This window comes from Candoia aspera, chromosome 2, assembly GCF_035149785.1.
Source record: "Candoia aspera isolate rCanAsp1 chromosome 2, rCanAsp1.hap2, whole genome shotgun sequence".
NCBI classification, from domain to species: Eukaryota; Metazoa; Chordata; class Lepidosauria; order Squamata; family Boidae; genus Candoia; species Candoia aspera.
Genome location: NC_086154.1, coordinates 178,588,280 through 178,660,368, shown reverse-complemented (window position 1 = coordinate 178,660,368; position 72,089 = coordinate 178,588,280). Strand labels below are relative to the sequence as shown.

Genomic DNA, 72,089 nt, shown 5'->3' with positions numbered 1-72,089 from the left:
CCCATCTCTGCCCTTTTGGAAGCCCTGTATCCTGCCTTGCGGGGCAGCAAGCTCAGCCACACTGCGCGAGGCCACCATCCTGTCCTCACGAGGCCACCACAGCAAGCTCCGGCCTCCCCATTCTGCATTCCTCCACACTGTCTTCAGAAGCTTACGCTATCTTCTCAGAGCCTTTGGAGAGCTCTTTGGAAAGCTCAGAGCTCAGAGCTTTGAGCAGGGAGATAGACAGGGGGGAGGAACCAAGCCCAGAATGGCTTGGATTGGGGTGGGTGCTCAGGCTAACGACGGGTAAAATTCACTTAACGATGGCAAGGGGAATTGCCAGGATTGCCACCGCTAAGTGATGCCATCTTGTTTTACAACCACATGGCTTAGCGATGGAAATCCCAGGCTCAGTTACCATCGTTAAGTGAAGACTACTTATAGGCAGAATTCCTCTGTAGAAGAAAATCATTTCAAAAGTGGGGAGGGGCAAAAAAACAAAGATGTTTGCTTTTTATCTAGTCTTCCTCATGCTTTTTGCCAGGCCTTTTGGATCACCCATTTGCATATTTCTGAATAATGGTGCTACCCACTGAGAATATCACTTGCACAAGCCCCGCTGAAATGAGCAGGAATTGCTCAAGGGTACAGGTGTGGCCTTAAGTAAGATGCATTAAGCTGGGTGGAGCCTTATGCAATAGAGCTTCTAAGTTGATTGTGCTGTCCAAGTCAGATAGAAAAAGTATTGTTAAGCTCATACAAGAGAAATAGTAATTCAGTAAAATGGTTATCTTGGGATGGGATGGAATTTTACATTTAATCAATCAAACAAATGAACAAATGTTATGCAGCATTTTGTTTTTAAAATGATATTTTAGAACATTCAGGAGCATGAATGTAGCTCCTGTGTTAAACTCTTTTTCAGATTTTCAATTCTGTTTTTGAGAAATGCACAGTATTATAAATTATAAAATAGTAATTCATTTTATTGCTTGTACTTCTGGGCTGGTTGGTTGGTTGTATACTTTGCATGCAGAAAAAGCCATAGTGTTGGCTGAAAACCTGCAGCAAATGTTAGATAAATTGTATGATGCAATAAAAAAATATATTGATTTTCCAGTTCAAAGAAGATAGTTGTAATGGAATTCTCTGAGCCTAGGTATAGTAGTGGACATTTACAGAATATTGCAGAACCAAAACAGATGTCCATTCTTTCCTTCTTATCAGTCAAATGGAGAGCAACATCTCCCTCTGCATCAAGAGGCACTTAGGAAGGACTTCCTGTGAGAGCCATGGTGAGATGACAGTCTTGCTGGCTTGCTGGCTAGCAAGACAGCTTTTGCGAGGGAAATCATGGCTGGATGATTACCCAGGTAATCTCTCCAGAACAAAGGAGAGATAGTTGAGATCATCCACATGATTTCAGACAGCCACTACTCATGAGTAGACCATGGAAACTGCCATTTTATGGTTGGCCTATGAGTAGAGTGGTTGAGAGTTGGGATTACATCAAGATCACACTCTCAAAGCAGCCTTATGGACATTAAGCTTGACTGAGACTTATATTTTTAATCACTTCTTTGATTGATTTTTTTATTTGATGCATATTGGAGAGATTAAGACCCTTCGGATGGCAAGGTTTTACTGTATTCATAGGGTGAGTCTCCGCCTCCTTAAAAGACAACAGTGATTTGATTTTAATGTTTTGAAAATACATGATTTTCTTGGATTATGCAGCAAAAGGGTGCTTAGTATATGGATTTTGGAAAGTTAATAACAAATTAAAGGGCCCAAGGGATTTGGAATCATAGTTTTGAATTAATTGAAGATATGTTCTCATCGGAAAATCACAATTGCTTTGGGGTTTTTTTTACGATAAGGAGACCTTGAAGGTTGGACATTACAGGGAGCCAGAGGATGAAGAAAATGAAGCAGAAATCTTTAGTGCAAACTTTTGAATATCTCTCAGCTAAATTACTGGATAGAATGGATCAATCACTTGAGAAACTGGACAGAATATGGTCTAATGAAGTTGTAAAACAAGAACAAGTTGTAATGGATATCTATGAAATTAATTTGAAGGGGGATTTAAATGTAATACAAATGGATTTGATGGATGACTTATTCCCTAAAGGAGATGAACAGATAACAAACCAGGAAACTGATTTGGATAATTTTTTTTCTTCTGGATATACAAAAGAGCTCTGCTAAGGTTTGGAAAGACTTTTTTAGAAGTGACAAACAAAAGAATAAACTTTACCTAATGGACACATAAAAGAAATCTGTTAAAGCTCTGAAGGATTTTTGCCTGGCTACACAGATGACCAGCAAATTACCTCTGGGACTTTTCTGGAAGGGGCTAAAGAAAAGTATTTTAAAAATTCAGGGAAGCTTTATAAGGTGTGTTTGTTTGACAGGGTTAAAAGGAGAAAATAGTTATATCTGGTTGCCCTTACTGGACTTTTGCTGATCAAGAATGATTGACAAAGCATTTGGATTTTGTTCATTTTTTTTATCTAACAGATGAGTTATGGGGAGAAGAGAGATTATGTTTTATTTAGAGACAGTGATAAGCTACTAAAATTGTTTTTACCTGCTGGGATGAAGAGGGGAGTTATTTCTTTCTTTCTTTCTTTCTTTCTTTCTTTCTTTCTTTCTTTCTTTCTTTCTTTCTTTCTCTCTTCTCTTCTCTCCCTCCTTTTTTTGGTATTTTTTGTAGTTTGTATTGATTCTTATTCTTCTCATTTATAATTCTTAATAAAAATTATTTGAAAAAAAAAGGCAGTTAGGAAGAACATCACAGGCATTGATGAGGCCCTGGTTTACTGTACTTGCTGAAAAACGGGGTTAAAATAGACATACCCAGTTTCCAAGATTATGTAACCTAATCTCCTTTTCCTCGTAATATATCTGACCAATAAGTCTCAGTGAGAATCTAGTTTTCTAGTGGCTCACAACCCTGTTGCACCCTGTGTGCCCCTCTGGAAACAGCTGCCTAGGAATGTTGCAATCAGCCACTCTACTCCAGAGAAATACTTTTTGCCACAGATTTACTAGGAAAGAGGCAAACAGCAACCCCTTGCTTTGGTAACCTGACCGGATGAAGAGGCATTTGCTTAAGTCTAGCTTTAATTCTCAGAATGAGCTCATTAAGGATTTTAAATCTTTCTTGTACATAACAAGATGAAAAGACCTAGAAGGAAGTTGTAGCCAAAAAAAAAAAAGGAAGATGCAATGAACAAATGCTTTCTGAATAGACAAACTCAGTCACTATCAGCCCTGGGATTATGTGTTATTTCAGCCACAGGATCCTGTACACACACACTGTGCACATACATATCAGAGTAAGTTCACCCAGCCCAGATCTTAATTCATGAAATAAACCAGAACCTATACTGGAGCTAGTTTCACTGATTCTAGCTTGTTCTTCAGATTCATCGGATCCAGCCCTGTTTTTGGCTGGAGACTTTCACCCCCCCCCCCACCTTGCCTTCTGCAATCTCAGCTACAGAACGGGATAGTTAATGGTTTTATTTTCTTATATCATGACTTCAATTTCTTTGGCTTACTATTTCTTACTCCTGTGTTCTGCATGATATTGCCTTGAGTAGCATGATGGGTAAATATGTATCTGTGAATTAATTTTTCCACCTAGAAAACCCAGGCAGTTACAAAAGACAGTAAATGCTATTTTAAATTTAAAAATACAATGAACAATAAAACCAACAGCCCTCAAAGACAACAAAAACAAAACATTTAAACAAGATGTCTAAATGGCAAATAGCTTTTGGAAAGGTTGTTATCCTACAGATGGGTGGATGAACAGGTATGCCTTCTGTTGTCATTTAAAAAAAGCAGTATGGGAAGAAAGTTGCACAGTTGGAATGGGGACACTGAGAAGCCTCTCTTTCTAGCCATCACTATATAAGCCAAACCAACTGGTGGTACTATGAATAAGGTTTCCCTAACTGACCTTAGTGTGTGGACTAGTTGGTAGTAGGAGAGGGGAACTTTTAAGCACTTGGGTCCTGGATCATGTAGGCCTTTATGAACTACTGTCAGCACATTATATTGGGCTTGGTAGCTTGTAGACACGTAGTGCCATATTTACTGTTCTGTAGTCAAATTTAGCTGATGTCTCTCCTCTGATATTTGCAGCTGTGAGTAGTTTATACAATGGTTGCTTGATTCTTTATCAGTCGGAGAACCAACCTTTACATTTATTTCCTAATTTGCTAATGAGTTAACATTGAGGCATTTTGTTACTAAGCAGGTGTATGAAGTGGAAAATGTATTTCTGTTTAGAGCTTGGAACAAAATTGCCCAACTCAAATCATTCTGATAGAGTCTTCTAAAGTGGCTGCATTCCAGGGAGACAAACTCAGAAATGTTCAACATGTCCCATCAGAATAAATGCAGAATAATATCTGAGTGCTCCAGCCATAGGAAACAGTATGTAAGTCTTGATTCTGGGTTTAGATAATTGAATGGTTTGATTTTAGAGAAACAATGTTACTAAATGTTTAATTAATAGTAGATTGACTTTTGTGTCTGTGCTGGAGAAGGTCGGAAGCCACTTGTCTGATATGCTTTTCTATTTATTCCTGCACCATTTTAGTTTTTGTTGTTTCTTTTTTGTATTCTATCTGTCATATATTCAGCATTATGTGTTTTAATTATATCTTGAAATTTTTTTTAAAAAAACAGCCCCTTGCTCTCTTGGTTTGCACCCTGACCTACAAGGGTAAGTAAACAGGACCATTAAAAAAACAAAAAACAGTAAAAAAATCCCCATGGAAAACCATTATGAAATAATAACTAAAATCAATCAGTTAATAGTTAAGATTTGTTGTCAGTAGCTCTACTCCAGCCAGGGGATTTCAGCAGAGCACATTTCAAGGTCTTCTGAATGACTTTAAATAAGCTAAAGAGAGCTAATTTCTCATCAGTATTATTCCAATTAGCAGTAATTGCAACAGGCTGGAGTCAGCATCCATTAGGCAGGCATAATGTAATATTGTTGGTTTTATTCTTTCAGGTTTGTTTGTTTAATATTTGAAAAAATTAAAAAAATAATGTTATTGCCAAATGCTGTCTGCTTTCATAAACTATTGCATGAACAAATAGAACACAGATCCCAACAATTAAAACAGTGCAGTCCAATGTCATCCCAACCTTCATCAGACAAAATGTAAATCCATTCTGAAAAGCTCTGATCAGGAGAAAAGAGCAATGTGCACACATATACAGCTGAATGAGCAAAAATTAAATGAAAGAGCAACACAGGACAAAAGCGCAAAAGCTCACCAACAACCCAAAAGAGTCTTCAGCTCTTGGTACTTTTTAAATGCACTGCAAAAGCGCACAGAATGCATCTCTCCTACAAAAACTCATCAAATCAGCCCAAATAAAATGGAGGCTCTGCCTTATCAAATGCAGTTTGGAAGCTCAATCTCTGTAAGAAAATTCACAAGATGTACCGATCCCAGAACAAAACAAATCCGCCTAATGGAACACTTCCATGTGTAAGTGTTCTGTGGACACTCAACAGCAGCAAGACATAAGAGCCAAAGTTCAATCTATGCATTCATCAACCAAGATATTGCTGAATCTCACTTTAACTCTGGTGGCACTGGAACTAGAAAAACCCTGTATGACTCACCATGAACCATATCTTATCTGTGTGGTAGATGATGGGTGAGTGGCTATCTGTGGTCTGAAAGACAAGGCTAAGGCTTAGTTCTCAGTCTCTTCCAGTTGAAAACTAGAAGGACTGTACTTCAGTATTGGTTCCCACTGCTGGCTTTTTCTTCAAAGTAATATGAGGCACACTAATTACATATCTGTGAGGAGTTGGATGTGACTTCTTTTATTTTGGAAAAAAAAATGTTTATGAGATTTGTAATTAACAGCACTTTGGGGTGCAGAAAGCCATCACAGAAAGCAACTATAGACCTGGATATTGAAAGATTCATTGGTGGCCCTGGTCTCTGGCTCCTACTATTGCATGCCAGATTGGTGTGTAATAAATCTGTCCTCATCAATGATATGATCATGGAGAAGTCAGCTAGCTTTGGCTCGTATCACCAAGACTAGTATGGGCCTGGGGGCAGGGGTGGGGAGGATGTGGGAGATCTTGGAGTTATGCTCACCCAGGTTTTGAATTTGATACCATCTGTGAACCTTGAACTAGGGAGAATAGGATGGCAGCTGCCATCCAGGAGACTTTAATAGCTTTCAGAGGCTCTGTGCCATAGACACCAGACATGAGCCCTTATAGTTGGAGTTAGCCTCCAGGGAGCAGTTGGGTTTCTTGCTGCTGTACCGGCCTCCTTGCTGTGCAGTGACATTTCTGCCTAAGCTGCTGCATTTTGTTGCTGGGCTAGCAGTCAAAAACCTGAGACTGATAGTCCTTGGGGATTTTAACTTGCCTCCCAATAGCATTAAGTCAGGGGTTGCTAAGGGGTTCATGGCCACCATGGCAACCATGGACCTTTCCCAAATTATTGAGTGCCCAACACATGTTAGAGATCACATATTAGATCTAGTTTTTAATTTCAGGGCAATTGTGACATGATCTGAAGGTAGAGGACATTACCATCAGTCCTTCATCATGGTCACACAACTCTCTGATTGTTTTTCAGGATACTGGTGCTTTCCATCCCCATAGAGAGGCAGGACCTACTGGATTGGTCTGCCCCAGGTGCCTGATCGTCCTGGAAGGGTTTCAGATGGCATGTGAGGTTTTGCTGAAGAATCTGATGGATTGTTCAGCTGAGGCTTTAATGGCTGCCTAGAACTGGTGGGTGACTGGAACCACATCACTCCCATGAGACCCCTCTCTGAAAGTTGATTCCGTGTGTGTGTGTGTGTCTTGGTTTTCCAAGGAACTCCAAGAGATGAAACATCAGAAGAGATGTCTAGAGTGATGTGGAGCAAAACGAAGAGTGAATCCAACTATGCATGTGTAAATTAGGGACTTCATCGTAGTGGATAAGGGCAGGAAATTGGTATTCTCCAATATTACTGCATTCACTGATAGCAGCCAGTGGCCCTGCTTCAGTTATTCTGTTCTTTATTGCGCAGGGATGAACTCAAGACTATCTGTGGGGCCACTCTGAAGAATATTCTAAGCAACTAGCAGACAAAATCACTCAGATTCATTCAAAGTTAGATTGGAGGGCACGTCCAGATAAGGTGGTGGAAGCACAGTCTGGCTTGGTTTTATTGGAGGAATTTGATCCTGTGAGGAAGTGTACTGGATCCTTGGGACTGTTAACCTGTTAGATTCTTGTCCTTCCTGGCTTGTGAAGGCTGCTCAGGTAGTGACATGAGGTTCACTCCATATAGCGATGTTGACCTCCTTAAGTGAGGAAGTGGAATGCCCCCTCCTTAAGAGGCTAGTGCTGAACCTAACTGCCCTGGAAAATTGTCATCCAGTCTCCAACATTCCCTTTGAGGAGAAGGTTATTGAGAAGATGATTGGATTACAGAGGGTGAGAGATGAAATGGATTATGTGGTCCCCGGTTTCAGGCTGGGATGTGGTAGTGAGATGGCATTGCTTGTGCTTGTTGTGATCTTTACAGAAGCCAGTCATTTGGGCCCTCCTAGATTTCTCAGCTGCTTTCAACACCAATGACCATGTATCTTTCTGGATAGGCTGTAGAGTGTGGGAGTGGGAGTGGGTTCTCCTCTGTCTTTGGCTGGTTTCAGTTAGCATTGGTAAGGGGGAAGAAGCCAAGTCCCAAACTCCTGACTTGTGGGGTGCCTCAGGGCTTGATGCTGTCACATACTCAGGATTATAGGTGGAAAGTTCCCAGAACTGGGAGGATCAAGCACCCAAAGCCACTCAATCTTGCTAGGATTGAACCTGAGCCTGTTCTTCCCCACCTGGCTCCAGCAGCCACCAGATACAAAACTTCATCAGCACAGTTTGGTCACACAGGGGGTTAAGTTGTACAACTATCATCATCATACTAATGATACCTAATCCCCAAATGATGGATGACCTCCCCCATAAGGCAGGCCTTCTCTATTGCTGCACCTGCCCTTTGGAACAGCATCACCCCAGAGATCCATACAGCCTCCATCTTACTGCTTTCAGGCAACCATTAAAAATCTGGTTGTTTCCCCAGGCCTGAGGCTTGGTGGTTTGGGTAAGTCCCCTTCTAACTGTAGGGAATGCAGAGGCATGTTTTTTGGCTTGGTTGGTTTTTTTTATTTTTTTTGGTGGATTTACCCCCATATGCCAGTTGTGTTTTATATGATGTTGTGTATTATTTTGTTTTTAAGTTTGTGAAGCCACTCAGAGATGTTTGGAGCTAGACAGACTAAAAATCTGACTAATCAATAAATAATAGCAATAATGCAAAAAAACGAGAACAATCAGCACCACTACCACCACCCTATCAGGTGGGTTGCCTGAACTGGAATATTTTGAAGGTCTTTTGTTTTCTCCTTGAATTCTTCTGTTTTCCTTGCCCTTGCCCACTCATTTTGGGTCAAATACTGGAAAGAATAAAGCTTGGTGTAAGATCTTGGATTTTTCTTCCTTTTTCTATAGGCTCAGTTTGTGATACAGCCTACAAAGCAATTTCAGCAGGATTGAGGAAGTGTCAGGGCTTAGAGAAGTACAACATGTATTTCTGGGGGGGAAAAAAATCCACCTATATTGTAAGGCAGCTCAATGAGGATTGAGTATGCTGTGTGTGGAGGAAGAATGTGATGGGTATTGATCTGGAAGAGGGCTTGGTTGATTCACTGAAACTTGAGCAGCAGGTGCATCTGTAATGGTTGCCTAATCCCAAATACTCAGTCTCACAAGCTCGGGCTTAAAGATAACTGATTTATTAAAGGAATAGTATGCAAATACAGAGAAAGCTGAGAATGAGCAAAAGCGCGCCAAATACAAACTTAAAAGCCTTGCCTTCAATCCAGTCCCGCCCCAAGCACCCGTCAGCACGCACCCCCTCCCAGGTGCTAGGAACCGTTACACGCGCCTGGGAAAGTAACCTTGAACAGGAGTGCAAACCCAAACATACATTCCAAAGTTCCAAAACAAAACAGAGCACAGGAATGGAAAAACCCAGCCACGAGCAAGACGGGTATACACGGAAAACGGTTTGACATGTGAAACGTTATGATGTTAACAGAACATTGAAATGGGGAACATGACATATCGCCCCCCCTCGTGAACAGTGCTAAGGAGCTGGTTTGTCGGGGTAGGTAGAGTGAAAACGAGCAACCAGGCGGGGTGAGCGAACATCGGGGGCAGAAACCCATTCAGGATGAGGGAAATGCTTCCAGCGAACGAGGTACTGCAAAGTGGAACGCTGGCGGCGGGAGTCAAGGATTTCAGTGACCTCGAAGTGCTGTTGGTCATCAATCATAATCGGAGGTGGTGGAGCCAGATGGGGATGCCAGCGGTCCGACTGTAGATAGGGCTTGAGCAAGCTGCAATGGAAAACAGGATGTAAACGCTTGAGGTTATGGGGTAAATCTAGTTTAAAAGTAACTGGGTTAATTTGTGCAACAATGGGAAAAGGACCCACAAATTTAGGGCCAAGTTTCTTGGAGGGTTGTGGTGATTTGATGAATTTTGTGGATAAGTAGACTTTATCCCCCACAGCAAAAGTAGGTTCGCGGGAGCGTTTAGCATTTGCATGGCGTTTGTAGGTGGTTTGGGCATGGTTGAGAGCTTGTTGAATGTTTAGCCATGAGTCTTTGAGAGTGTCAGCCCAGTCAGTGAGAGAGGCTGGGAGCGGCTGCGGGTGCGGGAGTTCAGGGATCGGGACGAACTCCCGCCCGAAGACAGCTTTAAAGGGAACTTGACCAGTGCTTTGATGCACGGCATTGTTATAAGCGACTTCAGCAAATGGGAGTAAGTCCACCCAGTTGTCCTGTTGGTAATTGACAAAAGCTCGAAGGTATTGCTCAAGAGTAGAATTAACTGCTTCAGTAGATCCATCCGTTTCCGGATGCCAAGCGGTGGATAGGGCTTGTTTGGTGCCAAGAAGTTTTAAAAATGCCCGCCAAAACTGTGACGTAAATTGTGTGCCTCTGTCACTCACCAAACGGGCGGGGATTCCGTGAAGGCGGTACACGTGAATGAGGAAGAGGTGTGCCAGCTGGTGCGCGGTGGGGATAGAGGCGCATGGGATGAAATGCACTTGTTTAGAAAAAAAAACTTTTACCACCCAAATGACAGTTTTTTGTTGACTGGGTGGTAGGTCGACAATAAAGTCCATGGATATGTCCTGCCATGGGAAGGACGGGGTGGCAACCGGTTGGAGGAGACCTTGAGGCTTGCCTGTCTTGCGCTTTGTAGCCGCGCAGACAGGGCATGCAGTGACATATGCTTTAAGGTCCTTTAGCAAAGTTGGCCACCAGAATTGACGCCGAACTAGGTGAAGTGTTTTAAGATATCCAAAATGTCCAGCCAACTTGTCGTCGTGGCAATGCTGGAGGATTGTTTTCTGCAAAGCGTCAGGCACATAGAGACGATCGTTGCGCCAGGCAAAATTGTCAGTGAAAGTTACAGTGTGTAGGTTGGCTTGCAACCAAGTATCATTTTTAAGGTGGAGTAGCAACTGTTGTTGCAAGTCTGATGGAATTGGTAAGCGCGGTGACCGGGAGGGATGCGGAGTGGCTTGAGGTTGAGTTTGTTGCGCTCACGCTTGGCTGCGTGTCACCGCTGCCAGACTCAGTTGCTTTTCCGTCCACACAGTACCCTGCACCGTTGGCCCTGGGCCAGCATCTTGGGGTCTGCGTGACAGCGCATCAGCTAAAAAGTTTTTCTTGCCTGGTATGAATTTGAGGGTAAAATCAAAACGACTGAAAAATTCAGCCCAGCGAAGTTGTTTGGGGCTGAGTTTTCTACTGGTGCTTAATGCTTCCACGTTCTTATGGTCAGTCCAGACTTCAAAAGGGTTTGAAGCCCCTTCTAATAAGTGGTGCCAAGTTTCTAAAGCGGTTTTTACAGCAAAAGCCTCCTTTTCCCAAACATGCCACCGTCTCTCTGTTTCGGTGAACTTGCAAGAGAGGTAAGCACAGGGTTTTAAGGTGTCAGACTGGTCTGACTGGAGCAGTAGCGCCCCGACGGAGAAATCGGAGGCATCCACCTGTACTATGAAAGGCTTGGTGGGGTCTGGATGCTGCAAAATGGGTTCGGTAGTGAAGATTTGTTTGAGCGCCTCAAATGTCTGTTGGCAAGTTGGAGTCCATTTAAGGAGCGCTCCTGGGTTTTTAGAGCGTCGCGTATCCCCCTGCGCTTTAGTTTTTAACAGTTCAGTAAGGGGGAGGGCGATTTCTGCAAAATTTTGGGCAAATGCCCTGTAGAAATTGGCGAATCCAAGGAAACTTTGTAATTGCCTCCTGGTACGTGGAGGCTCCCATGCCACAATCGCTTCAACCTTGGCAGAGTCCATTTCAATGCCCTTAGCGGAAATTCTATATCCTAGATAATCGATTTGTGATTGATGGAAGGCACACTTGGACAATTTAGCATACAACTCAGCTTTTCTCAATTTACTAAGCACTTGACGCACCAAGTGAATATGTTCTGACATGGTTTCAGTATAAATCAATACATCATCCAAATACACCAGTACTCCCTTAAACAGGTGGTCATGCAAGACCTCATTAATAAGTTGCATAAAAACCCCAGGTGCCCCCGATAAACCAAATGGCAGGACTTTGTATTGAAAAGCCCCAAGAGGACAGTTAAACGCTGTTTTCCACTCATCCCCTTCCCTTATGCAAATGCGAAAATAGGCTTCTCTCAGATCCAATTTTGAGAAGATTTTGCCTCTGGCCAGATGTGATAACATATCTTTGATAAGGGGCAAAGGATATTTATTTAATATTGAGACTGCATTGAGCCCGCGGAAATCGGTACAGAGCCTCAATGAGCCATCCTTTTTTGGTCTAAAGAGAACAGGGGCCCCCACTGGGGAGTTTGCCGGCTCAATGAAACACCTAGCCAGGTTTTTGTCAATGAATTCCCTCAGCGTAGTTAGCTCTTTGGGAGACATGGGATAGATATTTGGGTGAGGTAACTTTACATTAGGTAAAAATTCAATGGCACAGTCTGTTTTCCGGTGAGGTGGCAAGCGATCTGCTTCCTTCTCCCCAAACACATCAGCCAGATCCTGGTATTGGCTAGGCAGCCCTTCTAGTGGCAGAAGGGTTTGTACTGTAGTGTTAGCCACCCGTCCTCCCTCCACGTCCTCTAACAAGTCCTTTTCAGGTACTTTATAAAATCCATCAGCAAACGTTACAGTTCTATGCAGCCAATTGATGAAAGGGTTTTGTTGCACAAACCAAGGCATTCCCAAAATCACCAAAGGGCCCCCCACTGGAGCTATGACAAAAGGCAATTTCTCCCAATGGGTGCCCATCTGTAAAGCCACCAGTCCTGTAGAGTGAGTGACTGCTTTCCCTCCCGCCATGGTCCCATCCAATTGCGTGAAGATCATGGGCCGTGGCAAAGGGAACGCGGGCAGTTCTAGGGCAGCTACGACATCAAGATGCATCAGCGAACGAGAACAACCCGAGTCCAGCATGGCCCAGACTTCGACAGTTTTGGTTCTAGAGCCCAATTTTACTTTGCGCCCGGTTTCTTCCACCTGCCCAACGGTGCCCTTCAGGGCAGGTGGAAGGCGTTTCCCGCCGGCTGGTCAAATTGTAATTCCTCTTCCTCTTCCCCGAATGGGAGATCTGGAGGGTCAAGTTCAGCACAGGCAGCCTTCATCTTGCACGGCAGGGATGGCGATTTTCCCGGCGCTTTCCCGGGCCGTTCCTCTGGTCGGCGTCTTGGGCACGAAGTAGCATGATGCTCATCTTTCCCGCATCTTAAGCACTGCCCTTTCGCAAATCGTTGTTCCCTTTCTTCCTTCCAGGTTTTTGGTTTAGGGCGACTCGAATATCCAGCAGCACGAGCCCCCTTAGCGGCTCGGGTTTGTCTCAGTTCCTTGCTATGGGCATACATTTGTAGAGCGCTTTCTGCACTGCCTGCCAACTGAATCCAGCCGTATAACGTTTTAGGATCGTCCCTACACAAAGCCCAACGGAAGATTTCCGTCTCCAGCCCTTGCTTGAACATCTCCACCAAAGTCGACTGGGACCAGTCCTCCACCTTTCCCGCCAGGGCTTTAAATTCTAAAGCGTAGTCTGCGACAGAGAGGGTTCCTTGGTAAAGTTTTCTCAGGGAGTTCTTCGCTCTCTCTTGGGCCAATGGGTCTTCAAAGTGCTGTTTTAGCGCCCACAGAAACTCATCAAAGTCCTCTACCTCCATGGCCTCAGCTTGGCACAGCTGTACGTACCAATCAGCTGCCCTCCCCTTCAGCTTGTTGGCAATAACATTAATCTTGCCTTGTTCAGAGCAAAAACTTCGACCCCAATCCTCCATATAATGTCTAGCATTTGTAATGAAGAAGGAAAGTGTGGTAGGGTCCCCATCAAACTTCACCCCAAAGGGTGGGAAGGTCCTTACCGGCTCCACCGGCTGTGGTGGCTCTGCAAACAACAACGTGCGTCGAGCCGCCAGTGGTGGCCGATCTCTGGACGCCCTTGACTCCCTTCCCCCCAATTGCCGGGGAGCTCGAGTCTTACTTCTACCCCTGAATGACAGGGAACTCCATCTTGGGAAAACCAGCTGAGAGGGGTCCTCTTCCCAGTCTTCCTGTAGGGACCCTGAGCCTCTGGTGACATCTTTTATGAGGGTCACTATCATATCCATTTTGTCCTCTATTGCTTTCATGCGGGCAGGGGTGACAGGCTCTTCTAAGGGTCTATTGGTTACCACCACCCTCGGCGATAAGGGGATTTCGGGTTCCCAGGATGGCTGTGGAGATCCCCTCCCCGGTGCTGCTTCCACCTCAGGTTGGGGCTGGAGTACACCCCCTGTGGCACCCTGCACTGCTAACAATAGATCATCCAATTGGACATCTCGCCTCTCCCGACGTGCTGCCCTTTGCGCTCTCGAAGTTGGAGCTATCAGAGTCTTCGTCGAGTCCGGCTCTTCTTCGCTCCCTTCACTCTCGCGAAGCGGAGGTTCGATCATCGCTAGCGCTCCTTTTTACCCAAACTTTGGATGGGGCTAGCGGAAATGATATAAACAATTCTCAGCTTTATGTAATGGTTGCCTAATCCCAAATACTCAGTCTCACAAGCTCGGGCTTAAAGATAACTGATTTATTAAAGGAATAGTATGCAAATACAGAGAAAGCTGAGAATGAGCAAAAGCGCGCCAAATACAAACTTAAAAGCCGTGCCTTCAATCCAGTCCCGCCCCAAGCACCCGTCAGCACGCACCCCCTCCCAGGTGCTAGGAACCGTTACACGCACCTGGGAAAGTAACCTTGAACAGGAGTGCAAACCCAAACATACATTCCAAAGATCCAAAACAAAACAGAGCGCAGGGATGGAAAAACCCAGCCACGAGCAAGACGGGTATACACGGAAAACGGTTTGACATGTGAAACGTTATGATGTTAACAGAACATTGAAATGGGGAACATGACAGCATCATTTCCAAATCCAGCAGCTGAAGGAATTTATGGTCTGTCTGTGTGCAGACATATTATGTTTGTGTAGTTAATGCACATATTAGGTGCTTGTTGGCTATCAGATTATATCTGATAATCTGCAAATTAAATGTAGCTGAAGAAGTATGTTTGTTACTCAGATCACAATCAAAACTTCTGTTTTATTTTACATACTGTATTTACATACATATGAAATCTATTCATTAGGAAGAGTTGGAAATGCAAAACAAATCTAGGCTGATGAGGAAGGAATAACCCAATCTTATTTTTCAGCCTGGCCCAGGAATGTATCTCAAAGATCAGTGAACTGTTGAATTCAGAGTAATAATAATTAGAAAAGACTCCTGTTAATTCACAAATAATGTTGTGGGAAGAGCTGAGGCCTTTTCCAGAAAGTAGAATTAGATATCTGAATCACTGAATCAGATGACTATGGCCACAGTAAGTTCTTCCATTGCAGGGGAATTGCCTTTGATCAGCACTGAAACTGTTCCTAGATCAGAATAAACTAATTATAAGCAACACAGAGCTTTGGCTGTTTTGTGCCTCTTCTCTCTCATAATCCCAAATTTGAGTATCACATAAAATCATGTGAGTATTCTGTGTGCATCCCCATCATTGAACGATGTTAGGCAAACCTAGGAAGTTGCTTTTTACTAGGTTAGACTCTTTATCCAATCCATTTCATCTATTTCAATTAACAGCTCTCTAGAGTCAGAGTCAGAGGTTTTTCCTACTATCTGTCATCTGGAGATGGCAGGAATTGAACCTATGCTTCTCAAATGAGCCATCCCACAAGCAAATGCACATAGGAGAACGATCTATATTTCCAATCTCTGTCAATTTTGTACACAGAGCTGGGAAATTCTGGGAGTTGAAGTCCACATATCTTAAAGTTGCCAAGGTTGAGAAACTCTGCTATATACTAATATAAGGAGAGACTTTGTCCTGTCCCTTGGATCCAGAACAAGAACAAGAGAGGAAAAATAGCTTAGTCAATTAGATAAGGAACACCCAAACTAATCACAGTCATATCCTTTAACATAGGAAGAATTTGTAGATCAAAGAAAAACTACAGAGTACAGGCAAAGGCTGGGAATATGAGCAAACAAAACGAGCTGGAGGTTTCAAGTGTCAATGTACAAATCTGTCTTTCACAGACATCTGTAGCAACCTGACTAGTTTCCAAAGAAGGGTTTTATGTTCCAGGCAGCTCAATCTCTTCTAGACTTAGCACTTATTAGCACTGTCACAGAACTCGATTTCTTGGGGCTACCATTACTCAACAGAGATTCCAGCTTCATATTCAGGCACTCCTGCATCACTCTATTTTTCTGGTCCTCAACATGGTAGAAGGCAACTCAGAGAGAATTGCTATGTGCCCACTGAGCAATTCTTTTTAAATTGTTCTGATAACATACTGTATATTCTTGCCCCTTTTCCTGCCTAGACTGTGAAAGTTTCCAACCTCATCTCTAGACTGGTTTACATTATATTAGTTGGCTAATGGTTAAAAAAAATATGTCTCCTTCACTTCCATTCTGTAGACCACATAAATGTATCCATGTAGCTTTCTTGGCATACATTCTATTAAAGTGATATATAACTCTTATTGTTTATCTAATCTAATACTATGCCCAGGTATTTAAAACATTTAACTTGCTCTAATTCATGAGAATCAATTGTCCACTTGTGCCTTTGTCTTCTTTCGGAAAAAACTAAAACTTTAGATTAATCATAATGGATTACTAGATGTTCCTCATTACAGTATGATGCCAGAGTTCTTAGTGCATTCTTAGTGCCTGCTTCATGCCTAGAGAAGAATTGCATCATCTGCACAGATTAGAATTGGGAGATGTCTATCAGCTAATTTAGGCACGTGGATATCAACTCTCTGAAGAGTTTTGATCAGAGAGTTGATATATACAGTATGTTAAAAAGCAATGGTGCTAAAATACATCCTTGTTTCACCCTCTTAACAGTCTGAATAAAATCAGAAAGAACCCCTCCCCTGTTACATCTTACTCTAAGGCCGGTTTTGTCGTATAGCTTATGAATTAGGAGCAAGAGTCTTTTGTCTATAGAGGATCTGCTCAGAATGTCCCAGAGTCTAACCATTGAGATATTATCAAAAGCTGCCTTGAAATTGATAAAGGCTGCATATAGATTGAGTGGTTTGTATATTTGTCTGCCAGATGTTGAAGCACTAAGCAATGGTCTATAGTAGATTGTTCTGGTTGAAATCCTGTTTGCTCAGGGTCAATTAGTCCCTCATCTGTTACCCAGGTTTGGAGTTTTGTGAATAGGTACCTGGCATATAGTTTGTTAATGATGTTCAATAAATTAATTGGCTTATAATTAGCTGGGTCTGTCATGAGAAAGGATAGCGAGCAGGGGGCTCCCATCCAGACTGTCAAGCGCATGCGTAGCACTGATGAATTATTCAGCCATTCAAAGAGACACAGATCGGGACCGCCTTAACCCTTGGGGTTTATATGTCTGGGTTTTCCCACGCTTCTTCAGTTTGTTAGGATTCCTGTTAAGTACTAGCAATAAATATTAGAGACCAGTTCCTTGTCTCAGTGTGTTTCCTGGTTGTTAGGACAGGGTCATTTCTATCACCCTTTTTATATAAGGGAACAATTATGGCTCCCACCCAGTCCTCTGGAATCTTAGCTGTGTGGTTAATGCATGAAAAGAACGAGGCCAATACAGGGGCCCACCAATTTGAATTGGATTTACTTAGCTCAGGGGGGATATGGTCACTCCCAGGGGCTTTACCACACTTAAGCTGGCTAATAAGATTTTTAACTGCCTTGCTTGTGGTTGAGGGCCACTGTGGTAGTGAGGATAAAGGCTTGTCCATCACATAGGTGTTAGCATGCGGATCTCAATAAAGGACTTGGAAATGATGTACCCAGGTATATGCTCAGAGATGGAAAGATGCACAAATTCCCTCAATGGAGGACTGGATGATTAAATTGATGGAATTGGCACAAATGGCTAAACTGACAGCATTGATAAGAGAAAACACCGTAACTAGATTCGCTTCTATCTGGAAGCCGCTCTTGGACTATTTGCTTGCAATGCAAAAGAATGAAGTCCTGATTTTAGGTTTTGATGATTGAATGGTTTGATTTTAGAGATATAATGTTACTAAACGTTTAATTAATAGTACAAGATTAACTTTTATGTACTTTTATACCTGTGCTGGAAAAGGGCAGAAGCCACTGGTCTGATATGCTTTTTTGTTTATTCCTGCACCATTTTAGCATCTCCTGTTTCTTTTTTAGACTTGTATTCTATCGGTCTTGTCCTGTTCAGACTACGAGACAGCCAGGCAGAATTACTAATAAAATTCTTTACTGAATAAACTATTTACAATAGCAAAGTTCTTGCAATAGATTAGAGCAAGTAATTCAGTCAAGTCCACCCAGGTGGCAAAGGATACCCAGGCAACACTGCAGAGTCAGACTGTGGCAAGGCAGCAAGGCAGAACTTGGCCCATTCTCTGATCGAAGCTGCAAGGCTGGAAGGAGCTAGGGTGCTTGGCAACAGAGCAGCTGAACACTTGGACTGGTGCCCTGGCACACGGGCTGGATCAGGCTGGCACACAGAGGCTAGACAAGGCTGGGCTGGAGTATTTGGTCAGGGCTTGGTTCTGGAGACAAGACTGGACTTGGCTGGAGCATCTAGGTGAGGCTGGGTTCTGAAAGCAGGACTGGACTTGGCTGGAATGCCTAGGCAAACTTGGATCTGGAGATTAGGCTGGACAGGACTGGAGTGTCTAGGCAAGGTTTGAAACTAGAGACAAGGCTGGACTGGACTGGAGTGTTGAGACAAGGCTTGAACCTGGAGACAAGGCTGGACTGGGCTGGAGCATACAGGCAAGGCTGAGATCTGGAGGCACACCTGGATTGCATTGGAGCAAAGTGACAAGACTTGGAGCTGGACGCGAGACTGAGCTCAACAGGGACGGCGGAGAGAGGCTCTACTGGAGTGAAGGCAGTTCCGTGAAGGCAGAAGGCGCTGGTGCTGGTTCCATGCTGGCTACAGTCAAGGCTTCTGATGCTGGTAAGGATTCTTCCACAGGTGCTGTGAGCTTGAAGGAGCGGTCTCCGGCCACTTGGTCTTGGCATGCCTGCCTTTTTATTCACTCCTTTTTGCACCGTTTTCCCTTACTGGCCAATTCCGCTTCTTTTTCTTTCATGCGCTTCTCTGCTCTCCTCTCTCGAGCACTGATTGGAGGCTTCAAATCTCCCTCCAGAGATTGTCCAATCAGTGACTGCAATTTCTCCCACTCTGCTGAGTCACTGCCTTGATTAGATTCCTCAAGTCCTTGCTGATAAGTTTCGTTTTCCCCTTCTGACTCCAAATAAGTTTCATTTTTGGAGTCAGAAGCTGGATCAAACCCAACAGGTCTTATATTCTGCATTGTGTGTCTTAATTATATCTTGAAAAATTAATTAAAAAAATATTGCAAAAAAAAAAGATGTACCCAGGTACTGTACTTGAAAGGAATGCAATTGTGTAATGTCATTATGGGAACAATTTGTTATACTATGCCAGAAAAAGGAAGGATTTTTGGAGTTTGTAGCTTCAATTAGCTGCAACCATTTTTTTTCTTCTGATGTTGGGTTTTTTCTTTCTGAGCAGAGCCTTATGTTGTCTTTTCTGCTCCTTTAAAATTTGGGTGGAATCTGGTGAATTGGCCTTCAGTGAGGTAGCATAGAATTCCAATAATGCTGCTTTGGCAGCAATATAAGATTTATCAAACCAGCTTTTAGAATGCCATCCCATCCTGGTCAGGTTGGTACTTGTCTTCATTACAAAAGGTTGAAGCTTAGCTATGAGATTGATATACATCAAATATGCTGTGGGATGGTTTGAGTGGTCTGAGTAAGCTCCAGAGTTATGGAGAGTTGAGAAATATGCACTTCCTTCCTCTGAGGAATAGCTCCACTGGGCTATCCTATCTTCAAGGGAGCTTTTCCATCTGACTCTGTAAGAGCTACCTCCTGTCAGGCATTTTGAATGGGCCTTAACCTGGCTCCTAATTGGGCCTTGCCTAAATTTGCAATTAAAAGTTGGTGGAAGGTGGTCGCTTTCAGACCTAAGGACTATGCCAAAGTGCTTAAGGCAAGGGGCCAGGTCTCTAGAGATTATTAAATAATCTATGGTGGATAACTTGTGAGCTGACCAAAATGTATATTGCCCAGGGAAATCGTTTTGGACAGAACCATTTAACGTTTGAAGGTTAAGCCCATCCAGCTATATTCCTTAGTATGTTGGTTTGATGAGCAAGATTTTTATGAAGGAGGCTGGTTAGACTGCCTGCCTGTGCTATCTTTCCCAGCTTTCGGGGGCCATCTCATCTGGTAAACCTACCAGAGGATCATACCAATCACTTAATGGAAATCTTTTGTATATACTGGCACCCTGTCCTATTCTGGAACCAAATTGTCAGTTAGTAACTGTTTCAAGGCTTTCTTTGAATCCAGAGCTGGATCAGGATGTCTTCTTTTTTCCCGTGTTGTATCGTCTCAGGAGAAGTTGTAGTCATCTCTGTGGCTCAATTTATCTAAATAAAACTTAACACCAAAATGACTCTTTGAAAGTAATAACTTCCTAGGTAAAATAAAACGAAATAGGGTAAAATAGGTAATCTATCTTAATTAAATAGATAAGCCACAGAGCACAGCAGGGGGAAATTTTCTTTGCCATCTTGGGGGTGGGGGGAGAGGGAGAAAAATGGCACATTCTTTTCTTTTGTCCTAAGTGTTGGGATTTTCCTGACTTGTGTTTTATGATCTTTGAGTTGTAAAAATAAATGTATTTTGCAAGTCAGTGGTTTTCATGATCCACAGCCAAAAGCAAAATGTAGAATTTAAATACTTTTCTTTTAAAGGACTGAAGAGGTACAACATGAGAATGTAGACAGGGAAACAAGCTGGTTTTGTGTATACAATATTGCAAAGGCTGTAATTAGGTGTCATTTTCTCAGTCTGGACTTGTAGAAAAATGAAGGAAAGTACTTGAATAATTATAGTAATATAAAAGTGCACAGTTTGGGGGTAATACTAGCAAAAGAACATCAACCACAGACCAAAACTCTTTCTTCCAGCTGTATCAGCAAGAAGAAAAACCCATACATGGTGATTTTCCTTTAGAGTGTGGTACTGCATCAGAATAATAATAAAACTTGAAAGTGCATCATTACTTAGAAAATATTCCTTGTTCCCCTGCATTCCCCTTCATTATCTTACAGCAGTTAAGATTTTATAAAGGTTCATACAAGTTAGAAAGTCACAGAGGATCCAATAGAAGAACAAAAGAACCTATCCAGAGAGTAAGGATACCTTTTAATCTGTTGGAAGTCCTGGCAGATCCAGCATGCCTCATTAACATGTAAATTGAGTTGTCCCACAATACAACTCCAAGGAAGCTGTTTGTTGCCACTCCCACTTCCTCTTCCCTCCTCTTCCTTCTTCGCCACCAGAAGCAAGCACATGGATGTGTGCTGCTCTCCTCCATTCTGGGCACCATGTGGTGGGCCTGGAATTCCCCTTTCTTCCACGCAGCTCTTGGTAGCTGTAGGGCTGAGAGTTCAGGGCAAAACTAAGTATTTAGAAAGAAAAGAAGAACAGAGGAACCTCATCTTTTCCACCAAGATGGATGTAACAAAAGCAACAATAAAGTCAGTAAGATTCTTTTTACTTCTTAACCTAATATGTCTAAGCATGTGATTCTTTATGCTTGGGAGGGCTGAGTGTGTAAGATCCATAACCTGTGTTTCTCTGATGCTATCTTAGATAATTTTTTTTTTCTGTGCCAGCTTCTCAGCTGTGTCATAAGCTCTGCTCCATTTCAGTGGTTTTAGCAGGCCACTAAATTGGCTTCATAATCAAGGTGGAACTTTTGTGCATGCTTTTGCTTATATATAGAATTAAGTTGCAATGTATTACTTCAGAAGGTACTTCAGAAGGTACAAAGATGCTTCAAAACATGCAGGGGGGCTTAGGGAACACCTATTAGATACTGCTTAAACAACTGCATCTCCTGCATTTCCTGGGATCAAGTGGTTGCCTTTACGTGTGATTCTGGGAAAAGATGTGTTTGGTTTAAAATATTTATGTCTAAAGCTTCCTTATGAGAATATAACTACTTTTAGTTGTCTTCTTTCTTTTCTTCAGGATCATGCTGCTTTGTATATTTGGGGTGTTTGTAATTATGTCAGTAATGCTACTTATGCTGTGTGCCTTTTCTGTCTTATACCTGATGGCCAATTTTTTTCTTTTCCAATTTTGAAATATGGAGTGATGTAGCTGGAAGATAGATGCTTTGGAACTGTGGTGTTGGAGGAAAATTCTGAGAGTGCCTTGGACTGCAAGAAGATCAAACCAGTCCATCCCCCAGGAAATAAAGCCAGACTGCTCACTTGAGGGAATGATATTAAAGGCAAAACTGAAATCTTTTGGTCACATAATGAGAAGACAGGACACCCTGGAGAAGATGCTGATGCTAGGGAGAGTGGAGGGCAAAAGGAAGAGGGGCCGACCAAGGGCAAGATGGATGGATGATATTCTAGAGGTGATGGATTCGTCCCTGGGGGAGCTGGGGGTGTTGGTGACCGACAGGAAACTCTGGCATGGGCTGGTCCATGAAGTCACGAAGAGTCGGAAGCGACTAAACGAATAAACAACAGCTGCATGACACACACATCTTGATATAGTAGTGGTGTTTACCACTAAAGGGAGTTGGCAGTTGGTCAGTTATTAAAGTTATGCTGTGCAAAGGATTACTTATACTCGTATCCACTGTGATTTGCCACTGGGTCTGTGCATTGGTTATATTCAAAAGCCATATTTCTGTGTTGTTTGTGCAAATGAAAGGTAACTGCTGTATAAAACTGGATGGAATGCTGTTACTCCCTGTTCCTTTCTCTCCTCATTCACCCACTTTTGGGATTTATATAAATACTTTTATTTTATTAATTTGTTGCATGAATACTACTTATTGACAAATGGTATTGTGCCAGTGTACATAGGTTTTATGGGATATATATCACAGAAAATGCAAAAAATATGGTAGTAATTTTGAGGCTTAACATCAGTCACGCTCCCTTTCAGAGGGTGAGTGTAAATAAATAAAATTAAAATAGTAGCTGAAAAAACTTGAGATAAAAAGTCAGAAATATATCATTTTCTAACAAAATTAACAAGTACTAGGAATTAAGTTAAACAGGTCAAATTTAACTTATACTAGACAACCCTGTGACCCATTGGGTCATCCTTTGAGAGAAAGGTAGTGCAGTCTGATGTGACCAGAATGAACATTAAATTTTAGGCTGACCATATTTTTTTTACCCCAGTGCTGGATGGTCCTGTGATCATCTAAGAAGAGTATATATCCTAAATAGAAAAACAATTGTAGTGGCAAACAAACTTCAATAATAAGTCAATATATTTATTTACATAAACAGATAAACAGAATCATCAGGAAAAAATCAGTGGGGGCGAGAGTGACTTCCAACTTCCTACCATCTTCTCCATTGACTTTTCTTATGAGAAGCTGGCAGGGAGTGTTGAAAATCATGATCATGTGACCACAGAGATGCTGCAATGATCACAACTTTGCAATTAAAACTGGTCTGAATATCATGGAAATTTCAATTCCACAGAAGGGGTCCCAGATTTTTTAAGGCATACTTTAAGTTAGTGGATATTAGGTACCTCGATTCAAAAAATTTTGTGGTATAATGCACCGTTTGGGCCAACTTGAAAGTACAAACAGATAAACACAATGATAGTTTTAGTAGTATACAGATACAAAAACAAAGATACAAAAACAAGAGCTTTGGTTATATTAATTAATTTCTAAAATATTTATGTAATGGTTGCCTAATCCCAAATACTCAGTCTCACAAGCTCGGGCTTAAAGATAACTGATTTATTAAAGGAATAGTATGCAAATACAGAGAAAGCTGAGAATGAGCAAAAGCGCGCCAAATACAAACTTAAAAGCATTGCCTGTGAGCAAGTTCCGCCCCCATCCCTCGTCAGTGCGCACCCCCTCCCAGGTGCTAGGAACCGTTAGACGCGCCTGGGAAAGTAACCTTGAGCAGGAGCGCAAACCCAAACATACATTCCAAGCCCACAAAACAACGGAGGGCGGAGGAATGGAAAAACCCGGGATGGGTGAAGAAACACGGAACAGAAGATGACATGTGAAACGTTACAATGTTAACAGCACATTGAAATGGGTAACATGACAATTACCTTCTTCTACAAAAAGATTGAACATAGATATTTAAGTTTTTATTTCTCCTTAAAATTACAAATGTATTTATATTCAAATACCATTTATACAAACACACACACACATCTCACAGAGTAAAATATCTCAAGGTCTCCACCATTCTTTCCACTTCTTATGCATTGCCCCATGCAGTTTCTCCCATTGTTGAATGAAAACAACAATCTTTCCTAGAACAGTAAGAAGTATAAAAGGGGACATGAGAGGAAGAATAAAAATCTACATCAGCCTTAAAAAGCAATGTGAATTTTGTACGAATAAACAATTAACTTTTTTTTTTGTCTGAACAGTTTCCTTTACAGAGGATCCAGTGGGATTCCATTTGTCAGTAGGCTGCAGGACTCTTGGGGACTTAGGCTGTGGCATTTCTGGAGCAGTGGCCATGCATTTTGGGTTTGCCTTTTGCTCTTCTGAGTTGTTACAATGGAGACGTGCAGCTTGCATTCTTGGAAGGAGTTATGAAGCTGTTATTACCTGAAATTTTAGGCTTCATTATTAGCTTTTTAATGAAGGTGATATTACCATTTTAGCATGGCAGCCATGCCTTCTTTTGAAGTTCAGGAAACCATGTTTTCCTTTACCCAAAACCCTTTTTTTTCTTTTACGAGCAAAAACTCCCCCTTTCAGCAATTAAACAATAGAGAGCATATTCTGAAAGTCCTTGAATACACTTGCAAGTTTTAAGATGAAGCAAAGCTGGGAAAGGGAGTGATGTAACTCATAAATTTGCCACTTGTGGAATGTTATCTGTAATAAATGTTTTCTATTGTTCAATTCTCACATGTAATCAATGTTTTTTATTGTTTGATTCATTGCTTTCTGATGTATCACATATACCAAATGTATGTATCATTTGTTTCTGTACCCTATAAAAGGACTTGATCCCTTTAATAAATGCTCTTTGCTTTGCCCAAAGCATTTGTGATCTGTGCTGTTGGAAGGGGTGAAAAAGCCACTTTGCAAAGTTAGTCTCTTTCCCAAATTCAGGGACCACATTTTTATCAGCTCCATGCCGAACTCAGGGTGCTTGAGTTTCTAGGCAACAATTTGGGGGCTCATCCGGGATCACAGCATGAAACCTCTCAGGGCTCCGATTGGCCTGCCTAAGTCACAGAACATGCTTGCTGGCACAGGGTGACTTCACCCACATGTCTTTGGAGGAGGCAGACAACCGAGGAGCCAGGAGGGAGTATGCGCTAGCTGGTAGTCCCTTGGGGGAGAACACAAGGTAAGGGAATGGTACAGGAGAAGAGCGCACCCCTGGGGATCCAGTTGGGGTCATGGTCCAGTTGTGGGACCGGGTAACCCTGTCTGTCCAGCAGGTGATGGCCAAAGAACAGTGGTCAGACTGCACACTGGGAAGTGGACAAATACACTGGACCCCTTTCATGGGAGGAGAGGTGGTCGCAGTGGGGGTCCTTTTGACTCGAGACAGCTGGGGTCAGTCTGAGTGCAAACTGAGCAGAACCATCCCTGCCAAATGACTTTTGGGTCCTGTGGGCTGATGTGGCTGGGCGACAAGTCACCCAGATCATGGTTCAAAAGACTATGCCCTGCATCCCTTCCCTTGATCTGCCACTCCCGTCCTACTTCCGAAGGGACGAGGATGACCTGACTCCGGTCGTGTCCTCCAGGGAGGAGCTGTGGTAGAGCAGAGTGGGAGTGCAGGACCCGCAATCATGAGGGCGCTCTCACCTGTAGACCCTTCACCCGATGGAGAAAGATTTCCGACGGAGCAGATCAGGTATTTGAGAAGGGAGTGTCTGGGCATGGGGTTGGGGGGAGCTTCCGGCTGCTTTGTGAATAATCAACCAGACTGCAGACAATGGAATCAAAAACATGAAAAGCTAGCACAACTGAAAATGGCCAACACCACCACAGGAACAGTTGGATTTTTCCCTCAGAATTGTACGACAAACTTACTTAAAGAAAAATTCCTGCAGGCTTGGGATGCCCTTGGTTCAACTTGGAATAAGAAACAAGCTTTTTTCCTAAACAGAAACTGGAAGAGATTTTTGGAAAATTATGATAAACAAAATTAGCCAGAATAGGGAACTTCAATTGTTGTCAACAACTGAAACTTTTGAAACTTTTTTGGGGGGCGGGGGGCAAGAAAAAGAAGAGAAAATAAAATTAAAAAATGGAATACTGGTATCGCTGGGTACAACTTTCGGATGAAATTTGTCTCTGCAATCCAGAAGCTGAATGTAACGTCTCGAGACTTTCTCCCTGTAATTCAGCCACAAAGCAAAAGTAACCCTATTAAGAGTACTTGAAGAAATACCAGGAAACCACTTGTTCAGAGCTCTGATGAAACTCATGATGCATTTTACACCAAACATTGAAAGAACTTTTAAGAATGTGCAGCTTAGTGTTAAAAATGAGAAAGATCTTAAAGCTATAGCAGTTTTCTTTTCGTGAATAATTTCGTGCCACTGACATCTGCCTTTTTTCCCCTTATAAATATTGCTCAAGGTAGAATAATAAGCCAATTGGAAACATCAGGGCGATTATTGCAAGGGCTTGGTTCACAAGGGACACCAAGGTTGCGACCCGGAGGGTGTTTTCTTTTGTGTCTGCGGGGAGGAGTGGAGGAAGCTGATGCGGTTGCTCTGTGGCGAATGGCTCCTGAGATGTATTAAGAGAAAGGCTACTTTCTCCGGTTTCTTTACTCGGGCGCCACCACCATTCCAAAGGACAGAGCGGCTCTCCGCCATGCGCGGCTGGGATCCCCCTTACAGTGCAACTTCCCACCCCTTTGATACCTAATGACGACATCGCTTCTTCCTGCCTTCCCGCCACAGCCTGACTCACCCTCTCTGTCACTATCGCCACCATTTTCCCCCAGCCCGCCCTCGCGGCGGATTTAACGCGGGGCCGGTCTCCCCAAAGCAGCACCTTTGCGTCAATGGCAGAGAGCAAGAGTGAGGGGGCGTGGCTTTAGCGGGTGACAGTCACAGGGTGGGACCCTATCAGCTTCACCGCGCGAGCCCAGGCCGTTTGGTCTAGGAGTGTGGGAGAAGGAGTGGAGAAGAAGAGGGAACGCGAGCGAGGGAGCCAGCGGCTGCAGCGACGCGGAGAAGGCGGCGGACGCGGCGGGGGCCAGTAGAGCGCGAGGCAGCCATCGCCGCCAGGAGGAGCCGCCTGTCGGGTGGAAGTGCAGCTGAGAGAAAGGACGGAGGGGGGCGGGGCGAGGGGGCTCGTGGAAGAGAAGGAAGGCAAGAAAAGGCAGGAAGACGACCGCGTCTGAGGGGGAACGTGAGGGCAGCCAACGAGGGGGCGGAGCCTAGCTATCGAGTCTCCGCAGCCGCCGCTTCGGCTGATTCAAAGCTCCCCCCGCCCCTTTGCGCCCTGTGGCCGGGCGGAGATGGCGATGCTGGATCTGGCCTTGGAGGGATTCGCCGTCTGCGGGCTTATCCTCTTCTCGGTCCTGTGGCTCATGCACTTCATATCCATCATCTACACGTAAGTGAGGCCTCTCCGTTGCCGGCTGCTTCCCCTGCCCCCCCCGAATTTTCACACACGCGCGGAAACTGGAGAGTGGGGTCATATGCCCCCTCATTGTGCTTCCCTCCTCGCCGGCGCCTCCTTGCTTTGCCTCCCTCCCTCTCTCCCGGGCTGAGAGGCGACGCACCTGCTTTGCTCAGCCCGTAGCCCTGGGGGAGCACGACCGCTCGTCCGTGCCGCCCTTAGGTGTCGGGGCTGCGGCGCCCCCCCCCCCCTTTGTATACGTTCAGCTTTCTCCCCTAATCCCCCTTCCTCCGCCTGCCTCCCCAGTGGGTGCTCTTCGGGATTCTCGTCATCACCAGCTGACAGCTCCACTCCGGAGGGTGGGCTAACGCGACTGGAGCTTAATACTTCTGTCCTTTGGGACTAGTTGGACCTTTGCTTAGAGGGCTAGAAAGGGCAGGTCATACATATTTGCTACTGCTGCTAACAATATTCCTCCTCCCTATACCCTGCGTTCTTGTCTTGTAAGGGAGATACACTTTTACATGTGCTGAGCTTTACTGCATGTGCTGCCTTTGTCTACCTGTTTTAAGCCAGTGGATCCCCGAGGAAACATTAGCTTCTTAATACATACCACCAGGAGTCAGCTGTAGATCTGGCATTAGCTTTGCTCATAATGTAACTAAGTGGTATTTTATTTGCTGCAGTTACCTTTCTGTTGTGATTTTTCTCCAAGATAGATGCCATACCGCATATTTAGCTGACAGTGTTTGTAGCTTCCAAATCTAGTGTTTAAATTCTAGAACTGTGCATTCCTTGTTGCTAAATTATCATGAGGTTATGATATTTTTATTGTGAGAGTTATTCCTGAATGGATTTAACTTTTAAGTTGATTTTAAGGATTGTTTGAAAGAGTTATTTTATTCTGCAAACAATATATTAATACATGAATTAATATAAGATATATGACATCTCATCATCTTAGTTTGTCATTAAGATTTCTACAATAGCTGTGTTGTAATGGACAGATGAACAAATGCTTCTTAAAGTATTCTTAAATTATGAAATCAAAATAAGTATGTAGAGATTTGTTGGTAGAAACAGATTTCTTGGAAAGGTGTTAATAATTGGCAGTTGGCATATTTGGAGTGTGCATTTGGTGGTGGCGGCAGTGACGGTGAAGAAGAGGAGGAGGAGGAGGAGGAAATTTAAAACTTTATGCCAGAGTTTGGCCTCTTATAAATAAAATCCAAATTTCTCTTGCTAGTTACTGATTATTATAAATAGTCTTCAGGCTTATACAAAATGTTTGAAAGAAACGCAATGATTTCTTGGTTGCACTGACGTTTAGGGCCTTTGAACTGATCGTTTCTATGGCTGTGTGAGTGTTTAAAGGACTGATAATATTTTAACTTTTAAACCAATAATTAATTTGAAATTAAAATTTCAGGGGTATACTTGGTCAGGGCCACAACTAGGGTCTGTGTCACTCAGGGCAAACATAGATTCCACGCCCATTTTGGTGCCCCCCCCCGCGCTCATTTTGGCACCCCACCAGCGCAGCGCTGGGGGCACATGCCTTGCTTGCCCCCCCTAGTTGCAGCTCTGTACTTGGTTGTTGTCCTTTAAACAAGTTAATTAGCTTTTATAACTTGAATGTGACACTTATGATACGTAATTTCTCCAACTATACATTACATTTCTGTAGTGTAAAAATCTAGACAATTTCTTGAGTACTGAAAATTTCTATGAAAAGAAAGAGGACTAGCTAAGAGATCTAACATCCAATTTAATCATATTTAGAAGGAGGTGATTCCATATTAACTGATATATAAATAGCAATTTAAATATTGATACGGAGACTTAGTACATCCACCAATACAGTGGGCAATATATTTGTCCCCTTTCTAGCACAACGTGATATTTAAAGTTTTCACTGAATGCTATGTCTTCGTCTATAGCAAGTCAGCACAAGGAAGCAGGTAATATTAACATGATAGGAGGAACCATTTCTGCAGTGCAGAAAAGTAACATTAAATCTCTATATGCCTGAATTTCAGTTATGGTTGTGTAAGATGGAGATGATTGTGTTTACCAGTTAAACACTGGTACAATCGCTTTGGCTGGATTTGTTTTAAGTCTACAAGGAAGAAATGTGTATACAGTGTTTCAGGATACAGTACATGTTGTTATATAGACAGCCAGGTCTGCACAACAAAAAGTGTAACTAGTATACAGTATGGATAGCTTTAGGATACTATGTAGCATAGTAACTTCTAGGTCTTTCCCTTAACAGCTAAAGGCTCTTCTACTATATAAAGGAAAAGATTATTGTTTTTGTGTAGGCCAGTTGACTAAAATAAGTATATATTGCATGGGGAATTAAGATGTTGATTTCTCATACATGTTTTGAATGCATTTTTACAAATTTATATAGTGAGTCTGTTAGAAATAGCATTCTGATTTTAAAAAGGTTTACACACTTGCGTAATTTATCTGATCCTACGTTTCATAAGTGTCAGCCATTTGAAGTTTTTTGATTTTACAACAAGAAAAGTATTGCGTGGAATGGATTGATTTCTCTTTAGATAGCATACTGTAATGTATTACAAACAGCACAGTTCTAGCCTATAAGCCCAATTTAATCATCACTGTCATGTGTTTTAAAATTCAAAGAGTGTATCTAGTTTGAAATAAATGTCCAGAAGTTCTTCTCTACTGGGAAGTAATATAATAAAAAATATTCACCTCATACTGGCTTAGCTGAAAGACATAATTAAAACAGATTTGTGGCAAGGCAAGATAGCTGGAAAGAGAGCTTAGTGCCAGGGCATTTATTCACACACCCTCAGTCAAAGTACACTCCTTTACATACACCCTGTACCTCCATGAATGCTGACTAGCAAGCTTAGTGCATTTGGATGCTAGAGAGCAACACAGATCACATGCACACCTCCCTCAATAGATTATCACTGATCACAAAACTGATTTAACTAACCATTTTTTATTAGTGTAAGTGTGGATAACTGTAAGGAGGGGATTTTCCTTTAGTATTCTGTAGCTTGTTTAAAATGAAAAGCAGGTGTTACACTGAAACATATTGAGACTGAATGAGTCTTATTTAATTTTTAGCATTCAGGCTGTATTTTTGTTCAGTAATCCCTGAACAGCTCCTTCACAATAGAGGAGATTATGGATCTCTGTATCTTTTCCCTTATATGAAACAAAACAGCTGCAGGTGCTTTTTTTGAAAAGAAAATGGCCTGGGGAAAGAGTTTTTCCCCGACAGTATTCTGTTTAAGGTTGTAGTTTATATAGCAATATTTAACAGAAGTGTGGAGCAGTTGATAAAATGGAGCAGATATATAAATACAGCTATCTGTTTATGGATTTCTCATGTAATTTATTTTTTACATTTCACTGTGCTATCAAGTAGTTAATGACAAAACAGTTAATTTTTCTGGGCTATAACTTCAGGTATCTAGAAGGAAAATACTGCTTCCACTTAATATATACATTAGACTTTAATACTGTATATCAGGTCTAATAGTTACTTAAATGACATCAAGTTTGGCTTGACTCCTGGTGACTATACAGATAAATGCTATCACAACCTGTTTCTAATGATAATCTATAGCTTCTCCAATGATATTCCAGTGATCACTGATCTCATCTATTGTTTTTCCTGTCTTCTACTTCCCTCAACCTTACCAAACATAGTATTTTTTCTAGTCCATTGTTTCCTTGCATCACATGCCCAAATGTATGAGTTTCTGCTTGCTGCTCATAACTTCAGGATAGCAGTCAGTCATTATTTCATCCAGGACCATGGATTGGTTCTTCTTGCAGTTCAAGGTACTCTTAGCATTCACTTTCAAATCCATCATTTGCAGGTATCTTTTTTTCCTGTTCTTTCTTATTGTCCAATTTTCACAGCTGTGTATTACACTGAAAAAGCTATTGGCTTAACTATTCTGATATTTGTTATCATAGAATTATCCTTATTCTTCATGATCTTATCTGTGTTTGTAATTGCCACTTTCCTAGGATTAATCTTTTTTCCTTCAGCAGTGTCCATTTTCAGTTCTTCTTGAGCCTAAGGAAACAAAACTATGCCCTACCTTCACTTACTTGCCATCAATTGCATGCTCACTAAGCATGCTAGTTGACATAATATTTGTCTTTTTAATAATGAACATTAACTAAGATTTTTTTAGTTGTCTTTTTATTTAAACAATATCTTCCAAGTTTTCTTTATTTTCAGGTAATAAAGAAACATCTGCATATCTCACAGTGTTTCAGTCTCTGATTTTAATTCTAAATGTCCCCCGTTCTAATATAATTTTTATATTTGCTCTTTAATTTAAATAGATATGGGAACAATATTCTGAAGCACTCTTTTTCCTATTCTGAACTGTTCTTTCTTTGATCTCAGTTCTTGAAGTAGTGTAATAGGCTGACAAGTATTGTAAAGGTTCATCAGAAGAATTATCAGGTGTTTTGACACACCCATTTTCCTTAATTTACTCCACTTTCTGGCATGATCCAGATAATCAAAAGCTTTGCTGCAGACATTAAAACAAAAATAAACCTCCTTCTTAAATTCCTGCTCTCTCCATGATCCATTGATCTGACCTTGTATCCCTTTACTTTTTCTAAAACTTGCCTGTTCCATATATGGCTTTATTTTTTGTAAGCTCTTAAAGTAAAACTTTGTTTGCATGATAAATTAGTTCAGTGGTTCAATAATTTGCTTATTCTTTTGCACCCCCCCCCCCTTCTTCTCTAGGTTTTATGCCTTGTTCCCTATGTATTTATTGTTGGATTTATAACCACATGTTCTTAGTGGATGAGCCCATGGCATTTACAACACAAGAATAAATATCATTAAGCAACAACATGTTATATCAGTTCACATAGCAGTAAAATAATTAAAAAATATTTCTAAGCTTATTTGATGACATGGGGCTCTTAGTGCTAAGAGGCTCTTCTCCTCTGACTTTAAACAGTTCAGTGGATAGTTCATATATGCTGGATGCTTTCATATTGATAACTGGTTTATTGCCTCATACATCTCTTTCTAGTGGAGTTGGTTCCGGAAGTCTATGAATGTTTCTATCATTCTACATTCTTGTTTGTAAAGAGTTTCAATATAGTATTTCCATGTATTTTTAACCTCATTTGCTTCTATTAGAGCTTTTCTGTGATTAATCTTGACTATTTTTGCCCTAGCTGTACACTTTCTTGTGATTCCTATTAAAAAAAAACCTCTCATTTCTCTTTTTCCTGTATTTGCTGATGTTCCTGATTGAACTATTTTTCCATTTTTCTTTTTTGCCTGATGTTGGAAGTCTGTAGACAGTACCTCTTTATTTTTGTTACTCAGTGTATATGGCTGCCTAACTGAAATGGCTCAAGGTAACATACATTGGATTAAAACATCATTAAACAAAAGTAAACAATACAGGTTGAAATACAGTCATAACAGCCAGCTGGAATATTTCTCAAGACTTTCATCTTCCATCTTTCCTTGGCTATTGTGATAGTTGTTGTTGTTTTTTTTTGAAAGCCAGTAGAATATTTTCCTCTTTGAAATTTTGGGATTTTTTTTTCTGATTTGGTTTTCACAGTATCTTGTATCCCTTTGCATAGCTCTTCAATTCTTTATTTGAATAACTACAGTGTACAGAATTGATCCTTAATATTGCTCTTATATTCTAGCTGTATGCCCTCCAAATCTTGCTGGCACACCTATGCTCTGAAATTTTTAACCTGTATATTTAACACCAGTAATAATCACTGATTTGTTCCACAATTTGCAACTGAAAGTGCCCTGGCTGACTGGATTTCATTTCTCCATTTTGTACTAGTATGGAATCAATTCGATTTTGTTCAGGGATGCCATTATGCAGACTCTACAGATGCAAACATTGGAACAGTCAGGCATATGGCGCAAGACCAAACAGCATTTCGTTCTGTTATACATAGTGTCGCCATGAGTCATAAATGACTCAACAGCAACTAACAACAACAACAACAACAGTTATGTTGCTTGAAGCTGGTGTTCTGTTAATTTGTCTCCTGCATTATTGTGTTCATCTAAATCTTTTTATAATTCCAGTTTCCTCATTTCTTCAACTTTTCATTCCTGTTGGTGGTACTGTACTACACCTTTTGTAGATGCTGCATTTAGCGCTCTTGCAGTTTGTCATAGAATTCCTCAATGTTTTCCTCTTTGTGTCTGCAGTAGATCCATCCATACACTTCTGTAATATAAATATTGCACAAGTGTGTGGATGAATCTACTACAGACACAAAGGATCTATTACAGACACTAATTCTAATAGATATGGTCCTAGTTGGTTAAAGCTGAGCACATAGTTAGCAACATTCATTTTGAATATCATTATCATTCTGTTCCTTCATGTGGTCTCACATCCTGAATAGCATACAGTATCATGTTATTCTTTGACTGAAAGTGATCCATTCTGGGCTACCTAAGTTCACTTACTCCTAAAGCATCCAATTTACCATGCTTAATTTTTAGTTTAACAGTTTCAGGTTTTCCTTGATATATGCTTTTACAATTGTATACTGTATGTCTTTGTGAAACAAGGAACTTTTTAAAAATACTGTATTGGCTCCATGAATAACCATACTTCTTTGCAACTTTGGTCTGGCCATACCATCACCTCCAGATCTACTTACGAAAGTTTTACACTGTTTGTCAGTAAAAATGCTTCAGCTCTTATCATATGTCCTGCAAACCTGTCTAAATTTTATAACTATATTCATACAGTTTTCTGGATTTGATTGGGGAACTTTTTAATATGTTCCTTCCTCCACTCTTATGTAGTCCCATTTGCCCTCCTATTATGGATTACTCTTCATTTCACTCCTTCTCTTTTGACTTTACTTTTCACATGCCCACCAGCATATTTTCCGAGTTATTGATTTTTCCCACCATTATTAATGCCTTTGGTGGGACATCTAATATTGCTATCCTTATAAGTAGCTATGTTTGTGCAAAACCATTTCTGAAGATGGAATTGCAAACCTTCCTCTGCTTTTTCCAGTAGACTAGAATGTTGATTTTATAAGAAACCCATAAACCAAGGTATTTATGTACAGACTGTTTTTAGACTAGAAACATCTGCTCCTGGGGGAGAAAGTCCCATCAGTTTGTCCACTGTCATAAAGCAATTTACTTTGATTCCTCAATCTGATTTCAATATTCCAGTTTCAATTTACTGTTGTAGTCCTGCAAATAAATTGCAGCCATTTTACATGGACCTAATAAGACTTTTCTTTAGAGGAACAAATATTCAGCCTCCCAGATCTTGATCCTCTCATTGCAGAAATGGTAAGCAGTTTGAGATACAGTCTTCTTAACAAAGTCCTATTTACAGCAGATCTGCATAGGAGTTTATATGGAACTATAAACTGATGGGACTTCCATTCCCTTCAGTTACTGCAACAGAATCAGAAAGAAGATGTGAATCCAGCCAAATCCAGTCTAAACAAAACTGATGGCTATTTTATTTCTATTTCTGTCTCTCATTTTTTCAAGATTAGAAAAGATTTCTGATTTCTTGTTAGTTGTAAGAATTGGAAACTTTAACTCATCATAATAAAAGAAGTGGCCCTATTTTTACTGCCACCCCTTCCTAACTCACTTTGTCTTTTTAGGGTTTATTATATAATTTTCATACCATTCTAAGAAAATGATATTCTTTCATCTTCCTCTCTTGGACTTGGTGGAGGAAGGGAAGTGTATGTAGTGGGAATGCAGATACTGGACTCATTTAGCTAACCAGACATTTCTCCTTAGTCTTTTCTAGATCTGACAAGACATTGGTCTCCTTGTTTTATCTGGCATCCTCATGTTAATCTGGATAGTTATCAATTATGATAACAACTTGAAAATGTTGTATATGTTGGGATATAGCAAAGTTTACTATAGATATATAGATATATTCTCATTCTGAGACATTGAATGAATTAAGTAGGCTAGCGGACTGGCAATCTTTCCTATAACATGCATGTTAAAAGATAGCCAGACTGTCGCTGTCTGAAAATCCAGTTGCAGTTCCTAAATCATATACGCGGTTTGTAGCTCCAAGTATTGTTTTTTTGAAATGTTAAATTAAACACTGCTTGCTTTCTGCAGTTACTTGGACTGCAGGTGCTGCTGAGGGTAAAGACAAAGGCATTAAAGAGAGAATAGTAAATGAAGAGGCATGTATAGCTTACAGGGGAAGAGCTTGCTGAAAAAGAACAAAAGGAGAGAAGACAAATACTGTTGCCTAAGAGGTTGGGTAGTATAAAACAGCACCAGCCTGTCAGCAAGGAGGCCACTGATAGGCCATTGGCAGGACACCTCGCCTTATGCCTTGTCTCTTGGCCCTGCCCCTCACCCTGGGAGCTTGGCTGAGGCTTGGGACTGGCAGTCTGCCACCTGCTTGTCCATTCTTAGCTTGAGGGCTGTACAAAAACAGGCAGTGGGTTGGATTTGGCCCATGGGCTGTAGTTTGCTGACCCCTGGTATAAATCATAGATCTGGCTAGCTACCAAAGGTTGGTGAAGTGGAGAAGAGAGAAGCAGATTCAGCAAAAAGGCATGAACACTCCACAGCTGTGAGAATGAAAGAAACTATCAGTCCTAGAGAAGAATTGGTCTGTGCTGCATTTTTTACCTTCAGTAGATTAATGTACCTTCTCCAAGCACTAATCATCAAGTATTTATTGATAGGAGATCACATTGTAGGTCATAGTACTGTAGGATTCAGATTGTTCTGAAAGGTTGACAAACTTCCTTTCACCACTGAATGGATTATCTGTGAGTTGGAATCATCTGCCTTAATGAAACCTGTTGATTCCTACTCAGGGGAAGCAGGTATATACAAACTTCTCAAATAGAGTTATTTTTGTGTTTCCTTGCTTTCCTCTAATGAGGATGGAGTAGCTTATCTGATTTTGGATCAATGTCTCTGGTTGAAATTGATAAAAATCTGTTAGTTGTTCCCTTTTACTTTGTACTACTGTATTTTCATGTGCTTGTATCTTTATCATTCAAAGCCAAAGTAGCTATCAAAGAGTCTTCTTCCAAGATTTATTTCATCTTGTCAGTCTAGCCTATAGCGCTGCATTTCTTGGTGGTCTCCTACTCAAGTACTAATTATGTACAACCCTGCTTATATTTTTTGGGATCGGCCAATAACAGGTTGAAGTACTATGCCTCAGTCACATACTTGTATGAGCATCCCATTATATTGTGAAATTATCAGCTTTTTCACACCCAAACAAATCTTTATACTTGGACAAAAATTGAACAGTAATACATATTCTATAGGTGTAGGCTATTCTTTGTGGTACTCTTGCATTTATTATTCAAGCTTTTAGGTAGTGCTAAAGAGAGATGCACAATATGTTTTTAATTCTAATTAAATTTAGAACACCTCATTTTTGAGTGCAAAATAACTTTCCTGAGTGGGAAATGGGATATTTCTAACATTTTGGAAGTGTTTTAATCTTGAAGCAGCTGTTTCAAGGTACTCTGAAAAACTCACAATAACCTGTTCACATTAAAATGAAGTGTTTCAACTTTGAAATGGTTTGTTTTGAAATATTCTAAACATTCTTGGTGCTAAACCACTATTCTATCAATGGCTCATGATTTCAGCTGCAATGAAATTGCTGTTCGTATTGCGTATTGTTTTCCCTTGTTATGATTGCTGAAGTAATTCATAAAATTCATTCTTGAAGTATAACCATTGTTTGGAAATGAATTTTGTTAAACATCTAGTAAATATACTTTTAGCTATGTAAAAAACTTCCAGAGTGTGAAAAAGAGGGTGGGGTAGGGCTTAATGATTAACCTGAATTGAGGAAATATGCAGGTGAAATGTCCCCTGCTACTGTTCTCTAGCAGAAAAATCCTTGTCTGGTACAGTATTTACTTTGGGTGAAACCTCTGTGCCAATGAGGGATTTTTCTCAGGATTGATGCAGTGGATAAAAGGGTTAATTCTATCTCCATGTCTATTTGAACCATGTTAATTTCTGAGACAGGAGAGCAAAATTCTCCTGCATTTGGAAGTGTCTCTCAAACACAGACAGCTAGGGGAAAAAAAGAGTTCTGCATCCATTTCTCCTTTTTACTCTCAGTTACATCAGTGCAATCTGGAATATGGAATGGATGTGAAAGTATCAATGTTTTGACTCACAGCATTATTACATATTCTTGCATGAGTTTTCCTTTAAATACCAGTTTTCTGTATCTTATTTAGAGCAGATCTGTACGCTTGAAGTTTCTACTGCATTTTCTTTATATAATGAAACTATGACAAGGCAAACAGGAAGATTTGCATAGGAGTGTTTAAAGTTTAATTATCATATTATTCTTGCATTTCTTAAATGGCACTTTTCTTTTTTAGGCACCTACACCTCAATAAGAAAGCAACAGACAAACAACCATATAGCGAGCTTCCAGGTGTTTCACTTCTGAAGCCTTTAAAGGGTGTTGATTCTAACCTTATTAACAACTTGGAAACCTTCTTTGAATTGGATTATCCCAAAGTATGTATCAAAGTATTTTTAATGGATGAAAAAAATCTAGCATTCTGTGTTTTGTTATCTTGATCAATAAAGCATTTTAATGCATGATAGAGAGCCAGTTTGGTGTAGTGGTTAAGGCACCAGGCTAGAAATGGGAGACTATGAGTTCTAATCCTACCTTAGGCACGAAGCCAGCTGGGTAACCTTGGAGCAGTCACTAGGAAGGACGCAAGGGTAAACCACTTCTGGAAAACCTTGCCAAGGAAACTGCAGGGACTTGTCCAGTCAGTTGTCTGGAGTCAACACTGATTTAAAGGCACAACCCCCCCCCCAAAAAAAAAAACCCCACAGAAAGATGTAGTTTAGTAATATCTTCAGGACCACAGATTCTCCAGTGGATTGGATTCCCAAGTTGAATGTTCATTTATTTCTTTCCCATTAATTGCCATCTTCTTGTGTAATCAGCATCCTATCATATTTAATATATATGAGAATAGCAATTACTTCTAGTTTCAAAATCATTGGTACTGAGGGTAGTGTTAAGCCAGCTATGCTCATAAATTCCTGGAGGGTGCCCAGTTTTCAGAATAATTAAATGGGCAAATGAAGGAGCAATCCCTTTGTCAGCAATTATTAGATTTGTAATGCGCTCTCTCTCTCTCTCTCTCTCTCTCTCAGCAGCAAACATATATAATACTCCTGCCTCTTATTTTTCCCCACAACAACAACAATGTGAGGTGGGTTGGGCTGAGAGAGAGTGACTGGCCCAAGGTCACCCAGCCAGCTTTCATGCCTAAGGCAGGACTAGAACTCACAGTCTCTTTCACCAAACTGGCTCTCAATATTTTTTTCTTTTTTTCCTTTTATTGTAATGTTATAAACCTCGATACATTATATTATTTCAATGCAGATTTCAGTGCAGTAATATGATTAAAATTCATGAACATTCTATTATTTAGAAAACTTAAACTATTGAAAATAAGAAAGTAAAAATTGTGTCAATATTAATTGAGGATAATTTTCCTCAATGAATAAATGAACTAGTACAATGCTTTTGACTCATTTGTTTAACTGGGTTCTCTTTATCTAGTTTTAGGGTATGGCTGGAGAACAGATCACATTTTAGGTCACATTTATGTAGAAATATTGAAAATTCAAAAGGGTTCACCAACTTTTAAGCACCATGTATGCCTTAATTAATATTGTTTGGGATAAAGTATAATCATTGGCAAATTCCCAGGTTTATTGAAAATGTGTAGATGTTGTAGTTACAACATCCTTTTTGGAATTCAAGCAATAGCACACTAGATTAAATTGATCTTCTAGGCTGCAGATGGGTTACTGTCTTCCATTTGAAAAAGAAAAAGGAAAGAGAAAAGAGATGTTAAGAAATAACTTGAATAAGTCCAGTAAGACAAGCCCTAAGCTACTTCAGCAGCTTATTATGTAGTAACAAACAAACAGGACTCTGTTGTTTGTTACTGCTAGGCAAGAAATAGGCAAACTTTAGGTTTACACTTTTATCAACTACAACCAGCATGGTGAATGGCAAGGGATTTTAGGAGTTATTCAGTGACTATTGGTAAATATGGAAAAGACTCAGTTGGTTCTAGTTCAAACTTTACAAAGCAAAGATTAAAAAATAATGTACATACAATGCTCTGTGCCAAGCAAAAAGAATATTTTTGCTAAATAACAGATGTCCTAGATTAAGACTTTATAAACTAGCCAGTTACTGAACTGTGAAGTTATAAATGCAAATGAATAAATAATTTTTTTTTAAAATTTATCAGAAGCATAGCATTCTCTAGTCCATGAACAATGAATGAAGCAATTATTTCCAAAGCGGCTTTTGTTATTCCAAAGCTGGAATAACAAAATAATTAATATATTTTACAAGGAGCTCAGTATATTAACATTCATTTTAGGATGTCATGAAACAGGTTGAGGTTACATGAATAGTTCTTGTCTTGATGATGAAATTATTAGAATTCCATGATGTTATAGCACTGCAAGAATATTTTGATTTGTTTTTATTAATTGTAATATATAAAAACAAAGAGGAAAAATAACAACTAACAGGAAAAAAAACCCAAAGTATGAGAAAAAAGGAAAAAAAAATCAAACTTGTTTTTAAAGACTGAACTACATCATGATCAAATATTAAGTCTTTCTGTTATATTGATAGCAAGCCAATTTATAAGGTGAGAGAGAACACATATTCCTCCAGGCTATCTTTCCATCATAATGTAATAACGTACTCTACTGTACCACATATCTAATAAATCTATAAATCATATATTGATAAATTCCAACTTTTTGGTATATAATTCTATTACATAACACCTTTAAGCCCATTTCTCTTCTGATATCATATTAATAAACTTTAGACTGTTAAACTAAAATAAACCAATATTGGGACAACCCATAGTATGTACAGTATAAATGTCTTCATTCTTTTGCATTTCCAATACAATGAGGTTTACAGCACACTTTTTCTAACCATCCTCTGAGATATCAATATTTATTTAAAAAATATTGAATTAGTGTCATTTTAAGATAATCAGAAACATATTTAATGTTCTTTAAGACAGTTAATTTTGTATTACATCTTTGAAAAGATAGCATTTTAGAAAAGTATGTCATTTAAGCACTTTTTGTTTATGTGAACATTTTTTTCATATTTATATTCCTGTAAAGTTAATTCCTTTAGAGAATTTACCACATGTCCTGTGTATACACATTATCCCTTTCATTTTTGGCATGTTTATTTTTATGACCCTTTTTTTGTTGACCAAGTAATACATGTATAATAACAATAAGTTAAAATATTGCTCATTTATGGAATCTTTCCGTGCAGTGGGAAGAAGATAAATAATGTTCAGAAACTAAGCTTTAGAGAATCTTATAAAAGAGCTTTTTAACAAATACAAATGGAATTTCACTGTGGTTAAGTCTGGGTTACTGCTTCTACCCTCTAAACTTTGTGTCTGTGTGTGTGTCTGATGCAACTTTGTCTTGTGTTCCATATGAAAAAAAGATAATGCTTCCTCCTGTTTTCTTCAGGATAGTGAAAAGGAGTATGATGACTATATTTGCAAAATAAGAGATGGAATATTATCAAGAAGAGTCTTTGTGTTTCCTGGAGTTAGATTCTGCAATCTATATAGTGTCATATAGAGGTGTCAAGAGCACTGTCTGGACCATTTCTGTTGGTTGAATTTCAGTGATCTGTGTCTGAGCCTTTGTGTGCCCAACCTTTTGTTTTCATAGATTAATCTAGCAGGGAAGGTGTAGTTTGCTAAATCTAGAAGGTTGTAAGGAATTCTTAAGAGATGGAAGAGACTCAGCCTCTACAAAAGTGTGCTTGAAACCAGAGGCAACTGTTGTGTTTTCCAGCTGATTTTGAGAAAAGTGGTTTTGGTGGCGGCCCTTGGGGCTAATGTTTGTCAGAAGAAAGAGTCATACTAGGGTGACCTTGTTCATTTTCCTAGGCCTCTCAGCACTCTTTTATACTATCAGTCCTGGTATTCTTCTAGATAGACATGCTGAGTTGGGTGTGAGGAAACACTGGTGGTCAGGTCAGGAGTTTTGCTCTGATATGAAGGGCTATTTCCAGAAAGTGGTACGTGGGACTTTTGCTAATGCCATTGATTGATTGATTGATTGATTGTCCTACTTTATTTGTATGCCCCTGCCCTCAAAGGCTCTGAATGGCTGACAGTCAAAAACAAATTTTAGACTTAAAAAAAAACAACCCCTCAAAAATAATAAATAAACCCAAATGCAATATAAACGGAATTAACAGCAGTATCCAAACCATCAACAATAGACAAAGTCATGCACCTGCTAGTTTCAGACCTTCATCATAGCATGCCCTCCTCCTCTGCTAGATGGAACAGTCTGGTTTTAACTCCTCTCCTGAAACCCAGGAGTTAAGGTGCTGACTGGATCTCCATGGGAACAGAATTCCAAAACATGGGGGCAGTGATCAAGAATGCCTGCTTCCAGAATTCCATCAAGATTCTTGTGTAGGTGAGACCCAGAGGGAGTTGACCCAAGACAGTCCCATAAAGAACCCAGTCTGGAGCCACTTAGGGCTTTAAAGATGACAGTCAGCACTTCGAATTCCACCCAGAAGGAAACTGACAACTTTTCACAGGTGGGAATTGATATTTTTCCCCCTTCCATAGGGAGGAAGGGAAGAAGGAAGCTGAATGTGTGTCAGTGTGTGTGTGTGTGTGTGTAGAAATAAAAATAAATGCTGGAAAATATATTTTTGGAGTCTTAGTATGAGGTGATATCAAGTTCCTTTTTTGCCTAGCTGATGCACTCAAGGCTATGGAAGTCAAGGCTTGGAAATGGTAATGGACTGGACAAGAATGAACAAATATGAGTTTTAATTCAGATAAAATGGATATGCAGTTAGGTGATTATCTAGTCAGGTGAATGGTTTTCAACTTTCTGGAAAGTTTTAAACTTCCTCTTAATATCATGGTCTTTGGGGAGGTTTTTTATCGTACTGTTAATTCAGGTTCTGATACCCATTTTGGTGTAGTGATTAAGGCACCAGGCTAGAAACTAGACCGTGAGTTCTAGTCCCACCTTAGGCAGAAAGCCAGCTGTGTGACCTTGGGCCAGTTGCTCTCTCTCAGCCCTAGGAAGGAAGGAAGGGCAAACTACTTCCAAAAAGAAAGAAAACTGCAAGAACTTGTCCAAGCAGTCTCTAAGAATGGGACACGATTGAATAGATTTTTTTTAAAATCAGGTCTAATAACTACTGTGGCTCAAATCATCTTTTATTAACTTCAGCTAATATGTCAGCTGCAACCATATCAGCATGAAGATTGCTGGCCCATCACCCACACTTTGGAAATCATCTTTAAGAATGTGGTATATGAGGTTGACTTTTAAAGACTATTTGGAAACTGTAGTTGGTTCAAAATAAAGCACAAGATTATTATTGGGACTTCATCTTCCAATCATAATTACTCTGACTCCCAGTCCAATTTCCTAGCTCATTTCACACTGCTGTGAGTTTAATATTTAAAACTCTAAATGGCTTGAGACCAGGCTGCCTGAAAGATTACCATCTGTACATACTGTATATGTCTGAATTTTAAGAGTCTTTTTGGAGACATTGCTCCATGTGTGGCAAGCAAAGTGAAGTAATTTAGCTAAAAATAAAAGAAAGTCTTAACAGAAGTTGCAATTATTTCCAACGCTGCTGGGTGTCTTTATACTCATTTTAGTATGTGATGAAACATGTTGAAGTTACATAAGTTGATCTTACCTTCATGGTGAAGCTGTTAGAATCCCATGATATTATAGCACTATAAAGCTTAATTTGGCTTGTGTTAGTAGCTGTCCTTGTGTTATGAAAAAAAAGAGTGCATCCAATTTGACTTTTAGTCACCCTGAACCAAGTGTTTTTAAAGTGCATAAATATTTTGGCTGGATAGCAAGCAGGGTTAAAGAAAGTCATACAGTTCAACCTTCCAGTCTTCCTATTTAATGATGTTGAAATTCAGAAGTATTTTCTAATGATTAACTTAGAGGTTCATTTTCCTCTTATTTGGCATTTTCTTTTAACTGAATATAAGCCCACAAGCTTTAAATTGTTTTTCAATCATTTCAGTGCACAATAAATTAAGTGATACATTACGCCATGATTATTTTTGACACTTTTTTATGTTGAGCAGATGATTCATATATGATATTAAGTTAAAACCTTATTAATGCAATCTTTCCTGTTGTGGGAAGAAGGTAAGTAATAATCAAAAGCTAAGTTTACAGACTTCAGCAAAGGATCGTTACCTTGCCGTGGTGCTGGAGCTTGAGCACCTCAATGATGCCATGAGCTAAACCATGAAAGGCCACCCAAGATGGGAAGGTCATGACAGAGAGGTGAGACTAAATGCGATCCCTGGGGAAGGTAATGGCAACCCACCCCAGTATTCTTTCAGTGAAAACAAAATGGATCAATTCAACCAGAGATATGTCGGTATACCATCGGAAGATGAGACCCCCAGGTCGGAAGATGGTCAAAATGCTACTGGGGAGGAACAGAGGATGAGTTCAACTAGCCCCAGACGTGATGACGCAGCTAGCTCAAAGCCGAAAGGATGGCTAGCGAATGACCGTGCGGGTGGTGAATGGCGAATCCGATGTTCTAAGGATCAACACACCATTGGAACCTGGAATGTAAGATCTATGAGCCAGGGCAAATTGGATGTGGTTATTGGTGAGATGTCAAGATTAAAGATAGACATTCTGGGCATCAGTGAACTGAAATGGACTGGAATGGGCCACTTCACATCAAATGACTACCAGATCTACTACTGTGGACAAGAGGACCACAGAAGAAATGGAGTAGCCTTCATAATTAATAGTAAAGTGGCTAAAGCAGTGCTCAGATACAATCCAAAAAACGATAGAATGATCTCAATTCGAATTCAGGACAAGCCATCTAACATCACAGTGATCCAAATATACGCCCCAACCACAGATGCTGAAGAAGCTGAAGTAGAGCAGTTCTATGAGGATCTGCAGCACCTACTGGACAACACGCCTAAAAGAGATGTTATTTTCATCACAGGAGACTGGAACGCTAAGGTGGGCAGTCAAATGACACCTGGAATTACAGGGAAGCATGGCCTGGAAGAACAAAACGAAGCAGGACATAGGCTGATAGAATTTTGCCAAGACAACTCACTCTGCATAACAAACACTCCCTTCCAACAACCTAAGAGACGACTTTATACATGGACTTCACCAGATGGACAACACCGACATCAGATTGACTACATCCTTTGCAGCCAAAGGTGGCGGACATCTATACAGTCGTAAAAACAAGACCTGGAGCTAACTGTAGTTCAGATCACAAACTTCTTCTTGCACAATTTAGGATCAGACTAAAGAGATTAGGGAAGACCCACAGATCAGCTAGATATGAGCTCACTAATATCCCTAAGGAATATGCAGTGGAGGTGAAGAATCGATTTAAGGGACTGGACTTAGTAGATAGGGTCCCAGAAGAACTCTGGACAGAAGTTCGCAACATTGTTCAGGAGGCGGCAACAAAATACATCCCAAAGAAAGAGAAAACCAAGAAGGCAAAGTGGCTGTCTGCTGAGACACTAGAAGTAGCCCAAGAAAGAAGGAAAGCAAAAGGCAACAGTGATAGGGGGAGATATGCCCAATTAAATGCAAAATTCCAGAGGTTAACCAGAAGAGGTAAGGAATTATTTTTAAACAAGCAATGCGCGGAAATGGAAGAAGACAATAGAATAGGAAGGACAAGAGACCTCTTCCAGAAAATTAGAAACATTGGAGGTAAATTCCAGGCCAAGATGGGTATGATCAAAAACAAAGATGGCAAGGACCTAATAAAAGAAGAAGAGATCAAGAAAAGGTGGCAAGAATATACGGAAGACCTGTATAGGAAGGATAACAATATGCTGGGTTTGAGGAATCCAAGGCTGGGGTTAAAATCGCTGGAAGAAACATTAACAATCTCAGATATGCAGATGATACCACTTTGATGGCTGAAAGCGAAGAGGAACTGAGGAGCCTTATGATGAAGGTGAAAGAAGAAAGTGCAAAAGCTGGCTTGCAGCTAAACCTGAAAAAAACCAAGATTATGGCAACCAGCTTGATTGATAACTGGCAAATAGAGGGAGAAAATGTAGAAGCAGTGAAAGTCTTTGTATTTCTAGGTGCGAAGATTACTGCAGATGCTGACTGCAATCAGGAAATCAGAAGATGTTTAATCCTTGGAAGAAGAGCAATGACAAATCTTGATAAAATAGTTAAGAGCAGAGACCTCACACTGACAACAAAGGTCCGCATAGTTAAAGCAATGGTGTTCCCTGTAGTAACATATGGCTGCGAGAGCTGGACCATAAGGAAGGCTGAGAGAAGGAAGATAGATGCTTTGGAACTGTGGTGTTGGAGGAAAATTCTGAGAGTGCCTTGGACTGCAAGAAGATCAAACCAGTCCATCCTCCAGGAAATAAAGCCAGACTGCTCACTTGAGGGAATGATATTAAAGGCAAAACTGAAATACTTTGGCCACATAATGAGAAGACAGGACACCCTGGAGAAGATGCTGATCCTAGGGAGAGTGGAAGGCAAAAGAAAGAGGGGCCGACCAAGGGCAAGATGGATGGATGATATTCTAGAGGTGATGGATTCGTCCCTGAGGGAGCTGGGGGTGTTGACGACTGACAGGAAGCTTTGGCATGGGCTGGTCCATGAAGTCACAAAGAGTCGGAAGCGACTGAACGAATAAACAACAAGTTTACAGAAGCTTATAAAAGAGCCTTTGAACAAATCAAATGGAATTTCATTGTGGTTAAGTCTAGATTATTACTTATATGTCTTCCAACTTTGTGTGTGTCTGATATGACTTTGTCTTCTCTGTATGGAAAAGAGATAATGCTTTCTCTTGTTTTCTCCATGATAATGAAAAAGTGCATGATGGCTGTATTTGCAAAAGAAGGGATGGAACTTTATCAAAAAAGGAAGAGTCTTTTCAGTTTTCTGAAATAGAAAGCTTACTATAGTTGATAAATATTGTTATTCCAGGATATCTTTGATTGATTGATTGATTAGGTGCCATCAATTTGTTTTTTACTCTTGGTGATCACATAGATAGATTTTCTTCATGACAATCTATCCCTAACCTGGTCTTTCAGGTCTTCCAATAATGCGCTCATCGCCACTGTAACTGAGTCCATCCACCTTGCTGCTGATCATCCTCTTCTCTTTCCTTCCACCTTTCCCAGCATTAGAACCTTTTTCAGAGAGCTGGGCCTTTGCATAATGTGCCCGAAGTAGAATAATTTGAGCCTGGTCATTTGTTCTTTGAGTGAAAACTCTGGGTTCATTTGTTCAATGATCCATTGGTTTGTTTTCTTGGCATCCATGGTCTTTTCCAACACCTACTAAGCTGAAAAGCATCAATATTCCTCCTATCATGCTTCTTCAAAGTCCAAGTTTTGCTTCCTTAGAGTGTCATAAGGCTTGCACAATTCTGATCTTTCTAGAGGCTTCATGGCATCTGAATATTTTTTCAAAGGCCTTCATGGCTGCTCTACAAAGTGTTAGTCTGTGGCATATTTTTGACTGCTTGTTCCTTTACTGTTGATGGTTGATCCTAAAAGGCAGAAGCTATCTACCACTTTAATAACTTCATTGCCAATTCTAAGACTGGTTCTACCTGTTGCCATGAGTTTGGTCTTCTTTATATTTTATTTTAGTCCCATTTTTTCACTTTGCTCCTTTACTTTTGTTGCTAGAATTTGCAGTTCTTTTGCATTTTTGACTGTCAGGGTAGTGTCATCTGCATACTGCAGGTTGTTGATGTTTCTTCCACCAATTTTAAAACCACACTTGTCTTCTTCTAATCCAGCTTTCCTTAATATATATTCAGAATATAATATCTTAAATAATCACAAAAATTATTGCTTAAATTTCCTTAGCAATGTGACCAAATTATTTCTAAACCAAGAAATTAAAGGACATGTTATAGAAATATATATTGATAGCAATTTAAACTTCCTTTGAAATTCCATTTGTGCTTACTAAAATGCTCTTTTTAAAAGATTCCTAAAGCAAAGATGTGTTGTTTAAATGTTGGGGACATATAAAATATATAAAAATATATAAAAATATATTTTATATATTTTTATATAAAAATATAACTGGGAGAATCCAGGTATCTTTATTTATTTCCACTACACCTTGTGCTGAAAATATTTGCTTTCAAAGCCTTACAAGACTTAGGTTGAAGCTACTTGCAGAACTATTCCTCCTGTACAGTCCATCCCATAATCTCAAAGAAATGAATGGGGTGCCTTTTGCAGGTGTTGCCATAGAAATATTTACTATTCTCCTTTTTCTGTTGTGAGGCCTTCTTTATGAAATAAACTGCTGTTGGACCTAAGACATGCCCCCTCCTTATTAAGGTTCAGGAGGGGATCAAAATATCTTTGTACCCTTTTAGGGCCTTTTAGAGTTGTGTCATTATATTATCTGCTAGTATATTTATAAACTGTCCAAAGTTGGTAAGAACTATTAACACGTTCATATAACACCTTGCATTGTTTCTCTTTTCTCCCAGTTTGAAGTGCTTCTTTGTGTGCAAGACCATGATGATCCTGCTATTGATGTGTGTAAAAAGCTGCTTGGAAAATACCCCAATATCGATGCAAGATTATTTATAGGTAAGAAGAAAAGTTGAAAAATGGTGTCTTTTTAATAACTGATTGGATCAGTTGATACAGAAACCAACTGAAGCAAGGGGAGGAATCGGGAATAATAAATTAATATTCTTTCCATTTTGACAGATAATTATTTTTGTATTGACAAAAAAAGTAGCATTTATCTCCCGTGTGTGTTGGCTGATAATGCTGGATTAGTATATGTCATCCATGGATATATGAATATGGGTTTGCAAAATGTGTTTTTGCTGCTTTCTATAAATTTATGTATGTTATAAAAGAATCCCAGAGTTCTAGTCTGATTCCTAAGTTCTCCATCTAAACTTTCTGTGTTCAGTAGAAGTAAAAAAACTGTCTTTGCCATTTGTCCTTATTAAACTTAACGCTTACTGAGAATGAACAAGTGTGTTGGTGGCATGCTACTCCTATGCATTTTTCTGCTTGGGTTCTTCTGGCAATAGGAGTAGCTAGACAAATGAGAAGTAGTTAATATTATACCCTAACATTATACCCTATTTCTCTTGAGCGATTGAGTGATTTGATTGCATTTATATCCTTTTCTCTGAGGGTTCAAGGCACACAAAGATCTCCACTAATTTTATTTCCACAGCAATAGCTCTGTGTAGTAGTTTGAGCTGAGAGAAAGTGATAGGACTAAAATTACTAAGTGAGCCAAGAAGGAACAGTTTGGATATGCCACTAAGGGAAACATAGATGGGGCTTTCTTTGTTTGTTTTGCTGATCTTCTTTGCAGAAAAAGCCAGACAAGAATAACTGAACAGTGCATTTGCTTACTCCTGTTAAACCTATAGCTTGTACATATAGTAAATTTAAAGCAGAACAGCAATCTTAAGATTATAGGGAAGAATTCTGGATGAAGTTGCTGAGTGGAAAGCCTAAGACCACATGCAAAAAATTTTACCTCAATTTTATTTATAACATTGTGTGTACGTGTGTGTGTGCACGCGTGTGTATTATGTGTGTGTGTAGTTGCAGACAAAATCTAGGCACCCCTGGTCAAATTGTATGTTTCAGTGAATTCTAAATGAACAGAATCTGATACAACCTCTATATGGTGTAGAATTAAACACAGTTCTGTCTTCAAATCTGAATGCCTCCTAGCCGTCCAAACAAACTCCTTATTTATATTACATTACAGTTCCCAAATTTAGGAGAGCCCTATCAGTAGCCTGATTTAATGCCCTCCCTACAGCTGTTTTGGAAGGGAAATATAGGAAAATCCCATATGAAACCTCATTTTGCCCCTGTAACACAGGTGCTATAGAAACCATGTCCCATGTTCTCTTGTATTGTTAGTTTTACAGGGACATTCGCCACCAGCTGATTACCCCCCCTTTTGTTTAAATTCCCGGGGCACTGTGATATTTTTTACTTACGTTATCTGTTAAACAATCCAGATGAATGTATTTCTTTGAAAGTAGCAAAATTCTGCTATATTATGTGTAAGCTTTGCCTACAAATGGTTGCTAACAGTTATTGATATAAGGAGATAACTTTGCTTGTTTTATAGAATGTATTTTGTTGGTCAATGACCAAAATAAAGTTTCTATTCCATTCCATTCCATTCATGTGTAGTTGACAATAGATATAGCAGGTATAAAAGTTGGACACCATTTCAGTTGACTCAGCACTATTTTGTTTTTACTGTAAAGTTGTTAATAAAGTCTCAAAAGATTATTGACTCAATTAGGTCTACAGTTAAGGAGGTGAAAACAATTCTACAGATAAATACTCTGACTGTTCTAACTTCTCAAGTTGTGATTGTTCTCTCTGCTATCAACAGTCATAGACCTCCTCTAAGCAGCTGTCTGAGCATTTGAAAATGAAGATAATTCACTCTTGCAAAGCAGGGGAAGGCTATAAAAAGGCCCAGCATTTTCAGCTGTGAGAAAAGTTAAGAAATGGAACTAACATGGAACTGTTGAGGTCAAGACAAGATCTGAAAGACTAAGAAACATCGATGCTGGAAATGAAAACCAGACAGGTTTGCAAAACAGAACCCACAGACCACTGCAGATGGCCTGCTGACTGGTTTAGTTGACACTGGAGTAGTTGTACTCATGTCCACAGTACAGCGTTGCTTATACAGCAGTGATCTGCATGGGAGACTTGGCAGAGGAAACCTCTTCTCTGATCTCATTATAACAATCACTGTGTAAAGTATGCAAAAGAAAACCTTGATAAACCTGAAACGTTTTGGAGCGAAGTGCTTTAGTGAACTTGAATTGTTCAGCCACAGCCACACAAGATACATTTGGAAAGAGAAGAGTAAAACATTTGAAGGAGAAAAACCTTGCCAACTGTTAAGCACTGGGGTAACTCTATTATGCTTTGTGGTTATGTGGTAGCCACTGGCACAGGAAAGACTGTGCAGGTGGAAGGAAGAGTGGGTTCAACTAAATTTCAAGAAATCCTAGAAGCTAGTGTCCCACAGTCAGTGAAGAAACTGAAGCTGAAAAAGGTTGGATATTTCAGAAAATAACAGTTCAAAACGTATCTTCATGACGTACTTACAGGAAAGACAGTTTAAGCCTCCAGTTTTGAATATTACTGAAAATCTATGAAGAGATCTTAAACATGCAATGCATGCAAGGAGACTTAAGAAAATTTCTGAGCTAGAAGTGTGTGAAAAAAAATCCAAAAGCAACAATAGGAAGTCTCTTAGCTGGCTACTGTAAATATTTGGAAACTGTTATTTTTGCAAAATGAGATTTTACAAAGTATTGACTGAAAAGATGTCCAAAGATCTATATCTACTGTATTCATTATTCTCATATTTTGAATCTGTAAACAGCTGCACATAAATAGAAAGTATACAGTCAAATTTGCAGAAAGGTACCATGTTTAACTTTGTCCCATTGTAGAGACTGTTAGCTTCTGTTCACTTATGGATACGTTGAAACATACAATTTGACCAGAGGCACCTCAACTTTTGCAAGCAACTCTCTATGGTATGTGGGTGGATGAATGGATGGATGGATGGATAAATTTAGAGATATAGAGTTTGTACAACACTTACTTCTTCATGGTGGTATGAGCCAATGATTAACAACGTTGATGTTGTTTTTAAGGTGGTAAAAAAGTTGGAATAAATCCAAAGATCAACAATCTGATGCCAGCATATGAAGTTGCCAAATATAACCTCATATGGATCTGTGATAGTGGCATTAGAGGTAAGTGAGTTCAGTCAGTGCCACAGAATATTCTTTTGGGAAGGCTCCTGATTGCAAGCTATTGAAATAAGTAACATTATAATATTAAAGTATTGATGATGTCATTCACTTAACATACGAAAGACCCTGCCAAAAAGAGATTTTGTGGAAGTGGGGATATAGTAATTTTCATAGGCACAATGTGTAGGACTCAAAGATAACACAGAATATATGTAAGCAAATACTGTCAAATTGTTACCTGGAATTTTTGGAGCCTTTAAGGCATTCCCCAAAAGGCTGCCATGGAGGAGAAGCATGCCTGTTCTCAAAATCACTAGTGGAAATTACTTTTCAAAAATATCCATTGTATTAATCAGAGAAACTCAGTAGATAAACTGTTGAGGATGCTGTCCTGTCTAGTCCCCCAATTGATCTCTACAATATTATTTGTTTTTGTCTTTTGTTTTTCCTAGGAAGGTTGGCATGTTCCCAAGCAAGGCATTGCACTATAACTACCTGTGTAGTTTCATTTCTAAGAAAGCCCCTGGTCTCACAGGCCTTCTTAGACAATAAAAATGAAGCTAGAGCCAGTCTGGTGTAGAGATTAGGATGCTGGACTAGAAACTGGGAGACCATAAATTCTAATCCTACCCTAGGCATGAAAGACAGCTGGGCGGCTTTGGGCCAATCACTCTGTCTCTCAGCCCAGTCCACCTCACAAAGTGATTCTTTTGAGGAAAATAGGAGGCAGGAACATTATGTATGCCAGCTTGAGTGACACAAAATAAAGGTGGGAGATAATTATATTAATAATATTGCCAGCTTCCCATATATGTATCTATTTTTAAAAAAATAAAATCAGCTGGGAACAGAATGTCTATCAGATTTGAAGTAAGATGTCTTGCAGGCAAGTCATTAGGGACTCCCACAATAGTATTTTTTCCTTTCCGTGCTTCTATTTGCTGTTTGCAGGATAGCAACTACCTCAGGTGGATGGTATGTATTCTCCAGACTCTGATCACCCCTATAATTACTGAGTTATCAAAAATCACATCAGGACTATGCAACAAAAGATTAATCTCCCTCATTTTTGTAATGTCCAGCAGAGCAGCCAGAACTAGGAAGTTGCATTGCTTTTTTGGCTAGATAATAGGATTTCATACTGTAAGGTAGCAACTTAACTAAAGTGTGTAACTTTTTAAAACATTAAGACATTGAAGTTAATCACAGTTCTTATTTTCAGTTAACCCAGATACACTAACAGATATGGCCAATCAAATGACTGAAAAAGTTGGCTTGGTTCATGGCCTGCCGTACGTAGCAGATAGACAGGGCTTTGCTGCCACTCTAGAACAGGTGAGTCTCCATTTATGCTCCTACTTCAGTTCTGTAGGTTTAAATTCCTGTAATTTATAATAGTTTAAAGTTGAAAAAAAAGAGAATAACAAAACCAGGAGAAATGTAAACATTTTACTATAAGAAATACGCTACTGTAATAAAATTGGTTTCAGGTCTTTCCTTCATATAGTAACTCTAAAGCATAATACTAGATAGCTTGATATTTGTGAAGAATAGTGCTATTTAATTATCAGTACTTTGCTGACAATTTATTATGCAGAGAGTTTAATTTATTACTTTTACATGTAACATCTGACATGTAGAGCTTCCTAATAGCTTTGAATGAAAAAGCTCATTTGCATTCCCTTCCTCTGCTCCTGATGATTCATTCTTTGTAGTCTATATTTTTGTAGGAGACTATTGCTGCAGCATTTAATAACTTATTTGGAGTCGTTGAATTTTAATTCATTGCTAGTACCACAGAGATAGCATTTTTTTTATTTGGATGAACTGACATATTTACAAAGAATGGCATGAATTCAGAATTTCCTAAGTAGCAAATATAGCAGCCTTAATTGGTATGCAGTGGCATGATGAAAATAAAGGAATCAAAGTCTGTAGTCTGTTGCTGGGCAGATACTGCTTTCCTGATCTGAAATGTCAGTCTTTTTGCTTTATTAACTTTATGTCTTAATACTGAATTGAATGATGCTTATTGCCACTGAATTTTTCTGTTGCTAATTCAGGTAGAAACATCATGTATAATACAAAGAAGTGTTTTGTTTTGTTTTGTTTTGTTTTGTTTTGTTTTGTTTTGTTTTGTTTTGTTACTGGATTAAAAAAAATAGCACTGGAGAAAAATGTTTGTAATACTCTTTACTTTATTGCATCCCTGTCTTCCCTCTCTTTCTGTTTTTTCCCCTTTATTGCTGTACCTCAGAATTTCTATTGTATTTATATTAACCTTGTAGTCTTTTAACTAATACCAAGAAAAAAAACTTTTCTAGATGAACAGTAAAACTGAAAAGTGGCAATGTAGATCAGTTCATAGAACTGCTTTGTTGTGGGCTCATTTCATGTGAAGTAGATAAATGTATAATTATTTGTCAATTAATGTTTGTTCACTAAAAGAAGTGACAAAGTAATCTTGAGAACTTTAGTTTTATGGCTTGTTGAAGAGAATCTACATTCAGATCAATGCAGAAACAATGGCAATCTTTATGTGGAGAGTAAAATTTGCATTAGATAATAAGGATGACTGCATAACAACAAAGTATTCCTTTTCTGTACAAGATGAGCAAGATGTAACAAATGGCTGGAGAAATCCGAGGAGGCTCAAACATCTATTTCATCTCTTTACAAAGGTAGCATGGGTGCCACCTCTGTATATTTGTGCAGGCAGATATTTTAAATTGTATGGTGAGTGCTAAATGTAATAAGGGACACTATAGGATGGTTACTTAGCCATGTTTTTCTTTAAAGGTATATTTTGGTACTTCCCATCCAAGGACATACATTTCTGCCCATGTAACTGGCTTCAAATGTGTAACAGGGATGTCTTGCTTGATGAGAAAAGATGTTTTGGACCAAGCTGGAGGACTTATAGCTTTTGCACAGTACATTGCTGAAGATTACTTTATGGCTAAAGCAATAGCTGACAGGTATGACGATAATATTTTCCAGGAAAAGTTCACATTATAGTGTTTATCATAATCTGTCCTGTTTTTGCTTACGTGTTTCTACAATAGTATTCTGGAGCATATTGTTATAGGTTTAAAGGGAGTAAAAATTTTCACTTGCCCATGTGACCATGCTGCTAAACCAGTAAACTAATTTGTAAACCAAGGGTTTCAAACTCAAATTGTTATGGGTGCCACCTGAACACCCATTCATTAGTCTGAAGGCTGCAGCACTGAAGCTTTTTCATACACTAAGACAAAAGTATCAAGTAAATAAATTAAAAAAGTATAACAGCATGCAATTAAAAATAAATTTATTAAACAAAAAAATTACTCTGAAACAGAACTTGTTTTGATATTTAACTTTGGCCTCTTACTTGGCAGTATGTGTGTGAGTGAAGTGCAGGATGACCCTTGGACTGCAATTTTGAGAGCCCTGGTGTAAACTATTCAAAACTTTCACAATGAGGGATGTTGGTGAATGATCCTGGTGTTCTCCTCCCAACTCAGAAGTCATTCGTGAATTATCATTCTAACCTTCAAAAGACACATTGTTTCTTCCCATAGGGCAGCAGTGCTACCAAAAGTTGGTTCTTCTCCAATTGTATTTAGATTTTTTTTTTATCAAAATGAAGTTGCAAATAAGAATTTCCTTTTTTTCTGGCACTAAGACCAGGCTGTCATAATTTATTGTCTGTATAGAGTTAGTTTCACATAATTATTTATAGCACCTATCCTATATCTGACAGAAATCTGTCTCGTAATTTTTTTCCCCCCAAAAAACCTGAGACTTTATTTAGGTTTTTAGGTTTTAGGTTTAGGTTTTTCTAGTAAACAGGATAATTAGGAGAAATAAGCAATCATGATACTGGTCCTCTGCTTTATCACATAGTTTCTATATATTTTGATTATATTTAGTTATTTATTTTATTTATTAAACAAATTTATATAGCCACCCATCTACCAGAAGAAACTCTGGGTGGCGAATAAAATGAAAAACACAATACAGGAAAAAGACCATTTAAAATAACAAAAAATAAACCACATTGAGGCCACTGGAACATGCTTGCCCTGCTAGATCAAGTAGGATGGGCAGAAACTATCGGGGATAGGCAGTCCTGCAGGTGATCTGGCCCCATGCCATGCAGGGCTTTAAAGGTGACAACCAACACTGTGAATTCATTATATTTGTATTTTTAAGCTGAATGATCTGCAATTAATCACATTGTGAGAGGAAAGTTGAAATCTGAGTCATAACATTTAGAAATGTAATTAAGTGCCAAGCTCTATGGTTATAGAATTATACTATGCAGCTCAAGAGGAACTGTCACTTCAGATTTGAAGATGCAGCTTATTTGCCTCCCCATATAAACTATATGAAATAAAGAAAAGTTAAATGTTAAACAAAAAAGTTCTTTCTAAATCCAGGCTTTTTTCTTGACATAGTATTCTAGTTATGTGTGTTTAAGGAATATTTAAACTGTGCCTATAGTTCTTTTTAGTTAGAGCTGCCCTGTCTTATTTGTATGGGGGCATTAGAAATGTAAGATATACTTTCACACACAAACATTCTAGTTAATTTCTAGAGCTTGGCTTTTAGGGGAGTAAGTTAAACTCTAGAGCACTGTAACAGTATTTAAGAAGTATTTAAAAAGCAAGGTCAATTAGTGTCTACCCTTCAAATGTGTAAAGAAAAAAATGGCTAACCAACATCCTTCAACATGAGAACTCTGCTTTTATTTATCTTGGTTATGTTCCTTCTTTGCAGAGGTTGGAAATTTGCAATGGCTACACAAGTTGCAATGCAAAACTCTGGCTCATATTCAATTTCACAGTTTCAGTCCAGAATGATAAGGTAAAAAAAATCTAACTTTTAATTATCCCATTTATTGATATCTTCTATTATGTGTATGTTTTAGGTCATAAAAGGTCCATTCAAAACTACTAAAATATGTAATGCTATTTTATTCTTTTTCTTTTTCAATCAATAGTATGGATTTTGACAGCTTAATCTGACTTTCTTTTTTTAATATTGTATGATTAAAATTGTGGCAACCATGAATTAATACATATTTTAAATTTTCTGAAATATTCCATTTTGTTTGATTTTGTAATTAGTCTCTAGACTCAGAGTTTTAGAATAGAGAAGATTTCATTTCTTCACAAGAGGAAATTCTACTTAGTTGTCCACAAAGCTTCTTTAAAAATATTCTCCCATTCCACGCATGTTAACAGTTTTCACATTAATGTTTCAAGACTTGCTTAACCTTCTCTCTGAAATCTTGAAATCTGAGATCACCCTCACAGCTTTGGCTTAGAGGTGAAGAAGGGCTTACAGTGCTGTTTTGTACAGTGCTGGAAATGTCTATCTGAGTTCCTCAGTGATTGTGTAGTTGTTTTGAGGCAGGAATTGAACGTTCAAAAAACATTATGGGAAATTCTGAGACTTGACATATTCAAAAAGTTCGAAAACATCCAGACTTATGAAATAGTCTTTATTTCCAAGGAAGTAGAATACAAATGGATTTACAAATATTCTGTTTATGAATCATCACCCAAAATGACAACTACAGAAAAGTATTCTCCATTTCTCTCATTCTTGGTGATTCCAATCTACTGGTGTCTCCAGCCTCTGAGAATCAAGAATGTTCCTTTTTCCACAGATCCTGTCAGAAGATGTAAATAAACAATAGCCATTAGTGAATGATAGAATTATGAATCCAACTTCTCTGGGTATTCACCAAAATACCCCTCTCCCACATATGATTGTAGAGCTCTTCCATGCAATCCAGCAAAAGAATATACCAAAGATTTTTTTTAAGCGGATGCCTGTTATTAAGAAAGAGTCACAAGTTTATGATGACAATAGTAGCATTTCAAGTTGGGAAAACCACACATTTCCGATTTAGTTATATTTCAATCCTTTTTTAAACCTGTTTTGTTTCCAGTATTTTCTTTATTTGCTTCCCATTGTAGGTTTGGCTTTTAAGTAATGTCAAATGAAACTGATTTTTATATGTACTATTAATATAATGGCCAGTTGTATACCAGTCATATCTAGTATAAGAGAATCATCTTTATTTTATGAGGCCAAATGTAGAAAGTCTAGGCTTGAAGAATCTATTCTTTTTTTTTTAATCTTGAGATTCACTAAGTAGAGGCAGACACAAAATTATTCTGGGAATGAAACAAGGTACAAAATGCCCACTCAGAAGACGAAACCAATTACCTACAACATTGCAAGCTATCATCATAGACTAGGTTATGTTGAATGTTGTTTGTAGTATGTGAACCTGTAAATGAAAAGATTGGGGGAAGTTGTCATGAGTAAGGATGGCGAGCAGGGGGCTCCCTTCCAGGCTGTAAAGCACATGCGTAGTACTGAGGAATTAGGTGGCCATTCAAAGAGACACAGATCGGGCCCACCTTAGCCTTTGGGGTTTATATGTCTGGGTTTTTCCCACGCTTCTTCAGTTTGTTAGGATTTTCTGTTATATAGCAGTAATAAAACACTAGAGACCTATTCCTCGTCTCAGCGTGGTTCCTGGCTGTTAGGACAGAAATAGCCCAGTTACATCAAAGCCATGACTCTTTGTTCTAAGCTGATTCTTACTACATATGCATTTTAGTTTTTGAACATTTAAAAAGCAGCAGCGTGCAAGTCAGTAGAGCATAAGGATTTTGATTGTACTTGGATGTGATATTTGTTCTAGAGAAAAGTCTGGTGCGACAATTTCAGCTGATTGCCCTTGATAGTAACTCTGAAATATATTAATTTGTTTGTTTGACTGGGAATCAAAATTAATTTCAGCTTCATTTCTGGTTCGTGTCAATTCTAATAACGGTAGATGATATTGCAGAGCTATTGCAAACTTCTCAGAGCTGGATCTGAAGTATTTCGTGTGAACAGGGCTAAGGGTTAGGATTTGGGTCAGATTTTCAACAATCAAATTGTTCTTTATAGATCTGTAACTCTGTCATAGTCCCCTCTTTTTCCTCAAATTCAAATCTACTTAGGTACCATTTATTAGATCTATATCAATCTATTTTTATCTAGTCATATATTTTATTTAACAAAAACAGTTGGCACCTGTTACAGTGTAATCCATAAAGTAAAATGAGTTAACCAGTTGTCAGCCTGAAAATGTTACCCTTTAAGGGAATATAATCTCATTTGCTTTTTTAATCCAGCATACTCTAACTCCAATTCTTGTGGTGCAGCACCAAGATCCACAGTATTCAGTGTCCACTCCTAAATAAGAATGCATAAAATTGCAGCCTTATCTTTGATGCTCAGTAAACAAAAAATATCAGCTAAGAAAAATCAATTTTATATATCAGATTTCCCCCAGACTGGCAGAAATCTTTAAAAATCTTGCATCAGTATACAGGGCAATGCAGTAAATAATAAATCTAAACTGCAAGCAAATTATAAGAGTGTGGCAGGACGGGTTATGCCCATTTTGCAAGCATCTGCAATTGCTTTCCTCCCTTTGTTGCTCCTACGTCCCTCAGCGTAAGGACAGTAGGGCTGCTATTAAAAAACCCTGTGTTTGGAACAGCTGTGTGTGTGTGTGTGTGAGAGAGAAGAAGGAGGTTAGAGGCAGCAGGGGAAAAAGCAGTAAGGGTTTACAGAAACGTGAGGGAGAAAGAACAGCAGATTTTGTTCTCTGAAAGGAATATTTATTTATCAACTTTATCACCGCCCATCTCCCCCACAAGGAGGAACTCTGGGCGGTTCACAATAAAAACACTTAACCACAATATAATATAAATACTATACAATAATATCAATGAGCAATCAAATATAAATATATTAAAATATAATAGGATCCAGATGGCTAAAGTTCTCTATCTGCAAGCAAAACAGGGCAGTTCTAAGGAGCTAGCCATCCCCAAGAGGACCTATTCTCTTTCCCGCCCCTGAATATTGTCGTCAGGAGCAGAATTGCAGTAGAAGTGTTAGTGTGTAGTAGCTTTTGCAGTAGAGTTTAGTAGTTATAGTAATAGGGTATTAAAGAAACAGTCATAGTTTAGTGATGTAATGTATTAGTTAGGAATAAGCACTGCTTAGAGTAGTTGTAGTAATAGAAATATAGGTCAGGAGATAGGAAATCATATAATGTATTAGTTGGTCACTTAGATAGGCAGAGCACTTTTATACTACAAATAGTTGGTTACAAGTAAAGTCCCCCCCCCCAATATAAAAGGGGAGAACCAAAGTTCTCGTGTGCAGTGTCTTATTGGGGAATGTCTTGGGGTGAGTCTGAATAAATAGCCCCTTGGGTATCAAACGAATCTATAACAAAGAGCCCTTGTTTTTCATGTGTATCACCCTTAACGTAAGCGTGGCTTGCTCTGTTAGTCTTTGGGAGAGAGATTGGGTCAGTTGCTTTGATAGACTAGTTATGGAAGAAGGGTTGTCTGAAATGTTTGAAAGCATTTCAGATACTTAAGGTTATCACATGTGTTATCTACTCTGTAAAGAAACATAGCTAGTAATTTATTTCAAAAAGCCTGTAAGATTTAAATAACTTCTCTGTTTCTGATGAAAACATGTAGTGCACTGAAACTTGATTAACTTTCATTTTCAGTTTCTGAATACAGAAATACAGTACATCTTGCTGTTAAGTTTTCCCTTGTTTAAACTAATGTTTTTTCATCTCTTAAATATAGGTGGGCCAAACTACGGATCAACATGCTTCCAGCCACAATAATCTGTGAGCCAATCTCGGAATGCTTTGTTGCAAGTTTGATTATTGGATGGGCAGCTCATCATATGTTCAGATGGGATATAATGGTGTTTTTTATGTGTCATTGTTTGGCATGGTTTATATTTGACTACATTCAACTCAGGGCTGTCGAGGTAGGTTGTACTGAATGGAGACTCAGATAATAAGGATGCTTTTCTAAATTTATAGTGCTTTGCATGAATATTTTCAAAAATATTACAACATTTTAAGTATATCTGGTAAATTCAGAATGAAGATTATGCGAAGTGATTTTTCTCTACTGAATGTATTTTTGTGTCAGGAGTAGCACAGTTCCATGCAACAGAACATTTAAAAACATTTAGCCATTTTGATTGATATGCAGGATTGAGATTAACACAAATATTCTCAAAATCATCTACCAACATTTCTGGATTAAATGAGCCAGGAATTTGAGTCGGCAGTTTGTCCTATATATGAATTAGATAATTTATGTTATTAAGAATAATAGTCAGCATCTAATGTGAGGTATTCAGATTGTAACCAATGGTCATTTTGTCTTAGAGGAAAGGTCTTCTGTTGACTTAAATCATGACACCTAATTTTTGCTAAATTCCTTTTCCCTCTTTTGCTGTCTGTTTTTTCATGAAATCTGGAGAAATCTCTGGAACGGAAGAGATGTCATAAAAGGTGGCAGTGGGGGTTAGGTATCTGGAATCTGGGTGTGGAATTTAAGCAAACAATGCCACAACGATTAAGCATGCATGTCTTAAAAGTAAATTGTGTCTTGACAACATTCCTCATTACCTATCTGTAGAAATAGGGCTGCATAGTTCCTTCAGCATGTTCCTCTGGATCCACAGCTTGAAGCTGGTGCAGTAGAATTGTCTTCTGGGCATCCATGCGTACACCCAGAAGACCTTGGAGAAGCAGTGAGCTGACCTTTTTGGCTGTAGCTACTTGGCCTTTTTGGACCACAAATCTAGAGCAGTACTTCACTTGTGAAGCACCTTGTTGAAGGATCTATGCAGCTCTACATTCTATGTACATTTAATGGAAATGTTTTTAGGATATTAATTTATCTGTTTTTAAAATGTGCATGCATGCTTTCATTAAAGGTTCTGTAGAGCCCTATAGAAGGGTTCCTATTTAACTGGGTTTAGAATAGTTGTTTCAAAAATGTGAGCTATGGATTTGCCTGGAATACTAGAAATAATAGCTAAAGAGTAGTTTCTAAGCTACTCATTCTTTTCTGCATCTTATAGTAATCTTTTCTATTTAAGCTTCATTTATTAAATAAATATTTAATTAAGTTGGTGATTACTAATTGTGAACTTACGTTTGTGTAATTCCCCAGGGCGGTGCTCTGTGTTTTTCAAAACTTGACTATGCAGTAGCATGGTTCATCCGAGAATCCATGACGATATACATTTTCCTCTCAGCTTTGTGGGATCCTACTATTAGCTGGAGGACAGGACGGTACAGATTACGCTGTGGAGGCACTGCAGAGGAGATCCTTGATGTATAGCCACAGCTTTGTGACTGTGTATTTCAAGAAAAGAAAAAAGAGAAAAGAGAAAGTATTATAAATTATGTTTGTATAAATGCTTTTAAAAGATCTACCTTCAATAGTTTTATTACCTGTATGTTTTCATATCTGTTCTCTAATTTATTTTGCATGGCACTTGCATCTGTGAAAAAATACATCTATAGTCTTGGCCAAATGGTACCTTGTTTTTATGTACAAACTCAAATCAAGAGAATTGGTTCCAGGATTCATTTTTCTTAGGAATGTTCTGCAGCAAGCTCTACAAACAGTATCTTTCAGTATAGTAAAAGCTACTCTCTATTAATCAAAGGACGTAATCCACTGGGAATAAATTCTGCATAGGTCCACTGAAAATGTATGGGATGTATGCAAAGCACAGCTATACATTTGTCCCAAATGGTCTTCTGGTCATTGGACTGCATCCACTAAAAGGCTAACAATGTTTTTAATACAAGCGTGGTTAGCTTTGGAAAGCACAAGTGGTGGGGCACAAGGAGAGAAGCTTTTTAGATGATCTATGCCTACCTCTTGCAGTTGCTGCAGAGCAAATATGAATAGATAACTCGGCCTTAGGAATAGTAAAACCTTGAAATGTGTATCTGTGTGTGGGTATATACAGATTAAATGATTTTGGTCTCTCTGCAGTGAGCCCAAAGTTTGATGTGGTAGACGGGAAGAATTAGTGCTTAGATGGGGGGCATCTTTTGGCCAACTCTAATTGGTTCTGTCTTGAACCATTTTAATCACTGTGCTGTAATTAGCCTAGCTAATCTCCTTAATTCCTCTCCTGACTTTTTTAAAGGGGTGTTTTTGTTTCTCTGTAAGTGAACATTTGATAGTTATGGGGAGAGGGAATGCATTTCAGAAACATTTCACATATGAACTATTTTCTTACACAGTCTTCTTAAGAATGTAACTTCATGAAGCAGGAATTTATTATCTTTTTTTAAGTGGGCATCTTTCTCTTTACACTAGTCATCCTTAAGTATCGAATTGCAATAGATACTTGTCAGTATATTAAAAGGCAAGATGAGTTTGCTGTTACTGATTTGAACTTGTAAGCTTTAATTATCAACTGGATCTTCTTTTGGATTTTTCCTTCTATTAATCTAGTCTTTCAATTGGGTTTTTGTATTCAAGCTGTAATTGCTAAAAAAAAGAAGACTAGATGACAACCAAATTTGTAAATGCATGTTGTTTCTCTCTCCCCTCCCCCCCTTTCTGTCAGTTTGTTCTTCAACCCATTATTGGATGGCTGTTAATATGGTGAACTGGACTTGTTTAACTGTGACTTTGATCACAAAGCAAAACTGAGAGGGGCACTGCATTAAGCCTTTTGTTTTCTTTTGTATTTGTACTTAAGTTGCTTTTCTTCCCCCCACCCCCACCCCCCCAAAAAGGTGGGCATGGCATGTTATCACCATACAGGTCACCTGCAAAATGCATTGCCAGTAAGATAGCTTTAAGTCCTAGGTTGTGACACTTCTGGGATAAAGAGCATAATCTGTAGCATATTAGCAATAATTATGAGTATTTATAGAATTGGATGTTTTTCCAATTTACTGAGCCAGTGCATCTAATTGTCTGGTATACACACAGTGTAATGTAATAGGGTGCATGTTTGAGCATGCACATTTTTTGTGTGCAGACAAATCTTATGAAACATTCCCCAGAGCTTTGTTTGCCTTATGACATTACAGAACTTGTTTTGAAGGGCATCTTTCTCCTTGAACAAAGGCTTTTAATGCATGTTTCATTCTTTATATGTGAATTGGGAAGAGCTACTTCCTGAGGAAGGTTGCATACTGCAAACTAGTCTGGTTATGAGCCACTACAGTTGTGTTTTTATCAGATTTGTTGTTATCACTGATACCTAGCTTAATTTTGCGTATAACGTTAATATTTCTGTTTGTTCTGTGAAGTTTGGTTGATGCCATCCTTTGCACTGCTAAAGTGAAGCTTAGCTGATTTGGCTTGATGCTGATCACTGTGTGAGCAGTGTAATACAAAAACCAAAAAGGCTGGACAGACTTCAGTGTGTGTATGTATGTGTACATGTGTGTGTGAGAGAGAGCTATGAAGAACTATGTTAGAGAAGTATGAGTATGTGTGCACGTGTGTGTGCATTAGTGAAACCTTTATGATTTAAAGGAAACTGATGCTTCACCTAAATAAACAACTTAATTTCTTGTATAAGAAATCTAGGTTGATTTGGGGGAAAAAATTAATACTAAAAAAATATTGTAGGAGGGCACTGTGACAGAACAGAGCAATGGTTCAAAATGGTTAATCTAGAACTGTCAACATGTTAAGAATACCATGTTTATTTAAGAGTGTCTTGTTTTTGTTTAAAAATAAATTTTGAATACAATCAAATGTTTTGAGAAAGTACATTTATTTATTGCTTTTATTTCCACTTAATATCCTTTGAACACTTATCATATGGAGATCACTGCTTTCCATCTTGCAACATTTTTACGGTTCTCATTTCCATAAAAATGAACTCAATAATTACATCAAATGTGATCTTAATTAAGGCTTATATGTGTGTGTGTGTGTGTGTGTGTGTGTGTTTGTGTGTGTCTATATGGGGCTGTCCCTAAAAGATAGACAAACATTTACAGTTGGAGATGTGTAAATGTTATTTACAGTCAGTTGGAGATGCATAAGTATGTTATTTATTTGTTTAGTTTAATACATTTATATACTACTGGTATGTTAATGACTCTGGGAGGCTTACAAAGATAGAATAAAAATGTCCATTAGCTTAGCTTCCAAACCCAGATAAGAACAGCCAGCTGCTGTTGCTACCAGCTGAGACATATAGACTCTACTATAAGTCTAAAACAGGCCAAGGATTTTTTTTAAAAAAGGAAAAACCAACCCCGTCTGTCAAAAATATAGAAGAAAGCAAAAATGCTGGTTTCGCGTTCAGCTCCCTCCAGAACAAACCAATCCCAAGATCTCTCCCACACAGGAACTATCAATATTATCTAATGCATTGGTGATTCAGTGCACATTTCCTGACTTAAAAAAAATAAATAAATTGGGGAAGCTGCTCCCCTGTCTGAGTGTTGCAAAGCATACTTAGTAAGATAGTCAGGTAGGGTCAGTGATCTGAGGATTTCTCCTTTGTGGGACCTGCTGGTGAGCCCCCAGGGGGTGTGCTGGGCAAGGACTCATTAAGTCAGCTGCCAGTTCCCCAGAAATTTGCCACAGCTGGATTTGGGTATTCAGTCAATTAAATTGGAATTGTGAACTAAAAGCTGCGAAAAACATTTCTCACTTCCTCTCAAGCTGTGAAATGAAGAAGGTTGCCATTTATTATGCAGGGGATATTGCTCATCCTTTTTTCTGAAACTGGTTTAAACAATACGGATTTCTACAGGACTGAAATGATCCTTGGGAAAAGCTTAAATCATGTTGGAGTTTCTTTTCTTCATCTGGTTCATACCAGGCTGAACCAACACAATAAAATATGGTGTTTATTTGAAAAAATTAATAACATAGTGAATTCCCAACATCAAGATTGCCACTATTAGCATAAGACCATTTTCCATTTGCACCATTATTTATATCTTTTCAAGATATGATTATATAAGTAAATGCATGCTTACAAAGCACTCTTCAGGCCTTATGCCTGAGTCATATTGGAGAGTATGTGTAAAAGGAGCAGGGAGGGCCAGGCTTACCAGCTTTCTCCCCATCACCCACAAGCTTCCCGTGTTGAATGGAAAAGTATAAACCATCATGTTTCTGGAATCACTGTTTTATCAGTGGAACTGATCACACAATGGTTCTACTTATGTTCAAGGATGACCACTTATGTGGCTTATGGTAGAAATACCTTGCTGACTGTCTCCAACCATGTGAAGCAAAATGATCCAGAGATTACTGTACTGTATTGACAGACGTTGTAGGAGGAGAGTCGGGTTGATCTATGGTAGCCAAAAATCAGAGGAATTCTGGTACACATAGTCCTTGCTTAACGATTGCCCTGTTTAGCAACTATTTGAAGTTACAATGGCACTGGAAAAAAAAACATTATGACCAGTCCTTGCACTTCATGTGATGTTGTAGCGTCCCCATGGTCTCATGATCAAACTTTGGGCACTTCATAACTGGTGGGTGTTTATGACCGTCACAGTGTCCTGCAGTCACATGATTGCAATTTGCACACTTCACAGCCAGCTTCCAACAAGCAGAGTCAATGAGGAAGGTGACAGTAAAATTGCAAGTCGCAGTCACACGATGTCTTGCTTAATGACCATGGGTGATTAGCTTAATGACCACAGTGGGAGTGCTGTAAGTCTGGTGTGGTCATGTGAAGTTTCACTTACTGACCATGTCACTTAGTGATAGAGTTGATGGTCCCAATTGTGGTCGCTAAGCAAGGACCACCTGTAGCATCTTTTCCAACTAACACATTTTATTCAAGAGCATAGCTTTCATGAGCTGCAGGTCATTTCATCAGGTGCAACCTGCATTTCACCAGTCTGAAGAAGTAAGCTATAGCTCTCAAAAGCTTATGCCTTTAATAAAATGTGTTAGTTGGAAAAGGTGCTACCACAGTCCTGATTTGTAGGGTATTGAGTAATTATTGTTATTGGTCTATCAAATATGTCTGTGATCTTTTTTTTAAAAAAGGCTCTCTGCATCTTTTTTAAAATTTTATTTATTTATTTTCTATCCTACCTTTATTATTTGTATTTTTTTCAGGTTCACTGGAGTTAGGGTTCTAGTTTCAGCAAAGCAATTATCAGAAGTCCCCTTTTCAGGAGAGATGGGTGGTGATAGAAATTTGAAAAATAAATAAAAATAAATAAATAAAATCAGAAAAGCCTACTCCTGACTCTAGTGTCTTTTGTTTGGTTAGTAAAAAGGAGACAACAATTACCTGCATTTATTTTTACAGCTTATGCTTCTTGGGTCAATGCTTTTTAAAATCAGAATATTTTTAGTTCCTTTTCCATGAGCTTCTTTGTGTTTATGGCTCTTTGTATCTGCTGTATTGGGGATGAAGAACTGAAATAATGCTATCTAAAAGAATTTAACAAGACTGAACTGCAACAGTGGAATCTCTGATGTTTCTCTTAAAGCTCAGCCTGCTTTTCTAGAACTAAGCTTTTGTGAACAAAATGGGGCTTATTTTGGACTGAATGTGCACGGGATTACTTTTTTGGGGTGGAAAAGAGTGACATTTTTCAAGTTAACCATGTTTAGCCTTAATAAGTATGTCTTTATATGTCTAAGACTTCATTAATCAACTTTAAAATGCTTATTGATGATGATTATGATAGTGGGCAGTTTGAGGGGGAGGGGACAGGACTTGTAATCTCTAATTTAAGCCCATGCAGAAATATCCTAGTCTTGTGTGGCTCAGAGTGGTAGGTGGCAGTATTGAAACTGAAAACTCTCCCTGCAACTCAAGTTCGATCCCAGCGGAAGCTGGATTCTCGGGTAGCCGGCTCAGTCGACTCAGCCTTCCATCCTTCCGAGGTCGGTAAAATGAGCACCCAGCTTGCTGGGGAAGGTGATGACTGGGGAAGGCAATGGCAAACCACCCTACTCTAGTCTGCCAAGAAAGTGTTGCGAAAGCGGGGTCCCCCCAAAGGGTCAGACATGACTCGCTCACACAGGGGACCTTTCACCTTTCACACCACAGAAATATCCTGCTCTCGGGTGCTTATAGGCACATTACTCAGAAGCAAATGTTACATGTCAACTGGCATTCAGAACAACTGAGTAGATATTAATTGGTAGGAAAGAGCCAGTTATTGGTACAAGCTGTATGAGCGTGAAGATGGCTGTTGCATCTTTGAAGGATCAGGTGGGGAACTACATAGATCTCTGTGTCTTACATACAGATACACTGAATAACCAGCTGCCTCTTTTGTAGCATCTCTGACGTTTATGGCCAAATATTTGTTGGCAAAGATAGCATGTTACCAGCATAACTTCAAGTGTAGTGCTTTACTTTTCTATATCTAGTAAATAGCCATATTAAATGTTGGAAATATATAAATAAAGGATTGTCTTTATTCAATACATCTGAGGGTGCCAACTCTTACCTTTTTTTCTGCAAAATACATGGAAGTTATTTAAATCAGTGGTGGGTGTCAGTAATGGGCCTAGAGAAAGTGAACAAACTGCAGCAACAGACAGGAGATTAAACCTGTATTGAATGAGATTACACCTTGAGTGTCAGGGTCACAATTCAGGTGTATCCTTAGCAACAACTCTGAGTACCTAGGTTTCATCAGTTGGCTGAAACCAGCAGTTAAAATTCATGGGACAACTGCATCATTTTCTGAATGATTTGGTCACAGAGATAAATGGAGCCATTCATCAGGAGTGTGTAAGTCCTTTGTTAACAGTCGCATACATATAACCCTTTTATTCTACAATAGCTTTATAGTCCTTTGTAGGAACAATTCAGGCACTGATTATCACATATAGGGCCAGCAAAACCTATACAACTTGGAATGAGGCTATTGGGAAATCTACACAAATTTGTCTGTGGTTTATGACTCATAACCTTTGAAGATGTATTTGTTGGGAACACAAGCCAGAGGCAAGAAGTTTCATCTCTGTTGACCTCCTACCAATTAACAAGGATTTTATGTATCTAATCTGACTTCCTGGCTTGAAGTAAGGTTTAAGTAATTTAGGTTTTCAGTGTTCCATCATTGACAATGGCTAATACAAGCTACAACATTAAATAATTGATAACCATGGTTATTAATCACTGTTAATAGGTTGTGTAATATAGTTACATTTTGTAATATAGTTACATTAGTAATTTGTAATATAGTTATATTTGTGTAATATAGTTACATTAGTCACAGCTTTGGGCCTGCTTATTTAGTGTCTTCTGTTTGCACATCCAGCTGTCATGCACTGGACATTTTTTGTTATTATAAGTGCATGTAGAAGAACCAAATGATGGATGAACAGCATACCCATATATAACCTGGCCATATGCCTGAGAGAAGGCAGTGAAGCCTATTTTTCATCTTATTAGCTGCTTTTCTCTCAGTTCTGTAATTCTGTCTCATTGGATTCTCCAGTCCTACAGCAGCTGTGTAGGACAGATGTTTGTGCTTAGTCATCTATGTTGTTTGAGGGACCAGCTGTGCATAGACTGGAGAGCCAATGCTTCTGCAGGGCTCTTCACATCTAAGAGGTTGGAAGAATGTATTTATTCTCAGGGGCAGAAGTGTGAAAACTCCTGGCAAGCAAAGACTGGAAAGTTAGTAATTTCTTCTTTCCTGTGGAAAACCACTTCCTTCTCACATGGAACAGTTCCGTTTAAAGAGATGCTTCCTAAAATGTTCACTGAACATAATTTCTTTCTGAGGTTAAATGTTGCTTTTTGATTAAAGGCCTTTATGAACACTGGCATCTCTCATATTCTAGGTGAATGCTATGTGCTTTCACTTTTTTGTTTTACTGACAAATGTAAATTTTCAACCTTTTCCAAACCAATGTTCTCTGGATGTGTTAGGACTATAAAGGCCATGTCAATTGCCCATTCTGGGCATTGCAGTCCCATTAGATTTGGTAGGGTAGCAGATTGGAAAATATGAATCTATTTCTCAGTTGGAAGGTGAGGAGGAAAAGTACTGCAAAGACCATTTCATGCTGTTTATTCCATCCATTTCTTTTTTGACTGTATTGAGCCCACTGCCCTTCACTTTAGCCCATGAATCTGCCTTCCAATCCATACAATGATGCAAAAGATATTGTGGACTAATATCACAATGAAACCAGAATTATTCCTATTGGGTTTTACGGACATGGGATTAGAAAAGAAATATGGGAAATTAATATTGTATATGGTAACTGTGGCAAGAGTATTGTATGGAAAAAGTTGGAAAAGCAATGAAATCCCTACAGCGGAAGATTGGATTATAACATTAATGGAACTTGCAGAAATGGAGAAGCTGACGAGTCTGGTCAGAGAAAAAACAACGAAGTCTGGAAACCTTATATGGACTTTTTGTTGAAAGAAAAAAAGATCAAATTGATCATTTCTGGATTTGGGGATTTAAAAGGGCCAAAGAGGAAAGGGAAAAGAATAAGATGATAATTACTCGATAGAAAGAAGGGTGGAAGGCATAACTGTATGTTTTTCTTTTCTTTTCATTCCTTTTCTTTTTCTTACTTTCTATCTTTTTTGTTTTGTTTTGTATACTTATACAGTACTGAGTACACACACATACACACACACATACAAAACCTATGAATCTGCCTTTCAGCTAGACTAGAGGTTTGCATAGCTGTGTGATTCAACTGAATCTTATGCTTTTCAAATTAGACTTTTCATGCAGTTCTCCTGCAATGTTCCATCAGTAGCCATTTGGAATCTTCTTGCAGGACGGTTGATTTTAACTCATTAATGGAGAGTGGGTACCATAAATAAAATAACAGAACTCAGAACCTTGCACTATGCAAAACATGTTCATAAAAAACAAACCAAAAAAAAAAAAAAACCAGAAGAAGAAACAAGGAGACAGAAGCAAGAAATGGAAAGAGGAGACAAAGAAGCTGCTCTAATACTGCTGAGTTGCCAGCTGCAGGCAAAAGGCTCTGTAGGAAAGAAAAATAGCTTGGCTTAGAATCCAAAATTCTTAGCTGTTGTGTTTGCTTCCACTGCCTGATGTAGGCCTTCCTGAATCAATGAATGGCATGCAAAAGTCTGTGACTCAGATATTGGGCTATTGAACACAGGACTGAAGCTCTGCTGGGTAGCCTTGGGTATATGGCTGATTTCCCAGTTGACCTGGGAAATGCGACTAAAACAGATAGGGTCAAAATCAGTGTCACAATGAATGTTTCACTTGGGCTGAAGCTTCAGCTTTGAGCAACAAAGCAGAAAGGCAACAATGTGAGAAGAGGGGAACGCTCCCGGTGTGGAGCTTGGCCCTGGAGGGAAAAATAGTGCCATGAGCAGACTGTGACAAAGAAGCACATGCTTGAAAATCTGTGATGTTTCAGATAGCTTTGTTAGATATAAAAATAATGAAAACACGGACCAGAGATCTCTGAAAAGGCACCTACTTTATTTGAGCGGTTTGCAAAGCACGGTGGGCACCTTGACCAGGCTACGCAGAGTCTGATCGAAAGGAGAGATGCCCCACCCAAAATTACAAATACACACTTTCTTATACCTTTCCCTATTTCGCCTCCCCGCACCCTTTTCTGGCCTGTTTCCCCATTGGCTGGGTACTCTCAGATGCACAATCTTCCGACCGCCTCATCCCCTGGACCCCTCTATCTTATTTTGCTTACGCTTGTAAAACATTCCAAGGTTTTCACACATTGAAGTCTTTATAGGCCAATTTCTCATATGGTGACATTTACTCTATCTCCTTGCTTAGCACATCCTGGAGCCTTCGTTTGAAGTTGTTCTTATCACACATCTGGCATATGTCTCCTTTGTTGGTCAGTGTTAGGATACCAGACATCTGAATGCTAAGCTTTTAATTAGGCCCATTTCTTCCCTTTGTTCCTTTTGAAAGCATTCTAAGTTGTTACCTTATTTGTAAGCCTGCCAGTTTCCACCTCATTATCCCAAGGCTTTTACCATTTAAATCTTAGTTCTTATCATTTGGTGAGCTTTCCCTACTATCTTTTTCTGTCTTCGTGTTAGTTTAATTATTTAACATTGTGTTACTTACTAGCTTAAACTTTTTACACATATTGCTTCTTTGCTATTACCTAATATTAGTATTTACACCTTAAAATCTCCCCCAACCATGATCTATATGTTATTGCCTTATATGGACTATATTTCCCACCAGGGCTTTAAACTGGACCATTTTTAGCCTGTTTGATTTGGAATGTAACCTAGAGGTTTAAAAAAAGCCTTTATTTACCTGGAATTTGCTTTGTTTGTATATCCCATATGTGGACAACTGCTGTTAATTCAATTAATTAGAGCACATACAGATTCTGAATTTTAAATGCGTTGAAGCCATGAATATGCACATTAGGATTAGAGCATTTCTGTCCGTGTCTCCTAAACTTCCTGCTTGCATAATCTTATAAGAACGAAGTGTATATTTTAGGTTAGTTGCTGGGAGGGGCTAACAAAATGTGCATGTAAATGCCATTACAGATAAGTTTTAAATCTGACATATTAAAAATGTGCAACTCAGAAACAGCAGCAGCTGTTTCTGAGGTGCCCACAAGGTTATGGTCAAAAAATGAAGACAGCGTAGTTGAAGCTCTGCCCATTTTTTAATGTGCAATTCACATTTAAAAAGGGGAGGCTTCTCTCGTATTGCCACGGATGTCATCTTGATTTCTTTTACCACACCCTGAGGACACCCTTGACCAACACATACATTTGGCAGTCTGCATAAACATAAAAAAAGGAACAAGACTCCAAGCTAAGCCAGCATCTAACTTCCAAAGCCTGTGTGCAAGGCAAGCTGCAAAGACTTTCTTGTTCAGGTCTTTCATACTTGTTAAGAAGATTTCATCCTCTTCCATAGATAGAACATGAAGGAAGCTGGAGGTTTCTTCATCCTCAAGAAGCTCACACCTACAAGGCCCC

The 72,089-nt window shown here is 39.2% G+C and overlaps 1 protein-coding gene across 1 annotated transcript; it reads left to right on the top strand.

Annotated features, from left to right (window-relative positions):
• Positions 1 to 27,056: 27,056 nt before the first annotated feature.
• UGCG (UDP-glucose ceramide glucosyltransferase) lies at positions 27,057 to 63,899 on the top strand. Its single transcript, XM_063294981.1, has 9 exons — positions 27,057 to 27,309; positions 37,729 to 37,870; positions 47,976 to 48,078; positions 51,168 to 51,269; positions 52,492 to 52,604; positions 54,069 to 54,247; positions 56,034 to 56,120; positions 59,942 to 60,131; positions 61,334 to 63,899. The coding sequence occupies exons 1-9, from the start codon at positions 27,212 to 27,214 to the stop codon at positions 61,502 to 61,504; spliced, it is 1,185 nt and encodes a 394-aa protein (XP_063151051.1). The 5' UTR covers positions 27,057 to 27,211; the 3' UTR covers positions 61,505 to 63,899.
• The last annotated feature ends 8,190 nt before the right edge of the window (positions 63,900 to 72,089 follow it).

Coding starts and splice junctions, on each gene's coding strand:
- UGCG (XM_063294981.1), top strand. CDS start 27,212: ATGGCGATGCTGGATCTGGCCTTGGAGGGATTCGCCGTCTGCGGGCTT. Junction 37,871..47,975: donor TTGAATTGGATTATCCCAAA/GTATGTATCAAA, acceptor CTTTTCTCCCAG/TTTGAAGTGCTTCTTTGTGT. Junction 48,079..51,167: donor CGATGCAAGATTATTTATAG/GTAAGAAGAAAA, acceptor GTTGTTTTTAAG/GTGGTAAAAAAGTTGGAATA.